The following is a 62652-nucleotide window of genomic DNA, read 5'->3' on the forward strand; positions in this document are numbered from 1 at the left end:
TATATATACATATACATACATATACATATATATATATACATACATACATATACATACATATACATACATATATACGTATATATACGTATATACACACGTGTATATATATATATACACACGTGTATATATATATACACACACGTGTATATATATATATACACACACGTGTATATATATATATACACACACACGTGTATGTATATATATACACACACGTGTATATATATATATACACACACGTGTATGTATATGTATATATATATATATATATATATATATATATATATATATATATATATATATATATACACACACATACATATATATATATACACACATACATACATACATATATGTACACACACATATATTCCACTGAGACTGCTCTCATCTATGTTGAAATTGTGGCTGGTTTTAGCCAGGTCCTGAGGGTGTTAAAGATACTACTGACTTAAGTAAGAACACTGCCTCTGGTGGAGATGATGCATTTTATTACCCCGTTACATGAGCAATTTAAACTTAAGATTAGTCTATTTTTATGGTATAAACAAGCAAAACACCTCTTTCATGAAGTAAGACGTACACATAAATTAACCTTTCTAACTGCTACGCAAACTGCAATAAGATCAAGTATTGACAAAAACTGCATTCACTTTTCAGAAATGTTTGCACTGACTTTGGGACACTGAGCAAGAAGCTGCTTGAGGGCTTTCTGGTGGCAAAGAGGGTGTAGGTGGGAGGGTTAAGACTATAGTTTAAGCACTTTTCCTCAATCTCCCCATCACAAAAATGTGTTTTTTCCCCCACAAGCCTCACAGCCACACTGTGATTCTACTGCTAGAAATTAGACAGGGCTCCTTGTTTACATGCAAGTGATGCACAGGTCTACTTTTCATATTCAGGCTATAACACATTTATTTGCGGTTACCACACTTTTGTAGTAAAGCATCACAATTTTAACACATATCCAAACCTCAACCAAGATTTCTTCAGTGTTTGAGTACACCGTAAGACTAAGTTAGTAATGGTCTACCAATCGTGGTTGGTTACCCTGGTTTAAGCCATTTTGGGTTGAAGCTAAAAGGGATTAAGAGCTATTTAAATGCAGAGGTATTGTAACAGAGGTGGAGGGAACTCTTCAGCAGGTGTATGTGTGAGGTATAAAAGATGAGAGAAAGCTGATTTGTCTCTAAAACAAATGCAGTTTCTTTTTTCTTTCCATCTAAAATGCCTTAACTTTAAAATGGCCTCTGTTTGATAAACATGTACAATAAACCCATGACATCCATCTCTATAAGAGAAGCCATGCACTGGTTGATAGCTTGATACTTTCAAAGGCCCTATTAGCATATCTGGGAGTGGGGATGGGGATGTATGGACTTAAGAAAGGCATCTTTCCCCCAAACCAAAAGAAGGTTTAAGGGGAAACACTGAGATAACGAGGAGGTGGAGGAAGAAGAGGAGGAGGAGGAGAAGGTCTCCTTCTCCTTCGAGGAAATTTACCACAAAGCGGAAGGTGGAATATGTCCAAAGCTTCTCGATCAAGTCTTCATTCAGTGTGGGGCTACCACAGAGGAAAGTTGAGATCCAATGCAAACCTTCGTGTTGTGGCTTCTCAGAACAGCAGAAGAGTTTCACTGATCAGCGCAGGAGATGAGAACTGGAGTCTGGGAAAGTTCGTTATTCTGACTCTCAGCCAAGCCTCTCTGACCTCTGAAACAAGACAGTAAGAGAGACTGAAGAGTATGCTTCATTTTTTAAACTAGTTTAAAGATTTTGCTTTCAAGCACTAGGCCCATTGTCTTTTAATGCAAAGTTCTTGGAAATTCTTTCAAGTTCTCTGCGTTTCCACCATAGTCTAAAAGACTATATGACATATGAATAGCATTTTTTTCTTTCCTTTTTTCATGTCTTCATTCTTGACAGAAGACAAATCAGTCATAAAACCAAAATAACACAATATACAATAAAAAGAAAGAGTATTAAAAATGCTATAACTCTCCAAGCTTTGTTATTGCAGTGCTGAATAACACAAATATAGAGTCATTTGATATAAAGCTGAATCAGAGAGTAGAAATGAAAATAAAAATACTGGGTTGCAATGAGTCATATGGATGCGTCGTATAAATAAAGCTGAACTGAACTGAATGGTTCATATGAGATATCTAAATTCTAGACAGCAGCATGTAAGGGTGCTAGCAGTGCACTCTATTTTTTTAAATGGTCAAATTTATAACATTTGAGTGAGGAATACTCCCCCCCCAAAAAAAAAAAATTTGCCTACCTTAATTAAAATGACCCAATAAATAAAACCTAACTAATCTCTGGTATATTACAATCCTTAAGTGTTAGCAAAAGAATAACAATCACAAGCCAAGTCCATGCATACGGTAACCGGTCTCTACCTGTGAATATTTTCCATGGCTGCAACCTCAGCGAGGGCAGCCAAGCTGAACAAGGCAGGCAGCTCTTGTGATATGGTGCTTCTTTCTGCCTCCTCTCCTCTGTGACTATAGCACCCCATTTCATTGCATAAATTCTGTTGTGGTAATGGCTTCTTATCCTGGTCCTGGTTCAGGTCCCTTGTTTTGTCTTCTGTAGTAACAAAGCACATATGTACAATTCTCAGGAACATAACTGAATATTTTTCAGAACATGTCATTAATAGTTTCTGCTCACATATTAAGTTTCAAAATAATTTTACCAAAAACCGTCATGACATGAGATGCCAGAGTGTATCGTGCCACCAAAAAGTAGAAATGGTTGGATCATATAAGTAAATATTAGCTGATTTATGTGGTACGTAGAAATGAATTTGGTCAAATGTGCTCTCACTCAGTTCTTTCACTATCTACAGCACATGTAGCATCACACATCACAGCAAAGGGTGTACTAAGAAGGAAGGAGCTATATTCAAACACTTATGTTTGGGGATGCTGTGACTCAGGTGGCAGAAAGGGTCATCTACCGACTGGAATTTCGGTAGATTGAATCCCAGCTCCTTATGTTTGTGTGTAAGAGTATCCTTGGGCGAGAACCTCGAGTTCCCCCTGATGCATCCGTCAGAGTACGAGTGCGTGAATATTTTCGCAAATTCTTTTATCTGAAGAATGCTTTAAGCAGAGTAGAACAGAATAAAATAGCCCTTTATTCCTTTTGTACATGTACAATGAAATTGTGGCCGATACCATACGTGAGATACAAACTCCTGGATACATTTTAGACACTCACCTGCCATTCCCCTCTGACCTCTGGCACAAACAAGGCATTTTTGCCTAGACAAACTGGATTTTATTGAAAATCTGGAAACTGTTGTGCAGGAAAATCCCAGTAGATCTGTTTCTGAAATAGTTGAGTATTACTCAGACTAGCTTTCTTCCTCATTCTGATGTTAGGTTTGAACTTCAACCATCTCTGCATGCTTAAACTGCTGCCATTTGATTGGCTGTTGAAATATTTGCATTAACAAGAAGTTAAGCAGGTTTATCTAATAAAGTGGTAAATTTAAGAATAAAATTATTAGTTTTCACAAAGTCTGTGGATTCAGTTTTTATTATGCCAGTTTGCATAAATGCAGTGGTCCCTCTTTACCATAAAACTAAACATATGACTAAATATTCTATTTCCACTGCATTTCAGCTCTGCCACAAAAAGACTGTGTGATTGTTACACAGGAAGCATGTAGAAACAGCTTAGAAAAAGAGTTTGGGTGACTGCACAAGTTGAGTGCTCAGACTGAGTAGAAAAGCGCTATATCTTAATGCATTCTCAATCAGCCAGTTAAGTAAATCTTCAGAATCTGAAAACGCTACATCCAGATGAACAGAATCAACCTTTGGAAAAAAAGAATTGGTCGATTTACCATTTACTAACAAGAACAACACAAAAAGGCTGTTTATAATTCTGATCATTTATCAGTACTGATACATGTGAGACTTTATCAGAGGTGTGAACATCACAGCAGATGCCTTTGTGTCAAAGTAACTGAGAATAAAACACGGAAAAACATGAAGGAGATTTTCCTGGCCTGGCTTTTTATAGCATATAACCTTAAAAATATTCTGCATAATTTTAAAAAGTATAAATTTCTACAGTATTGAACAGCAGAAATTAGGCTTTCTTGTCTGAGGACATTCAAGTCCAAAAAAAAAAAAAGACAGCAGCCATTAGTGCTGTAAACAACGGTAGACTGGTGGGTAATGAGCGAATAAATAACGCCAAAAAACAAAGATTTGAGATGGGAAAACTGTTCTTGAAGTACAGAGAGAGAGAGAGAGCTGTGCACGAAGTGTGATTTTATCGTGGTGGAAGCAAAACAGCAAAAGTAAGAGGAAAGTAATGACAATATTTATCAAATGTGAAGCGTAGTTTAGATCTTATTTTGCTGCTGGTTCAGTGAATTTTGGTTGGAGAGAGACGTGTCCGTGTAGGTGCCGTCGGGTGAGAAAGCCAAGAAAGAGAAAGCTGATTCTGATGCGTCGGGTCGGTGCTCTGTGTTTACGTCTTTGTGCAGAATCCGTGTACCTGCTCTCATTTGCTGTTTGGTGGTTGTTGAAATAGTTTTGAGAGCTTTAATCTGAGATTCTGGCGTTTCTGGCAAAATATATTTATATTTAAAAGTTGATTCAGGATTTAATGAATTGATATCGCTTTATTCAAGCTACTCACCTCCCTCTTCCACCTGCACTTTCAAATGTACACACAAAGGACTACGGGACAACTACAGGACCATGGCCAATTTTAGAGGTCCCGCCCCTGACTATCTCTGATTGGGTCACACGATAGCGGCATGATGTGTGTCAGTTGTTGACCACACGGACACTTTCAGAGTTGCGGAGATTTTGAGAAATACATTGCTGCCATTTTCAATTTACAGTTTAGTGCCAAGATACTGTATACAAGAATTATCAGACAATGTAGGTACAGGCTGCTACAAGCTAATAAGCTTTTAGTTCCAGTTTCCTTAATATATCAGCCTGGGTGGACTGAGTATCTTACTAATTAAATAAATTAAAATATAATATCAGCATAAGACAAATTCTGGACTATCAAGTTGGACCTGCCACTTCCAAAATGACATTTTTTTCATGTATATTGATACATTGAGCTAAACTGCAAAAACAAAATGGATATTGACGTTACTCACCCTCACTTGGAGACACACTGCCATGTGCCGTGCGCACCAAGTGTGTAATCTTAGTCTTCCTTGCCTTTCGTTTCTGGCTACCAACTAGTATCTCCATGGTAGCAGTGCCCTGGACATCTGGGCACATTATGGGAACGGGAGCACATAATTTGACTTCCGAACCTATATCCAGTGTGGAATCAGTCTGTCCCACTGCTGTGGAGCACAATCACCACAATGGTTTCAGTCATTTGACCATTGCACAGACATAAAAAAAACCTGAAAATCACCGGCACAGACATTTGAGTCCTCTTAACAATGACTTAACGATTACAATTTTATCATTCATTGTGACCAAACAAAAGCATACTGTTTACAAATAATTCTCTGCAGAGTATTTCATAGATATCCCCTGTGTCCTATAGTTACAGTTTTGTTTAATAACTTAGAAATCACAAAAACAGGTAACTTTTGAACATTTTCATCCCCTGTGTTTCAGTTTTAATTTGAAAATGGTTCATGGACCTGCTATATAAAGCGCAAAAATCAACAATCTATTTCACCTTTTTCCACTGCACCTGGTTTCTCCTTTTTTTGTTTGTGCAATCTCGTCCTAACAATCTTGTGGAATGTAGTCTTTTTCTGAGATGGCCCTGATATAGCAAAAACAAACAAACAAACAAACAAAAAAAACAAACAAACAACAAAAAAACAGATAGGTAAAGAAAGGAAGATCATGGAAATTTAATGTTATGGAGTCCAAAGGTTTCTTTGGTTTGTTTCTATTTTTTTATACATAATGAGAACTGGTCCTTAGTACCTGAATAGGACTGTATAAACAGGTATAGAGTGGATTATGGATGATAAGTGAGGGTGTAGAAATGGGTGACAAATTAATAAAAAAAACTCAACATCAAGCTTTAGTGCCTTAATGTCCATAGGTGTCTAAAACATTGATCGAAAATATATTTATAGTTAGATGTTTTGATGCCGGCAGTGGAAATTGCTGTCTAACAACTGGGCGAAATCTTCAGTTAGGGTACGGTCCAATGACTGTGAAGGCCATAGAATGTCATTCAAATAATCCTCATCTAATCACCCAATGAAATGTTGTGAACTGTTGTGTCCTATACACTGGGATATCGTGATCCTCAAGAGACCACATCCAGTAACCATTCAATCTTCAGTCAAAGGGAACACAAACCCCCCAAACAAAATCCTCCAAATCTTCAGGGGCCGAGGGTTTGAGTGTTTCTTTAATTTGTCACTCATATGTTATATCACATTATTTATTCTAGTGTAGACTGGACCTCAAACTTTGTTCCTACCTTTTCCGGTCTTAGACTCATCTCTTTGGATGGTGGTGCTGTCGGACTTCTTTTTTTTTGCAACAGCAGTGCCCTTTTTATCAAAGGTCATCGGGCTATACTGTGGCAGGCTGTTAAACTTCTTCTCAAACTCCTCCTCCAGTTTACCTAGGCTGACAAGTAAATTTCAGAGATTCACAAAGGGTAGCTTAACAAGCTTTAAAAAAAAAAAAAAGCCAAATGTCAGTGATCTTGTAAATTCTTCAAACACCAGCACAGAACAATAAACTGGACACAGGGAAAGAATGGGCATTACAACTACTTGCACAACAAAATTTAGGTGCAATGAACCGTTGAGTGTGGTTTCCATTTTAGTGGTTCATTATGGCATACTCGACATACTTGACTATTATATATGTGTAATCTACAGTGTTGGGACTAACGCGTTATTAAGTAACGCGTTACAGTCACTACGTTATTATTGTGGTAACGAGCACGGTAACTAGTTATTATGCTAAAATCAGGAACGCGTTAGTCGTTACTGGGATTTAGATAGGGTCGTTACTCGTTACTTCGTGTGGTGGCTATCGCGGAGCTTCCAACAGATTCAGTAACATTAGCAAGTGGTGGAGGCCAGCAGATGGATGAAGGAAAAGGGACGCAGAAGGAAAAGAGACCCGAGGAAGCCGCCGGTCCAAGTGTGAACTGAACTTCAGGTAAGAAGTTATGACCTGCAGTCTCTCTGGGTCAGATATGAACCAAGTTTAGGTGGAGTTTATTTTCGTTATTCTGACTTTTTCCGTACTGCGTGCTAGCTAGCATGACGGAGTTTCTATACAGCTGGGTGGGTGCTATGAAGTTAATGATGTTGAACTTTATTTTGTTCATAAGTTATTAGAGTTGCCAACCGTCCCGTCTGGTATTCAGAGAAAATATTACGCGTTTCTTATTGAGGTGAAAAGGAACAGTTTGTCCCGTAATTCAGCTACAATGAAAAAGGCACAAAGCTGGAGTTATTCTGTGTCTTTGCTGCACAGCTGCCTCTTCTTCTCTCATCCTCTCCCTCTCCCCCTCCCTCTCCCGTTTCTACTTCAATCATGAAAACTGATCAATGATCAGCTGATCGGCTCTCTTGTTTGTTTATCGCTCACTTTGCGCCAGAAAGAGGAAACCAGCGGATGTCGCGGTAAACAACAGCAGCACGTTTGATCAGCTGTTGTTAGAATTTATTTAATATTAATTTCTAGTATCAGCTGATGGTTGCTGGAGCCACAGCTGCAAAAAAGCTGCTGGTCATGATATGGTTTGGTTATCTGGTGAGAGGGAAACATGAAGATGAAACCAGGAGATGTCCTTACTGAATCATCAGAGCTGAACAGGTGATGGAGAAACAGGTTTACCTTTTAGGTGACATGAATGAGTTGAAAGGAAGTTATGAACTGTTTCTGAGAGACAAATAACCCCAGGATCCTTTTTTATGTAGCTGACAGCTGGTAACTGTGCAGGGGCGGATCTAGCAAAGTGTTGCCAGGGGGGCATGTAGGGCATTAACAGGGAGAGGGGGGCACAAAGAAATACTTTTCTTTCTTATTCTCATTTAAAATGTCTAGCTTTTAAAAAATAATTATCTGAATCTTACAACAAACGATTGATAGATTGATGCATATATACCATCAAAACAGTGTACATCACTGTCACAACAGTGTTTATTTTCATTCAAAGGCTTTATGATTTTTCCTATAATGATGGGCCGGTCTCTAGTCAAAATGCCCGGGCCAATTTTCTGTCCCAGTCCAGCCCTGTATGCAGCTCATCTGCAGTCTGGTGTTGCCTACATCTTCCTATTCAGAAGGCAGAATTTCTGAGTTCTGAGTACAAACGAAAGCACCACGACTGCAGTTTTTGTGTTGGATGTAAAAGGCGCACATGACACTGTGACGTAGGCTAGAATCATGGCAGTAGTCAATGACGGTCCAGGCGTGGGATTTCTCTCGTGGAAATATGCACATTATCTTTTCCTTTCTATTGGTAGGTGGCACAGTGCACTTGTGGCAAGTAAGCAAGCTAGAAGACTGGCAAAGTTATGGAAGCAACACATTAACAAGAGAATTCTGAGTAAAACCAAAGTTACTTTCCCTAGTAACTAGTTACTTTGAAAGTAACGAGTAACTTGAAGTAACTGAGTTACTCTTGAGAGAAGTAACTAGTAATGTAACTAAGTTACTATTTTAAAGTAACTTACCCAACACTGGTAATCTATTAGCTAAAAATATCATTTATGTATTACCACTCTAAAACAGCGGTCCCCAACCCCCGGGCCTCGGACTGGTACCAGTCCGTGAGTCGTTTGGTACCGGGCCGCGAGAGTAGAGGCTCAGGTGTGAAATGTATGGTTTTCAGGGTTTTTATCAGTTTTCAGCGTTATTTTGTTATAGTTTTTATCATTAACTCGGTTTTCCTGGGTCTTTTCACGTGTGTTATGAATAAATCATCTTTTTTTCGGTACCGGTACTAGTTTTATTTTGTTGTATTTATTTAAAGGCCGGTCCGTGAAAATATTGTCGGGCATAAACCGGTCCGTGGCGCAAAAAAGGTTGGGGACCGCTGCTCTAAAAGCATTCCAGACAGGAATTCTATTACAGCTTTGTCAGTATTACATATATATTCTAAAACCTTTTAATTATTCACCAAAGGAAATCTAAACACATACACACAAAAGTGGAATAGTGCTAATATGATGTATAAATACAGGCAAAATTATTACACCCCCCGCCCCCCCAAAAAGTTTATTTCAAACTTTGATTCAATTGATCTCTCTTTTTTTCTGGGACCAATATTACAAATATATCTATATATAATTATATTTTCAAGTTACTACGGGCCACAAGAGTGAGAATGATACTTGGATTAAAAATGAAGGATTAGTTACTTACTCCTATTCCTCAGAATGACTGTAAGAAAAGCCAACTCACCCCTGAGAAGACTCGTCTTTGGACTTGGACTTCTTGAGCTTCTTGGGACAATTAGGTCCTATCTGTGAAACTGTCCAGCTGTCATCACTCCAGTTAGCGTCATGATCAGACGTACGGAAAATACCTCTTTTACCTGCAGATATTTGCAAAACACGAATTAAATTCTGCCCCTTACATGTATCAGTCACATCGTTCTTGAATCAAAATAGATACCTCGGTCAATATTGGCTCTCAGTGAAGTCAGCATTCCCTCAGAGACCAGAGTTTTATATAAGGCGCCTTTACAGGTTCGCTCTGATTTCCTGGACCCACGATTTTCAGTGTTAGACTCACAAGTTGCATCGCTTGACCTTTCCTTTCCTTTGTCGTGCTCTTCAAGATTAACAAGTGAATGATTGCAAGAGGACTTATGGGGTTCTATTGTCTGTCCTTGGAAATCAGTGCTTTCCACGTTTGTTGCTTCTGTCCTGGAGCCAATATCAGACAACTTTTCTTTCATTTCTACCTCAGGGGACCTGTGCTGTCCACTCTGCCCACTGCTGTCATCCATCTCCTCTTCATCTTTGACAAAGCTCTTGATTTTCGGCTTACTCTTCTTTTTGGGCAACCCACCACTAAGACAATTGTCATCCTTCTTCTTGGACTTTTCCTCTGTGTCCAAACAGACCCCTTTAGCCACTGACTCGATTGTACTGAATACACTGTCCAGGCTTTCTGAAGGGTTAGCCTTCTTTATAACTTTCTTTGATGAACACCGGCTCTCATCATTGTCATTTGACTTTGCCACGTCTCTTTTCTTACCTTTTTTTTTGACAAGTGCATTTTGGCTGCTGAATTGTGGGAGAATGGCATTAGTGGAGGTAGACGTGAGAGAGTAGAGCGAAGGTAAGAGTGCTGCTTTGTGAGGAGAGGCAGGGGAGAGGTCAGTGTCTGCTCTCTCCTCCTTGACCTCTGGCTTGATAGCAGTTTGTTGGAGAGGGTCTGTGGAGGAGCTGTCTTCTGGCTGAGATGCAACTGTGTCCATTTTTCCAGCTTCAGATGCTAAACACATCTATTTGGAACAGAAAAGCTTAAATCAAAGACAAAGACTGGCAAAAGTTCACTCAAATACCACCAACAGCAGTTTTTCCCTCTCAAATATTATCAATTCCTCATGCCTATCAATGAAGTCTAACATTTAAAGATACAGCCCCTTAAAATGACAGTACCAAAATTACCCATCAGTGATGTAGTCATTTTATTTACTGCATGCTATCATGCATTTAAATGTATTAAGGTCTTCTATAATTGTCATGGAATCATAATGCCCAACCTGTCTTTAAAACAATTATTTGTGTATATAGGCCAGTGATGCTTTTGCAAGTTCTTCATTTCGTATTTAGTGGTGACTGGATCAAATTCTGTTGCAGATACAAATTTTGGTGACTGTTATGTTATGTACTGGCAAAGTACATTTAAAGTGACACATGTAACAAATGCAAACTGAGGACATAACATTGTGTTTGCAGATGGATGATGAATATGAAAATCAGAAGAAATAGCATTTACAATACAGCTGGTTGGAAGGTTGGTGGTTCAATCCCTGACTGCCCCAGCCTGCATGCCAAAGTATCCTTGAGTAAGAGACCGAACCCCAAATTTCTCTCCAATGTATCCATCTGAGAGTGAATGTGTTTGAATGCTAGACAGAAAGCACTTAGGCAAAGAAAAAAATGTGTTTGTGTGAATGTGACATGTTGTTTAAAGTGCTTTCAGTGCTCAAGTAAAGTAGAAAAGCAGCGTGTAAAAACCAGCCCATTTACCATAAAAAAAAACCATATAGATGTTAATTAATGCTGTATGTATGGCAATGATTGGCACACCCATTAAGGAGGTGAGATGGTATAAAGAGGTATATGTATATATGCCATGATCATTATAGTAACAGGAGAAAAGCTAAAAGAAGATACATGTTTGTCGGTGTAGTTTTGTTTTTATGTTTTTAGCAAATATAAACTGAAAGTATTAATGTTTCTTAACATAAAAGATTAGAAATATTATTGAACTCTAAAGGTTTCCATATAAAAAACTCAAATATAAGTTTAACTGTAAATAACTAATTATTATATGTTACAAAAACAGTCTTCTTTGTATTTCCCAAACTATTTTGCTCTTTTTGTTTTAGTGGTTGTTCAGATATAGTGCATTGTGAAACATCTTGAGGATTTCTGCCATCAAGTCAGGTCAGTTTTGAATGTTACTAAAAGGAAATGGAGCTTCTACATAATAATATCACTTTAACAGTATACAGTGGCTTACAAAAGTATTCGGCCCCCTTGAACTTTTCCACATTTTGTCACATTACAGCCACAAACATGAATCAATTTTATTGGAATTCCACGTGAAAGACCAACACAAAGTGGTGTACACGTGAGAAGTGGAACGAAAATCATACATGATTCCAAACATTTTTTTACAAATAAATAACTGCAAAGTGGGGTGTGCGTAATTATTCAGCCCCCTTTGGTCTGAGGGCAGTCAGTTGCCCATAGACATTGCCTGATGAGTGCTAATGACTAAATAGAGTGCACCTGTGTGTAATCTAATGTCAGTACAAATACAGCTGCTCTGTGACGGCCTCAGAGGTTGTCTAAGAGAATACTGGGAGCAACAACACCATGAAGTCCAAAGAACACACCAGGGGTCAGGGGGTAAAGTTATTGAGGTCAGGGGTAAAGTTATTGAGAAATTTAAAGCAGGGTTAGGTTACAAAAAGATTTCCCAAGCCATCCCATCCCACGGAGCACTGTTCAAGCGATCATTCAGAAATGGAAGGAGTATGGCACAACTGTACCAAGACAAGGCCGTCCACCTAAACTCACAGGCCGCTGATCAGAAATGCAGCCAAAAGGCCCATGGTGACTCTGGATGAGCTGCAGAGATCTACAGCCCAGGTGGGGGAATCTGTCCATAGGACAACTATTAGTTGTGCACTGCACAAAGTTGGCCTTTATGGAAGAGTGGCAAGAAGAAAGCCATTGTTAACAGAAAACCATAAGAAGTCCTGTTTGCAGTTTGCCACAAGCCATGTGGGGGACACAGCAAACATGTGGAAGAAGGTGCTCTGGTCAGATGAGACCAAAATGGAACTTTTTGGCCAAAATGCAAAACGCTGCACATCACTCTGAACTAGAGATGGACCGATCCGATATTACGTATCGGCATCGGTCCGATACTGACCTAAATTACTGGATCGGATATCGGAGAAAAATAAAAAATGTAATCCGATCCATTAAATATCACGAAAGCACCTCACAAAACTTGCAACACGCCGTAACTCACCTCAGAACGTTAGCACGTCGGAGCAGTATGCATCACGTGATAGAGCGGCTGTGGCATGCGGGACCTGTCGGTGGTCTGGATAGCATGTGGAGCTTCGCTAGCAACCCGGCATTTCATCTCTGACAAAGTTATCCCCGAGAGAAGTAAAGCAAGTTTGTAAGTCCATCTCTGAATGTTTGTAAAGCATTCCTGCGTTAAGCTTACCAAACGATATATGGAGCGACTGCCTCTTCTGGCTGCTACTTCAATCATGAAACTGCTTAATGATCAGCTGATCGGCTTTTCTGTCGCGAGTCCGTCTCTCTGGTTTGTTTTTGGCCCACTTTGCACCAGAAAGAGGAAACCATCGGCTGAACAACAGCAGCACGTTTAAGCTTGATCAGCTGTTGTTAGAATTTATTTATTATTACTTTCTACTCGAGGATCTCTTTCTACGTAGCTGACGGCTGGTAACTGTGCAGGGGCGGATCTAGCAAAGTTTAGCCAGGGGGGCCGATAGGGCATTAACAGGGAAAAGGGGGCACAAAGACATACTTTTCTTTCTTATTCTCATTTAAAATGTCTAGCTTTTAATAAATAATTATCCGAATCTTACACCCAAAGTTTTAATTTGATGTAAAATGAATAGAAGTCAATTACTGTATATAGTGACTATTAAGTCTAATATATATACCCTAGTAAGCTATAGTACTTTTTCCTTTGGGAAGGTACCATCTGTGCAGTCTGCAATTTTGTTGAAGAAAGATGTTGAATCTATTTAATATTTCTTGAAAAATAATTGATTTCTGTGCATTTTTTTTTTTTCACACTGCATCAAATTAAGGTTGATTACGTTGATTAAGCATCATGAGGTGGAGCGTGAGGGGTGGTTCCCTATTTTTTATTTATTTATTTTTGTTGTTGCTGGGAGTTGGAACCCTATTAGTTAGGTTGCTTAATATTTACGCTAAGTACTCTTTAAAATACCAGAATAGGGAGGATGGTGTAGGTTTAAGTTTATTAGATTGATCAGTATTGCTGAACTATGAAATTTTTTTTTTTTGCATACAGGTATAACAGAATAGCTTTAGTGTAGTTGTTGTTTTAAACTTGAGTATGAACTTATACAAAATGCAGCAAGATATTTAAAAAAAAACAGTTTTGTTGATTAAAAAACATTATATCGGATTCATATCGGTATCGGCAGATATCCAAATTTATGATATCGGTATCGGTATCGGACATAAAAAAGTGGTATCGTGCCATCTCTACTCTGAACACACCATCCCCACTGTCAAATATGGTGGTGGCAGCATCATGCTCTGGGGGTGCTTCTCTTCAGCAGGGACAGGGAAGCTGGTCAGAGTTGATGGGAAGATGGATGGAGCCAAATACAGGGCAATCTCGGAAGAAAACCTCTTGGAGTTTGCAAAAGACTTGAGACTGGGGCGGAGGTTCACCTTCCAGCAGGACAACGACCCTAAACATAAAGCCAGGGCAACAATGGAATGGTTTAAAACAAAACATATCCATGTGTTAGAATGGCCCAGTCAAAGTCCAGATCTAAATCCGATCGAGAATCTGTGGCAAGATCTGAAAACTGCCGTTCACAAACGCTGTCCATCTAATCTGTCTGAGCTGGAGCTGTTTTACAAAGAAGAATGGGCAAGGATTTCAGTCTCTAGATGTGCAAAGCTGGTAGAGACATACCCTAAAAGACTGGCAGCTGTAATTGCAGCAAAAGGTGGTATTCAGGGGGCTGAATAATTACGCACACCCCACTTTGCAGTTATTTATTTGTAAAAAAATGTTTGGAATCATGTATGATCGTTCCACTTCTCACGTGTACACCACTTTGTATTGGTCTTTCACGTGGAATTCCAATAAAATTGATTCATGTTTGTGGCTGTAATGTGACAAAATGTGGAAGAGTTCAAGGGAACAGAATACTTTTGCAAGCCACTGTACATGCTCATAGTGGTATTCAGTCAGTATCATATCGGTCTGATTTTTAATTTCAAAATAAAAGCCCTCAAATAATTGTTCTTCTTAATTCAACATTCAGTCACAAAAACTACCTCATACTGAACATCTCTAAAGACAAATGAAATGTAAATAATAGTAGATTTACCAAGTTTCAGGCCCCCTCCCCAGCATGTTAATGGGGTGGATGTAGAGGTAGTAACAAAATATTAGGTTTACACCTAGATAACAACTTAGACTGGTGTCTAACTATACAAAATGGGGAAAGTCGCCTCTTTTTGTTAAGAAAACTAAGATGTCATGACATCTGCAGTAAAATGCTGATGGTAGCAGTACGGATGCTGTGTTGTCTTCTGTGTCCATTTCATGGACGAGGTATTCATTGCAAAACGTGCATAAATTCAACAGCCTGTGCAGGTAGAATTCAGCAGCCATGTGCATGTGCTGCTATAGTTTCACGCTCTTGTGGTTTGCTCTTTGAGAGAAATACTGCTTGCTCTAATCAACTGACTTTTGACTGCTTGGAGGCAAAGCCCAAAGAAAGCGAGGCTCCTAATGTGAACTCCTAATGTGTCAATCACTTTGATGGACAGTTCAGGTTACTGCATTAAATCGAGTTGCCCCATGGCAGCAACATAGGCATTCTTTTAAACCATTATGTATTTATAATTCAGGAAATAAGTTTTGACAAATTAATTATCACCATTTATTGTTTGCTGGGAAGCAGCGGAAATACTAACAACTGTCACTGGATTGCTAAAGTGCTAAAGAAATCAATCAAAGACAAGTTCTGAAAGATATAGACCTCAGTCGCATAACTTTTACGATAAAAAAAGAAAATCATCACAAAGAGCACACATCATTTCCAAGAAAAAGGAAAATGTGTTTCTTAGCCAGCTGAATAAACTTCATTTTATAAAATGTCAGTAAATATAAAATGTGCTTATGTTGCTGCCAGATAGCCACTCAGTGAAGCACAGTTGTGAAGTCAACTCACTGTGGGTTCAGACTGCAATAGTTCATCTAGATAATATCACAAGTTCTCTGAGTAAGCTTGAGTCTGTGTAGTGGAAAGGAGAGGAATATGTGACAGGCTGTCTCATTTGTTGTTTTTAATCAAATGGTTCAGGTTTTTGCTATTATTTTGTGTAAATGTAAAGGGTCTTGTCTATCTGTTGTCTGTTGTCACTGATCAAATATTTGTACAATTTTCTTTAAATTCTTTTCATTTTAGTTTGCTAAGTTTACATATTTCTTTATATAAAAATCCTAATAGTGTTCATAAAGAGACTAGCAAAAACAATATTCAAGAGCAGCTTCTGGTAAGTACTTTTGTAGATATTAGTAAAATGTTTACTAACTTAACTGTTTCAATAAACAGTGAACAAATGCACTGATAAATGCTGATTATCAACTTTTTACAGTTGCACCAAGCCTGAGAACACCAAGGCGTTCCCAGGCCAGCCAAGAGATATAATCTCTCCAGTGTGTCCTGGGTCTGCCCCGGGGCCTCCTCCCGGTGAGACATGCCCGGAAAACCTCACCCAGGGGGCGCCCATCTGACAAGGATTCTCCCTTGTCAGATGCTCGAACCACCTCAACTGGCTCCTTTTGATGCGGAGGAGCAGTGGCTCTACTCTGAGCCCCTCCCGAATGGCCGAACGTTTGGACACTGCTAGCGTAATGGACAGGTTTTTGACGGGGCTTCCACACAAATGCAAAGCAGGATATGAAGCATCGCCAAATGTGTTTCCAAACAAACTTCCTTCCAAGCCAAAGACTAGAAAATATGGTGAAGCATATCTTCCCTTTGGCTTCACCTGCACAAGTGCCAATGTAGGTCTCCCTTGCAGAATTGGTTTTCCCTGCGTCGGGAGCAGCGCTGGGCTCTCCAAATCACGGACAAACAGAATCCCACATTCTTGATTTTTAGTTCACAAACACTTCTTGTAATGAATAACTACTCCTGAAATTTTGCTCTTTATACAATAAAGTTACAGTGGGATACAAATATCAGGCTGATCATGCCACGATTAATTCCCCCATCCAAATCACAAACAAACAGTATCCCACAGTTGTTTATGTTTTTGAACCCATTTTGCACAGAGAGGCATTTTTTGAATAATGTATTCATAGCAATGTTGAATATTATTACACAGGAAAAAAACAACTACACGTAAAATAATTACACTGTGACGCCTCTGCCTTTCTAAATGGAGGGACAGTAACTGCGTGTGTATATGTAAGCGTGTAAAAACTGAAGATAGTAAGATTAACAGTAACAGTATTTTATCTCTATTTGCAATTCATCTCATGTAAACAATAACGTGGCGCACAGCGTGACATGAAAAAAGGCACATACCTTTGATGTTACATGACCACTTTCTGTATTCCTCGTCCACACGTAAACGCAAAAAAGGAGTTTTGAAAAAAAATCTCCGTGTTTGGTGAGTCGAAACGCCGTTTACGTGTGGACGAAAGGCCCAAATGCATAGAAACAGCTGTGTTTTCAAAAATACCCTGTAGGTGTAGACGTAGCGTAAAAGAGTTAGTAGGGTATTTTATTACTACCTGTAATTTATTGCAGTTTACTTGTATTTGCTTAATTGTTTACTAAATGTCTGAGGTGTGAAATAAACCGCAATTGGGAACCACTGAATTGGGAGCTTCGCTTTTACGCTCAGCTCACTATTCCCATTCCGGGTACTGAACAAGACCCTGAGATACTTAAACTTGTCCACTTGGGGCAGGGTCTCGTCCCTTACCCGAAATGGGCACTCCACCCTTTTCCGGCTGAGGACCATGGCCTCAGATTTGGAGGTGCTGATTCTTATTCCCACTGCTTCAGACTCTGCTGCCAACTGTTCCTGATGAAGCCAACAGGACCACATCATCTGCGAAAAGCAGAGATGAGATCCTGAGACCACCAAATATATATATGAGTTTTCCATATATATGATCCTAGTTTATATATGATCCTAGTTTTCCATACTAATATATGTATATATATATATATATATATATATATATATATATATATATATATATATATATATGTATATATATATATATCAGGGCTCTAGACTAACTTTTTGACATGGGCGCACCGGTACGCCTAAATTTTTAAAGTTAGGCGTACCGGCACAAAAGTTAGGCGCACTCAAATTTTTCAACCGCATCGCTTAACACCGCAGTTTTACATGTGCACTTTCTTTGGGGGGGGGAAGTCCATACAGACAATATTAATTTCTAAATTATTAACTAACAAACTTGTGCTTAAAGTGCTTTGTCAATATTGTAGAAAATGTTAAAAACTTAATCATCATCTTGGCCTCCTCTGACGACCTGTTTGCTGCTGTCTGCTGCTGAAAGGCCGTGGGGAGAGGGGACACTTGGGCAGTGCATTTACTGCAGCATATAATGTGCTTTTTCAGCATTCAAATATTGATGGCACCGTGTCAGAGCACTGGCTATGAATTTCAGACAGATCAGGCCTTAACTTAACAAAAAAGTTATCAATAGTTCTTTTCATCTTTTCTTATTACCCACAGCTACAGTACATCCACTTCTCTCAGGCCTAGGCTGCTCACTAGGGCTGAGTATCATCACTGATTTCTATAATCCATTCAATTCCGGTTCTCAAAGTCCTGATTTGATTCAATTTAGCCTCAGACAGTCAGAAATATTATAATTCTGATCATTTATCAGTACTGATACACATGAGACTTCATCAGAATTGTGAAAATCACAGCAGATGCCTTTGTGTGAAAGTAACTGAGAATAAAACACAGGAAAACATGAAGGAGATTTTCCTGGTCTGGCTTTTTATAGCAGATAACCTTAAAAATATTCTGCAATTTTGCATAATTTTAAGAAATTTAAATTCCTTCAGTATTGAACAGCAGAAATTAGGCTTTCTTGTCCGAGGTCATTTAAGTGAAAAAAGAAAAAGCGCTGTAAACAACGCTAGACTGGTGGGTAATAAGCGAATGAATAATGCAGAAAACAGATTTGAGACGGGAAACTGTTCCTGAAGTACAGAGAGAGAGAGAGCTGTGCAGGAAGTGTGATTTTTATCGTGGTGGAAGCAAAACAGCAAAAGTCAGAGGGAATTCATGACGACATTGATCAAATGTGAAGCGCAGTTTGCTGCTTCTTTTGCTGCAGGCTCGGTGAATTTTGGTTGGAGAGAGGCAAAACCTGCAGCTCAGAATCAGCGCAAAAAGACGTAAACACAGCGCGGACCCGAAGAATCGCTAAGCTCCGACAGCGTGTCCGTGTTCAGGCCGTCGGGTGAGAAAGCCGAGAAAGACGAAGCTGATTCTGATGTGTTGGGTCCGCTCCGTGTTTAGGTCTTTGTGTGGAATCCGTTAATGAATTGATATCGCTTTATTCAAGCTACTCACCTCTCTCTTCCACCTGCACTTTCAACTGGACCACGGCCAATCAGAGAGGTCCCGCCCCTGACTATCTCTGATTGGTTTAGTCCACGATAGGGGCATAATGTGTGTCTGTTGTTGACCACACGGAGAGTTACAGAGATTTTTTTTTGTTACCGGAACAGTTGGTCGCACCTGTGCGACCAAATATTTATTTTTAGTCGCACCACTGAAAAATTTGGTCGCATTTGCGACCAAATTGGTCGCACTCTAGAGCCCTGTATATATATATATATATATATATATATATATATATATATATACACACACACGATACGAATATATATATATATATATATATATATATATATATATATATAGTATGGAAAACTAGGGGTGTATATATTAGGGGTGCAACGATATTCGTATCGATATTGAACCGTTCGATACAGTGCTTTCGGTTCGGTACGCATATGTATCGAACAATACAACATTTGTAATTTATTTTATCAACTTTCCTTCTGACGATGCTGTCTGTGTTGAGCGCTCAGTGAATCTGCGTTCGACTACTCCGCCTAGGCTGCACTGTCGAGCGCAGATCCACTGAGCGCTCAACACAGACAGCATCGTCAGAAGGAAGAGTTCAGGGCAAGCTAGCAAGACAGAAGTTAAGCTCTCCTTGCAACATGGACCTCCCCCATTCAGATCTGGCGTTTGGAATTATTTTGGTTTTCATGTGACGTATGACCCTGAAGGTAAGCGAGTCATGGACTAAAGTAAAACAGTATGTTGGATGTGCCGTGCAATGCTCAATTACATGGGTGGGAGCTAGTGTGTTAGCGCAGTTAGCTCGTTAACGTGTTGGCCGTCTAGCCCCATGCACGGGGCGATCGGCGGTAGCTCGTTAACGGAGATTTGCAGTGTTGTGGCGTTAAGGTCATTTCAACGAGATCAACCTGAAATCACTAGTGGGAACACAACGAATATGACTGCACATTTACGCAGACATCATCCTAGTGCAAAGACCAAAACAACAAGCATGCTACTAACTTTAGCCGAGTCATTTAGACAGCTGTTAGCACATGATTCTCCTTATGCTGCTGAGAATATAGCCCAGAAGAAGCGGATAGTATAGCTTTTATTTTGGAAAGAGACATTTCTCTGTAATAAACTCTCTTTTCCAAAGATGAGTGATTCCTCAATCAAATACAGGGCTTGCAATATCGCTAGCCCGACGTCCTGGAGCTAGCGATTTTTTTCAGTCGGGCTACCAAAATCTATCTCTTCCCTGCCCGTCGGGCTATTGTAGGAAAAATATATGTCAATGCTTTTGCATTCTTTCAGAAATGTAGCTGGGTAATTATGTCATTGGCATCGGTGAGCCACTGTCAATATGTGACATATTGAAATCGCGTTTGAATTTGCGCTTGTTTTTTTGCTTTCACTTTGCAATCGCGCGAACTGTGTATAGAGAGCGACAGCACTGATCTGTGAGTGATGAAAATTTGTGCACCAATTCCTCTGACATCGTCTTATTAATCGTTAGCTTACTATGCAAACATCCATCCATCCATCCATTCGCTTCCGCTTATCCTTTTCAGGGTCGCGGGGGGTGCCGGAGCCCATCCCAGCTGCCATAGGGCGAAGGGCGGGGTACACCCTGGACAGGTCGCCAGTCTGTCGCAGGGCCAACACACAGGGACAGACAACCATTCACACTCACATTCACTCTCACATTCACACCTAGTGGCAATTTGGATTATCCAATTAACCTATCCCTACAAGCTGCATGTCTTTGGACGGTGGGAGGAAGCCGGAGTACCTGGAGAGAACCCACGCAAACACGGGGAGAACATGCAAACTCCACACAGAAAGACCCCGGCCTGATGGTGGAATTGAACTCAGGACCTTCTTGCTGTGAGGCAACAGTGCTAACCACTGTGCCACCGTGCTGCCCCTATGCAAACATGACAAGTGAAATCTCCCGCAGCAAGCTTAAACATGTGAGAGGTTGATCGCGCAGAGAATCGCTGAGCTTATGTGAGTGCGTGTGTAAAAGCAGGAGGATATATATTTCATTTCTTCTGAGCCAAATAAGACAGGTCAGGGTGAAGAAGTGACAGCCAAAGAAAAGCTTACCACAAAACGGAGAAGTTATGACAAATCAGACTATAAGGCAAAAAGAAAGTGCAGCTTTATGGTTTCATGGACAAAAGAATTTCTGTGGCTGCAATATGACGAGCTAAATAACCAGGGCTGCACATAAGTGGTCCGCAGGTGCGCATTCGCTGTCAAAATAAAAAACACGCACAAGGGTTAGGCTTAAATTTAAAAACTGTACTTTTGAGTTAAAATATATATTTATAATTTTAATAAATGACAAATTAAAAAGGCATGAACATTTTTTTTGTATCGAAAAAATATCGAACCGTGACACCAAAGTATCGAACCGAACCGTGAATTTTGTGTATCGTTGCACCCCTAATACATATATATATATATATATATATATATATATATATACACATATATATATATATATATACATATATATATATATATATATATATATATATATATATATATATATATATATATATATATATATATACACATACATACATACATACATACATACATGGAGGACAGTTACAAGTACCTGGGGATCCCGCATGCGAATGGGAACCATGAAGAGGCCGCTAGGAAAGCTGCAACCACCAAGTACCTGCAGAGGGTCAGGCAAGTCCTGAGGAGTCAGCTGAACGGTAAGAACAAGATCCGGGCTATCAACACCTACGCCCTGCCCGTGATCAGGTACCCTGCTGGGGTAATAGGCTGGCCAAAGGAGGAGATAGAAGCTACTGACATCAAGACAAGAAAGCTCCTTACCATGCATGGAGGGTTTCACCCCAAGTCCAGCACCCTAAGGCTGTACGCTAAGCGGAAGGAAGGGGGCCGGGGACTGGTGAGTGTCAGCACCACAGTCCAGGATGAGACAACGAACATCCACGAATACATTGGGAAGATGGCCCCAATTGACCGAGTGCTCAGTGAATACCTCAGGCAGCAGAAACCCAAGAAAGTGGAGGAAGGCGAGGAACCATCATGGAAAGAAAGGGCCCCTGCACGGTATGTACCACCAGCAAATAGAGAAGGTGGCTGATATCCAGAAATCCTACCAGTGGCTGGACAAAGCTGGACTGAAAGACAGCACGGAAGCACTAATCATGGCAGCACAGGAACAAGCTCTGACTACAAGCTCCATAGAGGCTGGGGTCTATCACACCAGGCAAGACCCCAGGTGCAGGCTGTGTAAAGATGCCCCAGAGACAATCCAGCACATAACAGCAGGGTGTAAGATGCTAGCAGGCAAGGCATACATGGAATGCCATAACCGAGTGGCCGGCATAGTGTACAGGAACATCTGTGCCGAGTATAACCTGGAAGTCCCGAGGTCAAAATGGGAGATGCCCCCAAGGGTGATGGAGAATGACCGAGCTAAGATTCTGTGGGACTTCCAGATACAGACGGACAAAATGGTGGTGGCTAACCAACCGGACATAGTGGTGGTAGACAAACATGAGAAGACGGCCATAGTGATCGATGTAGCGGTTCCGAATGACAGCAACATCAGGAAGAAGGAACACGAGAAGCTAGAGAAATACCAAGGGCTCAGAGAAGAGCTCGAGAGGATGTGGAGGGTGAAGGTGACGGTGGTCCCAGTGGTAATCGGAGCACTAGGTGCGGTGACTCCCAAGCTAGGCGAGTGGCTCCAGCAGATCCCGGGAACAACAGCGGAGATCTCTGTCCAGAAGAGTGCAGTCCTGGGAACAGCTAAGATACTGTGCAGGACTCTCAAGCTCCCAGGCCTCTGGTAGAGGACCCGAGCTTGAAGGATTGACTGCCCACAGGGTCAAGTGGGGAAATATATGTGTGTGTGTGTGTGTGTGTGTGTGTGTGTGTGTGTGGTGTGTGTGTGTGTGTGTGTTGCCCCACACACACTAGGGCTGGGCAATAGGGCCTAAAATTCATATCGCGATATAATTTGAAGAATGTGCGGTAACGATATATATCACGATATATCCTTTTCTTATGTATAACGTATTTTCCACACTATAAAGCACACTTAAAATCCTTTAATTTTCTCAAAAATTGAGATTGTGCCTTATGTATGAATTCTGGTTGTGCTTACTGACCTCGAACCAATTTGGGAGTGCAGAAATCTGTTAAAAAATGTTTTAGTACAACTTTGGTAAGCTGCACTGCTTGATGGATTGTCACAGCATTATGGCTGCCGTAGTGAGGAGCTTCTCGGAGTAATCTGGGTCCAAAATTCTGTCCACTTCAGGTCCCAAAGTCAAGCGAACACTAAGAGTTAAAAACGGTCTAAATTCTTTAATCTTTAATAAAATCATCAGCATTGCTGCTTTATCCGGTGTAACAATTAAGTTTTACATCCATGCATCCATGAAAACAGAATTTATTAAATTTAATGGAGTTAGAAGTTAACAGGAAGTTAGCTCGCTAGTTTACACCTAAACATTTCATACCATGTTCTGACTGACAGACAACTAAACAGCAGTGACATTTGCAGGGTTACTGAAGTTGGACTACCTGGTATATAATGTTGTGCTACGTGATTGCTAACCACACAGCTATGTTAGCATAACATTAGCACAGTGAAGCTGGAGGATGAACGCCAATTTTTTTTTCACTCGATAAAAGTTAACGTGAGGGATTCTGGTGGTTAGGGACAAATGCAATCGCATAGCAGGATGCTATACACGGGGCAAACTTCAGTCAGGAGAACAACTGAGATTATTCATCCACAATACAAGGTTAGTCATTAATATACTGCAACAACATGGGAGTAGAACAGCTGCAAGAGAAATCAACATTAATGAATCAATGTTACGGAAGTGTAGGAAGCGCAGTTTTTGGCTTTCCCCATATTTCAAAAGTGCTTCATCTCTTTGCTATGACTGTCGCCCGGCATAATTTGCAGATGATAATGGTTTTAGCCGCTGTGATGCTTTCGACCAAAACAGGCGCAGCTTGATGACATCATCAACATGCGCTATCGCGATAGAGCGATATAGTCAAAATCTCTATCGTTGGCCAAATTTATATAGTTTCTATCATATATCGTTTATATCGCCCACTATGAGGTGCCGTAAGGGACATTATTACTGAAACGCTCTCACACACACACAACTGAAACGCTCTCACACACACAACTGAAACGCTCTCACACACACTACTGAAATTTTAGCTCTCACACACACTACTGAAATGCTCTCACACACACTACTGAAACGCTCTCACACACACTACTGAAACGCTCTCACACACACTACTGAAATTTTAGCTCTCACACACACAACTGAAACGCTCTCACACACACTACTGAAACGCTCTCACACACACTACTGAAACGCTCTCACACACACTACTGAAACGCTCTCACACACACTACTGAAATTTTAGCTCTCACACACACAACTGAAACACTCTCACACACACAACTGAAACGCTCTCACACACACTACTGAAACGCTCTCACACACACTACTGAAACGCTCTCACACACACTACTGAAACGCTCTCACACACACCACTGAAATTTTAGCTCTCACGCACACTACTGAAACGCTCTCACACACACAACTGAAACGCTCTCACACACACTACTGAAACGCTCTCACACACACCACTGAAACCAGAGGCATTTCTGCTGAACAGGAAGTTGTTTCCTGACAAGGAAACTGATGGAAAAAGTGGTATATTTCAAAACACTACAAGGATTTCTACTCAGCAACCTGCTAGTACAGCAGTCCCCAACCTTTTTTGCGCCACGTAAACAATATAAAAAATAAAAAAACGATAAATACCATGAAAACCATAAATAGAAATGTGTTCGAATTTTTGTGGAGGAATAAAACCCATTACATAGAAAGATCTCAGCTTGTGAAGGGATACAATAAAGGTGGTATCAAAACTCCAGAATTGGAATTTATGGTTGGCACCCTTAGAATTAAATGGTTAAAATCTTGTCTGTCACAGCCAGACTCTACTTAGCTCCACATCCCATGATTCTTGTTTAATAAAATAGTATACAGGATTAGACTTTATTTTGAAATGTGATTTTGCGGCAAATAAAATCCCCATAAAGATATCAAACTTTCCAAAACAGACGTTGCATTTTTGGGAAAATGAGATTTACCCACAACTTCTCCCCATAATTCAACCTTATGGAATAATAGGGTAATAACACTTAATCAAAAATCAATTTTCAAGAGTGACTGGTTTGAACAAAAATATTATATTCATAACAGATTTGTTGGATGATAACGGTGTCATTCTAAGTTACACAGACTTTTCAGAAAAATATTGTCTAAACTGTTCTCAAAGAGAATATAACAAATTTTGTGAACTGGTCCCACTGCCTCTGCTTCATTTGATTAAAATTTTTATGATATACAATAATTTCTCATCAGTGCTCCCAAATTTATTGCTAGGGCAATGTCAGCTGTTTGATAAAAATGCAATAAGAAATTTGTTAGTAGTTTCTTCAAAGACAAAATATTTCATAGTTACAACAGAATGGTTACATGGCATGGTTCTAATTTAGTTATTTCATATACACTGGATAAAGCATACTAAAAATTTATGAAATAGCCTATTCTACCTAAAGTTAAAGAAACACACTTTAAACAAAACTAATACTGTGGCAGAATTTCTAAAAAAAGAGATTTGGCTTTGAGGTGGATCAGTGTTCTTTTTGTACTGATGAAAATGAAACCCTAGAACATCTTTTTTTTTTCCTATGGCCTATCACACAATGTATTTGGTGCAACTTAAAAAATTGGATTTCCCTAAATATTAATGATGTGCCACTGTTTGAATTACATCATAATTTTTTTTATATGGATCATCTAGCATTGGATGTCTCAGACATTATTAACATCATCATACTTGTTGAGTATTGCAGCATCGACAGCGATCAACTCGAAGGAAAATGACGACGGAGGCAAAAATGTCCTTAATATTTTTGGGAACTTTATTCCTCATCAACATGCGGCAAAACTTTTCTCATGGGTGCCATTTTCGTTGTGGTATACTTTTTTTTTTTCTTAGGGGCGTGATCTTAGGGGCATCTTAGGGGCATCCGTGCTCTTACAATGAAACAGTGCCTCCTTGTGGTGGCAACTAAAATACTGTCTCTGTTAAACCACAGTAACCATAATGCAGTTAAACACTGTACAACATGAGTACACACAATGAATATCTTAACAATACTTTTGAGTAAATATCATATCCATTGTGCTAAATGGAGGAACGCTAAGCCTTCTCTCCCTGGTTTTATTGATGATTTTAAGATATTTTTCTTTGCTAAAAAAAGACAAAAAGCACATATGCCAAAAAAATAACCAGGATAATGCACGTCTCCCGCTATTCTAAATTTTGACTTATGCTGAGGCTAATATATTGTTAAGTAATGCAGCTGTCTCACTAAGGTCCAGAATCGATTTGTTCCACGATTTGATTCAATTCAATTCGATTTGATTATGGGGAATTTTGACAGTCAGAAATATTATAATTCAGATCAGTACATTTACATATTTTTGTATTTAAAAAAAGGAAGCTGACACACGCAAGACTTTATCAAAGGTGTGAGCATCACAGCAGATGCCTTTGTGTCAAAGTAGCTGAAGATAAAGCACATAAAAACATGAAGGTGGTTTTCCTGGCCTGGGATTTTATAAAAAATATTCTGCAGTACATCAAAAACGAAAGAAAACCATTAACATATGAACGTTACCTCTGACGTTACAGCGGTTTTATTAGAGACACGGCTAACGTTTTGCATTTTGCATAATTTTAAAAAGTTTAAATTTATTCAGTATTGAACGGCAGAAATTAGGTTTTCTTTTCGGAAGTATGTAAAATGAAAAAAAAAAAAAAAAACAGCGGCCGACTGCGCTGTAAACAACAGTAGACTTGTGCATAACAAGCAAGCGAATAATACAGAAAACAGATTTTTAGACGGGAAACTGTTCTTGAAGTACAGAGAGAGAGAAAGAGAGAGAGAGGGCTGTGCATGACGTGCGATTTTATCGTGGTGGAAGCAAAACAGTGAGGGAATTCATGACGATGTTTATGTGAAGCGCAGTTTGGATCTTCTTTTGCTGCTGGTTCAGTCAATATTCTTTGGAGAGAGATCAAACTAACAGCTTTAGAATTGGCGCAAAAACGGCGTGAAAACAAAGCGCGGACATGCCGACAGATCAGAGTCAGCGAGCTGTCGGCTTTCAGCCCCGACCGTGTCCGTGCTGTCGGGTGAGAAAGGCGACATCTCACTGATTCTGATCCGCGGGTCCGCGCTGTGTGTTTACGTCTTTGTGCAGAAGCCGTGTACCTGCTCTCATTTACTGTCTTAGCTGTTTGGTGGTTGTTGAAATTTTGTGAGGTTTCACCAGAGATTCTGGCATTTCGGGTAAAATAAATTTATATTAAAAAATCGATTCAGGATTTTAATGAATCAATTTCACGTTATCCAAGCCAGAATCGATTTTAATCAATAAATCGATTATAAAAACCCACCCCTAACTAACAGGTTGCTGAGTAGACATCTGTGTAGTGGTTTGTTTGAAATCTAACACTTTTTCCTTCAGTTTCCTTGTCAAGAATTAACTTCCTGTTCAACTGAAACGCCTTCCTGTTCAACTGAAACGCCTTCCTGTTCAACTGAAACACCTTCCTGTTCAACTGAAATGCCTTCCTGTTCAACTGAAACACCTTCCTGTTTAACTGAAATGCCTTCCTGTTCAACTGAAATGCCTTCCTGTTTAACTGAAATGCCTTCCTGTTCAACTGAAATGCCTTGGTTTTTCAGTAGTGTGTGTGAGAGCATTTCAGTAGTGTGTGTGAGAGCTAAAATTTCAGTAGTGTGTGTGAGAGCGTTTCAGTTGTGTGTGTGAGAGCGTTTCAGTTGTGTGTGTGAGAGCTAAAATTTCAGTTGTGTGTGTGAGAGCGTTTCAGTAGTGTGTGTGAGAGCGTTTCAGTAGTGTGTGTGAGAGCGTTTCAGTAGTGTGTGTGAGAGCTAAAATTTCAGTAGTGTGTGTGAGAGCGTTTCAGTAGTGTGTGTGAGAGCGTTTCAGTAGTGTGTGTGAGAGCGTTTCAGTTGTGTGTGTGAGAGCTAAAATTTCAGTAGTGTGTGTGAGAGCGTTTCAGTAGTGTGTGTGAGAGCGTTTCAGTAGTGTGTGTGAGAGCTAAAATTTCAGTAGTGTGTGTGAGAGCGTTTCAGTAGTGTGTGTGAGAGCGTTTCAGTAGTGTGTGTGAGAGCGTTTCAGTTGTGTGTGTGAGAGCTAAAATTTCAGTAGTGTGTGTGAGAGCGTTTCAGTAGTGTGTGTGAGAGCGTTTCAGTAGTGTGTGTGAGAGCTAAAATTTCAGTAGTGTGTGTGAGAGCGTTTCAGTTGTGTGTGTGAGAGCGTTTCAGTAATAATGTCCCTTACGGCACCTCATAGCCCACCCCTAACACACACACACACACACACACACACACACACACACACACACACACACACACACACAGGGAAATAATATGAAAATGGATGTAGATGGATATGTAGATCACACTTCCTGTTGTACCTGTTCAAAAAGAAATCTGAACAGATACAACATAGGAAACAATAAATGAAAAATTAAATTCTACCAGTCAAAAACACAAACTACATTTGCTTTTGAATCTATAGCACAAGGATATTTGTGTGCAAAAATATTTTTTCTTTATTTAACTTTCTATTAAATGTTATCTAATTATTGATTAGATTGAAATGGATGGAAGGATATTTACTGCGAATGGTTTTGTTGTTTTGCAGTGCATCGTTTACTCTTAATAAATCTTAATGTCTTAAAAAATTCAAGTCATCTATTTTATATTAGTAAAATGTAATTTTTAATAAGTGTAGGTCGAAATATTTTAGCATGAAAGCTATCAAGACAGTTTAAAGCTTTACAAGTCAAGGTTTTTGTGAAGAAACTGCCACCTCTTGGTAACACAGCAAATGAATAATAGAGGTGTTCCTATTCAGAAGCAGAAACATCACAGGAGAAGGAGAGATTCCTAGCAATTGATAACTGGATAGGAACTGACTGAGAGTTTTCTGTCAGTCAGCTGGGAACGGCAATTAAAATTGGCTGCATCTGTATTTCAGTTTTCAAACGAAGTCCAGTTTGGTTGCTCAATTATACTATGAAAATTCTTACCTCAGCAAGCTGGAAGAGAGCAGACTGTCTGCATAACTTTCCTTCAGGTGCTGCAGACAGCGATGACTGTGAACACACAGTAACAAGTGTGATCACACAGTTCAGCTTTCTGCTGATACCATTAATATTCAGCAACAACAACTACGAATAACAAATACAACTGTGTTGACAGTAAACCTAGAGCATTCGAAATAACAAGCATTGCTGGTGAGAATGCTCAGTTATCACCAGTTTGGTTTACTCTTCTTTGCAGAATTGTTTTAATGTCGTAGGGCCTGGCACCCACATATGGGCACATCACATTTTGGGTTGTCTAGACCACAATACTACATTTTGCTCTTTCAAATTGCTTTCAAATGAGCCATATTGCTCAAAGGGGCACAATTGTTGTTTCTCATTTTGTTTTTATACTCAGGAAAAATTCAGCTGTGTTCAGACACCAAATAAAGAGTTTTGCACATCATTATTCAATTGTGACTTTATAGTGTTCTATCAACAGTATAAAGCCCAAATAGCAAAGAGAAATTAAAAAGGCATGCCATGAAAGAGTTCGGGTCTTTGGAGGTTAATTCAGCTACATTGAAGGGTTTTCAAGCATAAGCATGAGACCAAAGCATGTAATCTGTGTCCAGACTTTGAGTCTAGGGCAATAAAAAAAACATACATTTGTTTTTTGGAATTAATCACAAGTAATTAATTATGTAAATACTGGGGGCAATTTCTCAAAAAGCCAAATGCGTTTGATGAATTGACATGTGGCAACACTGTCAGGACTCCTGCCATGACACAAGAAGCACTGCAAAATAAAAGTGCTACATGTTTTCATTTTTTTCACATTATCGTAATCTCTGGAAAAATGATGACCTAAAATTTTTCAGTTGTGTGATTAATCAGTGGTATTGCTGGCTGGTTTTGAGTTCTAGGCCATGCAGAGCACTTTCTTGTGTTTTGGAGTAACTCCTCCCACATCTAATGACTTAGTTATGATGATAGGTACCTCTTTCATGAACTAAAATTTCAGCCTACCTCAGCCACTGGTGAAAGGGCTGACTGGACCCTGTTTTCAGAAATGTCAGGCACTCTGTTTGGTATTGTCCCAGAAAACATCTGTGCATCAAATAAAGAGGGTAAAAAACACATAAAACTAAATAACACATCAGCATTAAATGACTTTTCGAAAACTCAAACCCGAGACAGTTGTCGTTTTAATCAGATAAATTTAAAACTAATCAATGATGCAATTATATGTGAGCAACACTAATATGCCAGTACCCGAGTTGGTAAAGTAAGTTTTATTTTTTGACTAATGTATAAACTGCTATGCAACTTAGTTCAAGTTCAAGTACAAAGTTTATTCGCCACATGCAACTTAATCTATATTAGTATGTACATTACTATTTGTTGACTTCCTTTTCTATTAATAATATAAATCAGCAAAGCAAATAATATTAACTAGATATTTAAATTAAATTCAGTAAATGGTTTCCTTCACTGACTGGGTCAGGTGCTTTCAAATATACACACACACACGCAGCATGGACACCTAGGTTGTCAATACAACAAGGAATGGTATGATTTTCAATCGGATATACATGGTACATGGTAACAATTTGAAAATCATACCATTCCTCGTACTCGACTTGTATCAACATCCCAGGTGTCAATGCTGGGTGACAACAACACCTCATCAGCCTTTTATGGCTTTGGGGTAATGAAAAAAATATTAGTATTGAAGGCCCTCTACTGGAGAACTTGTGCATTATCACAGTGCACCTAAAATTATACTGCTTCACATTTCAAGTGGGAAGTCAGAAATCTCAGCTTCCATTTCGGAGTGCAAAGCCCCCTCAATTCAAATTTGACTTAAAGAAAAGGAAGAAAGGAAGAAAAACCCCCATCATCACTCACTTCACATTATCAGTCGTAAAACTGAAACGTTTTTAAATCTGTATGACTACTGTTGTGTATTTGTGACAACCCTATCCATGAAAATGCTGAAGCAGTGTTTTTGGGCTGGCTTTGGGCTTTATTGCTAATGATAAATGAATGTCTCTGCCTTGCTTAAAGCAAAGATATCCTCTTTTATTGCTTTTCCTAATGGAACGCATTTAACTTGGAAGTGACATCACTGCCAGCTATGACATTTGACTTTTGGTAAATGGAGCACAGCATTAAGGCAATAATTTGTTGGAGAAAGACATTATTTGTTGTTTTGCTGTACACCACACAGTGAAATTTAAACCAAACAATGAAAATGTGATGAAGTGCAGATTTCCAGTTCTAATTCAGTTTTAAACTTTTAAAAAAGTTTGCATTAACCGTTTACAAATTCTAGTCATTTTTTAATAGGCCCACATTCTCAGAAGCTTGGAAATAATTGGACAACTGTCTGGCAAGCAGTTTCATAGCCAAGTGAGGGCTGTTCCCTTGTTATTTTATGACAAATGAAGCAGATATAATATTTGAAGCTCATTTAGGCTGCTAAATTTATATTCTAGAGCTTTTTACCCTACTTTTAAATATGAACCGCAAATATATGTCAGTGCAAGTGAAGGAGGCCATCACTAGCTTGAAGAAGCAAAATAGACAGTGAAAAAGAGAGTGAAAAAGCTTAAGGAGTATCCAAAATCAACAATCTGGTACATACTTAAAAAGAATGAATGCACTGTCAGCAACACAACAAGGTCTGAAAGACTACGGAAAACAAAGTGGATGATTGCAGAATTCTTTCCTTGGTTAAAAAAAAAAAACAGAAACAAAAGCAAAACAAAAAAACCCCCAAAAAGCTTCATAACATCTAGCCAAATCAAGAACATTTAATGAGTGATCATTGTCAAAATCTACAACCAAGAGACGCCGTGATGATTATAAATACAGTGGGGCAAACCACTGGTTATTGCCAAGAACAGGAAGGCTACAGAGAAAGAGAACCAGCTCATGATCCAAACCACAACATACCAAATCATTTGTCAAATATGGTGGTGGCAATAGTTATGGTACGTGCATGTATGGCTGTAAAACATGGGTGGGGGGACTCCAGGCCGTAAGGGCCGGTGTCCTGCAGGTTTTAGACGTGTCCTTGATCCAACACAGTTGATTTAAATGGCTAAATTACCTCCTCAACATGTCTTGAAGTTCTCCAGAGGCCTGGTAATGAACTAATCGTTTGATTCAGGCATGTTGATCCAGGGTGACATCTAAAACCTACAGGACACCGGTCCTTGAGGCCTGGAGCTCCCCACCCCTGCTGTAAAATCACGTCACTAGTACTTCTTGATTATGTGATTGCTGAAAGATGAAGCAGGATGAATTCCTTAGGGCAACTCTCTGCTGTCTTCCAAAAACGGATTGGACAGTGCTTTACAAGGCAAATGAATAATGACCCAAAGCATACTACAAAAGTAACCCAAGGGTTTCTTAAGGAAAAAAATTGAATATTTTTCAATCTCCAAGTCAGTCAAGTAATTAGATTAGAGCATGTTTTTCCACGTGCTGAAGGCAGAAAGAACCACAAGCAAGCAGGAAATGTAGACGACTGTAGTAAAGGCCTGGAAGGGCATCTCAAGGGTTGAAATACAGCATTTGGTGATATCCATGGATTCTGGGCTTCGTTGACTACAAAGGATTAAAAACAATCCTTATATTTAAAATTATGCTAGTTTGCCCAAGTAATTTCAAGTCTCTGAAAATGGGGGACTAATTATAAACTGTCTGTTTTCTGAAGAGTTAAGGCCAAACACTCGAACAATTTCTTGAATTGAAAAGCACTTACATTGATTGTTTGATTTCAAATCCACTGTGGTGGTGGACAGAGGCAAAACTGCAAAAAGTATGTCGCTGTCCAACAAGTTATGGACCTAACAGTATCTGTGGCTTATCAAGTGACCTACCTCTCGGTTTGTGAGGGCATGTTCCCCAGCTAGCAGCAACATGCTCAGGCCCCCCATCTTTGTAGGATCTAGTGAGGAATAGCGTTAATTTACAAAACAGGCCAATATTTTATTATGCTACACTATAATAAATAATATTTAATAATACACACCTGCCATGGCAAAGTTCAACTGTGGCATACTTTCCGTTTTGGGCACTTTTTTGGCAGTGGAGTCCTTGGATGAGTTGCAAGAAAAGGACCAAACTTTTTTGCGGGGATTGCTGACTGGCTGACAGGAAGTGCTCTTAACTGGTTTGCTGGTGGTGGGACACCACTTGTAGCCTGGGTTTGCCTTCATAAAGGCATCCTTGTACTGGAAGAACATACAGAATGAATTTGGTTATAAGCAAACCCTATAAGCAATTTAATTTTTATTTAATTGATCATTTCATTTTTATACTTTAACAAAGTATTTCTATTTCACATTATAAACTGACAAGCAAAAAGGATGGGTAAAAAAAAAAAAAACACCTTTATTTTTTACAAGCACTTCTTTAAGTACTACTGGCCTAGGATAGAGTACCACAGGAATGAGTCTTAAAATTCAGAAATTAGTTTTCATTATTGTACTTTTAAATCAGAGGAAATTGCATTGAAGTTTTAGAATTCATTCAGAAGTGCACCACTTTGACCCTGCTGAACAAAACATGGAAATATCATGAACTTCAGAGTCATAAAGTAGCCTCACCTCCTTGGCCATGTCAGTGTATTTCTGTTTCTCTTTGGGTTCCAGGACAGCCCACCAGTCAGCCAGGATTTTGGTGGCCCCGCGATTGTCCAAGCGAGGGTGTTCTTGCCGCACCAGGGAGCGGTGGCGTTTGCAAAAGAGCAGAAAGGCATTCATTGGCCGGCGTGCCCGCTGTTCGTTTGTGTCCTCCTCCACTTCCTCTGTTGTGACTTCACACTGTGAATGCTGTGTCTGGTTGAACAGCCCTGCCTGCTAATAAAAATTTAATAAATTCCTTTGATTCAATGTTGCACCATAGTTTCTGTCTGATTTATTTGTAATAATCTGAAATATTAGTTATTCAGTTGGGCAGAAGTTATTACAGGAACAACCTGTAGTGGAAACCCACTAACCTTCACCAGCTCCTCTTCATCTTCTTCCTCCTCCTCCTCAGAGAAATCAAGAGCCTTTTTGGAGAGAAGTGGGTGCCACTGTAGGCATTTGCGCTTGGGGCGTTTGCCAGTGACCTCCCCTGCAACAGGTGGCTCCTTGCTCCTTCCTCCACCCTTCATCGTACTACTGCACCTAAAGCAAAAGAAAAGAAAAAACACATCAGAATGGGCACTATAAGTTTGTACAAAACACACAGTGAAAGCATCAAGCATGGAATCTGTGATACTTGCTGACAAAATAGATTTTACTGGAGTGTTATAGTAATAAGATACTGTGAACAAGTAGGACAAAGGTTTACTTAAAGCTGGTGTCCCTGGGCATGCAGTGCCAAGAAATAGTATTTGCCCCCTTTCTTATTTCTTTGTTTTTTGGCTATGCTATACACTGCTGCATCCAATGCTTTGCACTGTGCTTGGGGATGTTAAGCTGCTAAGCCATAGAAAACCATTTCATGAAGATCTCTATTCACTGTTCTTGAGCTGAAGGTCATATGAAGTTTGGAGGTCTGTAGTGAATGACTATGCAGAATGTTGTCAACCTATGTGTATGTGCCTCAGCCAGTGTTTGGTACTGTAATTAAATTACTTTTCCACTGAAAAAGCAGAGTAACTGATTATTGTTCGTTTTTTAATTACAGTTACTTACAATGTACTTGTGTTAAATTGTAAAATAATTGAACTCGCTGAATATCATTATTTAATTTCATTATTTTATCATCTAAAGGTAAAAGTAAACTCTGCCGCTATAACATTGATGTAGTGCAGGTGCACGTCATTTCACGCCAGTTCACTGCATAGTTGTATCCTGAAGTGGAAGATGTCGGACTTGGCTGAAGCGAGTGGCTGCTTTATGAAATGGAAATATTCCCGTCACTTCACTTTTCTGAAACAAGCAGACAAGAACATTAAAGTAATATGTAAGCTATGTCCTGGGGAGAAAAAACTATCGGCCGCTGTCAATAGCACGAGTAATCTACTGAAGCACCTGACACGACGTGAACGTTTTCTACTTACTTAGATAAGTGTTATGCTGACGTGGAAATGGAGCTTAAAGGGACATTCGAGAGTTTGGAATATATTTCCACGACTGCTGACATTTGGACCAGTCATAACAAAAGTTTTCTCGGAATGACGGCATATTGGATTGATCCTTTTACTTTTGTACGAGGACATGCAGCGCTAGCATGTAAAAGAGTTAGAGGTAGACATATATATGATGTAATCGGCAATGAAATCGAGCAAGTACATTCGGCTTATGGACTGAACTCTAAAGTGACAGCCACCGTGACCGACAACGGGTCCAATTTTATCAAAGCTTTTAGAATGCTCCAAAAATCAGACTCTGATGAAGAATCCGAAGAAGATGAAGAGGTGACATTTACTGATGTTGAGCAGTCCCTCTCCACAGAATCTGAAGGACAGTTTTCTCTCCCTCCACACTTAAGGTGTGCATCACACACACTGAAGTTAATTTTTCATGATGTTGAGAAATGGCTTCAAGCAAATGAGGCAAAATTCATCTACAGAAGTGCAACTTCAAAGTGTTCTGCAATGTGGACAAAAGCAAACCATTCTTTTGTTGCTTCAGAGTTAGTAGATAATTTTTTCAAGAAAAAACTCATAGTTCCCGTTTCAACACAATGGAATTCATTTCATGACGCCCTGTCCAGGATCACTGACATTCCCCTTGCTGACTTAAATACTGTCTGTACTCAGTTTGGAATCAAATGCTTCACTGATCGGGAGTATCTGTTCCTAAAGGAGTATTGTATTGTGTTGAAGCCACTCACTGTTGCGCTAGACACATTGCAAGGAGAAGAGAACTGCTATTTTGGAATCCTTCTTCCAACTCTGGAAGTCAGTGGTTCGATCCCAGGCTGCTCCAGTCTGCATGCCAAATATCCTTGGGCAAGATACTAACCCCATGTTGCTCTCCGATGCATCCATCGGAGTGTGAATGTGTATCAATGTAAGATACTTAGCACTTAAGCTTAGAAGTGCTTGTGTGAATGGGCGTGATTGGGTGAATGAATTAGCTGTATAAAGCGCTTTGAGTGCTCGGACAGAGTAGAAAAGCGCTACATAAGAACCAGTCCATTTACCATAAACTGGAGCTACTCGCCCAGTTTAAGGTGTCCCTGTCCCAAGCGCTCAAATTACCACTAGTCCCCGCTGTTGCCTTCATCCTACACATCTCTTAACTCCTCTTTTAGCCATTGGCTTTTTGAAGCTTCTTGTGTTCCTTAGCTAACTGGCACAGATGTTTCTGTATACTATGCCACCTAATTGGTTATGGCATTCCATGTATGCCCTCTCTGCTAGCATCTTGAACCCTACTATCTGAGGTCTGGTGTAGCAACATCTACAGTGGGGCAAAAAAGTATTTAGTCAGCCACCGATTGTGCAAGTTCTCCCACTTAAAATGATCACAGAGGTCAGTAATTTGCACCAGAGGTACACTTCAACTGTGAGAGACAGAATGTGAAAAAAAAATCCATGAATCCACATGGTAGGATTTGTAAAGAATTTATTCGTAAATCAGGGTGGAAAATAAGTATTTGGCCAATAACAAAAATACAACTCAATACTTTGTAACATAACCTTTGTTGGCAATAACAGAGGTCAAACGTTTACTATAGGTCTTTACCAGGTTTGCACACACAGTAGCTGGTATTTTGGCCCATTCCTCCATGCAGATCTTCTCGAGAGCAGTGATGTTTTGGGGCTGTCGCTGAGCAACACGGACTTTCAACTCCCGCCACAGATTTTCTATGGGGTTGAGGTCTGGAGACTGGCTAGGCCACTCCAGGACTTTCAAATGCTTCTTACGGAGCCACTCCTTTGTTGCCCGGGCGGTGTGTTTTGGATCATTGTCATGTTGGAAGACCCAGCCTCGTTTCATCTTCAAAGTTCTCACTGATGGAAGGAGGTTTTGGCTCAAAATCTCACGATACATGGCCCCATTCATTCTGTCCTTAACACGGATCAGTCGTCCTGTCCCCTTGGCAGAAAAACAGCCCCATAGCATGATGTTTCCACCCCCATGCTTCAGAGTAGGTATGGTGTTCTTGGGATGCAACTCAGTATTCTTCTTCCTCCAAACACGACGAGTTGAGTTTATACCAAAAAGTTCTACTTTGGTTTCATCTGACCACATGACATTCTCCCAATCCTCTGCTGTATCATCCATGTGCTCTCTGGCAAACTTCAGACGGGCCTGGACATGCACTGGCTTCAGCAGCGGAACACGTCTGGCACTGCGGGATTTGATTCCCTGCCGTTGTAGTGTGTTACTGATGGTGACCTTTGTTACTTTGGTCCCAGCTCTCTGCAGGTCATTCACCAGGTCCCCCCGTGTGGTTCTGGGATCTTTGCTCACCGTTCTCATGATCATTTTGACCCCACAGGATGAGATCTTGCGTGGAGCCCCAGATCGAGTGAGATTATCAGTGGTCTTGTATGTCTTCCATTTTCTGATGATTGCTCCCACAGTTGATTTTTTTCACACCAAGCTGCTTGCCTATTGTAGATTCACTCTTCCCAGTCTGGTGCAGGTCTACAATACTTTTCCTGGTGTCCTTCGAAAGCTCTTTGGTCTTGGCCATGGCGGAGTTTGGAGTCTGACTGTTTGAGGCTGTGGACAGGTGTCTTTTATACAGATGATGAGTTCAAACAGGTGCCATTCATACAGGTAACGAGTGGGGGACAGAAAAGCTTCTTACAGAAGATGTTACAGGTCTGTGAGAGCCAGAGATTTTCCTTGTTTGAGGTGACCAAATACTTATTTTCCACCCTAATTTACGAATAAATTCTTTACAAATCCTACCATGTGAATTCATGGATTTTTTTTTTCACATTCTGTCTCTCACAGTTGAAGTGTACCTCTGGTGCAAATTACTGACCTCTGTCATCATTTTAAGTGGGGGAACTTGCACAATCGGTGGCTGACTAAATACTTTTTTGCCCCACTGTATGTATCTTGTTCTTAGAAGCTGTTCCTGTGCTGCCACTATTACTGCCTCTGTGTTGTCTTTCAGTCTATTTAGTGGTTGTGGCTAGCAGCCTCTCCATAACGTCCATTTGCCTGTGGGACTACAAGGTACTTGTAGCTGACTTGAATTTCTATAATCTTCCCTTTCTGCAACCCCCTCAGTTCTGACTACTTTTCCTCTCTTTGTTACCATCCAACTAAACTTCTCCATTTCGAATGGTATTCCAATGTCAGTGTCGTTGCTGTAGATCCTGGTGGTTTGGATCAGTGTATCGATGTTTCATTCACTCTCGGCATACAGCTTGATGTCATCCATGTAAAGAAGGTGCCTGATAATTGCTCCATTCCATAGTTGGTACCCGTAACCAGTCTTGTCAATGACCTAACTAAGGGGGGTTCAGGCCTAACCTTTGCTGCTCCTGTTTTTCCATCAGTCTCTCCAGTACTTGAGGCTGATCCACTATCCCATAATGTTGTCTTCTTCTGTAAATTTATTTTTATGAATGATAATGGTAAGCGCTAAGCTTCCTGACAAACACATTACCTTTCTTGCAAGTAATAAAAGTAATAATAAAACTATATATTTGTATCAGTGAGATGAGTCACACATGTCTGAGCTCATCTAGTCTTGTTTCTTTCATCTAAGAAATACTGTAAAAATCAAACCTTTACTGTTATCCAAGTATTTAGATGCCAAGAGCAGGAATGACGGCTGAACACTGAGAGTCCAATGATAAAGGGGACTGATAGTGAGTTTAGCACTGTGATATGTCCAGCATGTTACATATATTATTAAAGATTTCCGTATTATGAATCTGGGTCTTCATAAGGTCATAATAGAGACTCCACAGCACATTTCTTTTTCTTGTTGTTCAATTAAAATTAAGGGTTCGCTGTATGGCTGATGTTCTGGACAGCTGTAATATTTATTTAATGTTCACATATTTAGGTTCCTGGAGTGGACTGTTTATACTGGGGTCTACTGCCTAAAGAAGAATCAAACAGTCGTAGCATGGGTAGTGGCAGGATAGACGTTTTTTCATTTAGTGTAAATGGTCTGTTGAACCAGATAAAAAGTAGTAAAATTTAAGAAAAATGAGGAAAGAAAAAGCACATATACACTCAACAAAAATATAAACGCAACACCTTTGTTACTGCTCCCATTCCCCATGGGATGGACGTAGAGACCTAAAATTCATTCCAGATACACAATATAACCATCCCTCCCAAACAGCGGTCACAAATCAGTCCAAATGTGTGGTAGTGGGCACATCTGCCATATTGAGATAATCCATCCCACCTCACAGGTGTGCCACATCAGGATGCTGATCTGACATCATGAGTAGTGCACAGGTGTACCTCAGACTGCCCACAACAAAAGGCCACCCTGGAATGTGCAGTTTTGTCTCACAGCAAAATGCCACAGATGCCACAAGCAATGAGGGAGCGTGCAATTGGCATGCTGACAGCAGGAATGTCAACCAGATCTGTCGCCCGTGCATTGAATGTTCATTTCTCAACCATAAGCCGTCTCCACAGGCGTTTCAGAGAATATGGCAGCACATCCAACCGGCCTCACAACCGCAGACCTCGTGTAACCACACCAGCCCAGGACCTCCACATCCAGCAGGTTCACCTCCAATATCGTCTGAGACCAGCCACCCAGACAGCTGCTGGAACAATTGGTTTGCACAACCAAACAATTTCTGCACAAACTGTCAGAAACCGTCTCAGGGACGCTCAACTGCATGCCCGTCGTCCTCATCGGGGTCTTGACCTGACTCCAGCTCGTCGCCGTAACAGACTTGTGTGGGCAAATGCTCATATTCGATGGCGTCTGGCACGTTGGAGAGGTGTGCGCTTCACGGATGAATCATGGTTCACATTGTTCAGGGCAGATGGCAGCTGAGAATGTCCCAGTTCTTGCATGGCCAGCATACTCACCGGACATGTCACCCATTGAGCATGTTCGGGATGTGCTTGACCGGCGTATACGACAGCGTGTACCAGTTCCCACGAATATCCAACAACCTCGCACAGCCATTGAAGTGGAGTGGACCAACATTCCACAGGCCACAATTGACAATCTGATAGACTCCATGCGACGATGTGTTGCACTGCATGAGGCAAATGGTGGTCACACCAGATACTGACTGGTTCTGGGTCCCCAGACCCCCAATAGCGCAAAAAACTACACATTCCAGGGTGGCCTTTTGTTGTGGGCAGTCTGAGGTACACCTGTGCACTACTCATGATGTCAGATCAGCATCCTGATGTGGCACACCTGTGAGGTGGGATGGATTATCTCAATATAGCAGATGTGCCCACTACCACACATTTGGACTGATTTGTGACCACTGTTTGGGAGGGATGGTTATATTGTGTATCTGGAATGAATTTTAGGTCTCTACGTCCATCCCATGGGGAATGGGAGCAGTAACAAAGGTGTTGCGTTTATATTTTTGTTGAGTGTAGTTTATCTACAAGACACCCACCTAAACTATAAGGAACAAGAGAAATGAAAAAGAATGGATTTTACAAATGTATTTTCATTTGTAAACCTTCTAGTTTTGGTGCAGTACCACGTGATATAATAATAGAGACCCTAATAAATAATTTTAAAACTTTTCCCATATTTAATATGACCTATAACCTGTACATTTCAACTGGAAAAAACAAACACATCTTTTAGGGAAAAAATATAAAATGAAAAACATACAATGAGCTGGTTGCAAAAGTGTGCGTATCCTTAAAACAACACTTTGTTGAAGCACCTTTTGATTTAACCACAGCAATCAGTCTTCTTGCGTAAACACATGCCATCAAGTAAAGACAGCCTGATTCACCACAAATAAAGTTCAGCTGTTCTAGTAAGATTTTTTTCTGACATTTACTCAGTTGTTTGATACAGGAAAAGGCCATGGTTCACGGGGAATTCACAAAGCATCAAAGAGACCTTGAAGGTATCAGTAATGTGAACGATACAGAAAAATAGGGCTGTTCGATATAACGATATATATTGGATGACAATATAAAAACGTCTATCGTTTCATTTTACACTATCGTTTGTTTCATGGTGTCGCAAAATAAACTGTTTACGGCAATATTTTGTCATCGTTTTGATGGTCACTGTAGTGGCTATATTAATTTCTTAAAGTTCTCTCTTTCTCTTATATTTAATATAACCACACTAGGGACGACAAGCGCCTGTTTTTATGCGTTTTGGTTAGCAACAATGACGGTAACACCATCGCGTGTCCGCTTGTTTATATTCCACATAAACTTTTCACAATAAAGCTCAAGATCCTGTTGAGACTTTTCAAAATAAACTGAATCACGTGAAAGAGCAGATTATTCACGGATGAGAAGCAAAAAAAAGAGCCGCCAGGTGCTAAAAAATAAACCTTAGACTCAAACGGTAGAACAGGCTTTTCCCCGCAGCACGCCGTGTAATAAATACTCACAAAGAAAATGGCGGCCGTTACAACTTATGTCTAAAAATGTATAGTTTCATGCATCTGTTAAAACACTTGACTCCAGCTACATGACGCGCAGCTGGAAGCACTTCCCGCAAGTCGAGCTGCCCGAGATTCACAGAATTTACAGAAAATGTTACATTTTTGTGATTTATATCGTTATCAGGACGATAGAATTCTTACATCGGGATATGAGATTTTGGTCATATTGCACAGCCCTACAGAAAAATGTTCATGGTGCCAGTTTAGCTCAGTGGGTGAGCAGACATCCAGGTGGCACCTGGCCAGAAAGTAGTGGCCTGAGACCAACCTGCACCCCTTTGTTGCATGTCTTCCCTGCTTTCCTGTCTTTCTACACCGTCTCTATCCAAAAAAGGCTAAAATGCCAAAAGAAAATCCACAACATTGCATATACAGTGGGGCAAAAAAGTATTTACTCAGCCACCAATTGTGCAAGTTCCCCCACTTAAAATGATGACAGAAGTCAGTAATTTGCACCAGAGGTACACTTCAACTGTGAGAGACAGAATGTGGAAAAAAAAATCCATGAATTCACATGGTAGGATTTGTAAAGAATTTATTCGTAAATTAGGGTGGAAAATAAGTATTTGGTCACCTCAAACAAGGAAAATCTCTGACTCTCACAGACCTGTAACGTCTTCTGTAAGAAGCTTTTCTGTCCCCCACTCGTTACCTGTATGAATGGCACCTGTTTGAACTCATCATCTGTATAAAAGACACCTGTCCACAGCCTCAAACAGTCAGACTCCAAACTCCGCCATGGCCAAGACCAAAGAGCTTTCGAAGGACACCAGGAAAAGTATTGTAGACCTGCACCAGACTGGGAAGAGTGAATCTACAATAGGCAAGCAGCTTGGTGTGAAAAAAATCAACTGTGGGAGCAATCATCAGAAAATGGAAGACATACAAGACCACTGATAATCTCACTCGATCTGGGGCTCCACGCAAGATCTCATCCTGTGGGGTCAAAATGATCATGAGAACGGTGAGCAAAGATCCCAGAACCACACGGGGGGACCTGGTGAATGACCTGCAGAGAGCTGGGACCAAAGTAACAAAGGTCACCATCAGTAACACACTACAACGGCAGGGAATCAAATCCCGCAGTGCCAGACGTGTTCCGCTGCTGAAGCCAGTGCATGTCCAGGCCCGTCTGAAGTTTGCCAGAGAGCACATGGATGATACAGCAGAGGATTGGGAGAATGTCATGTGGTCAGATGAAACCAAAGTAGAACTTTTTGGTATAAACTCAACTCGTCGTGTTTGGAGGAAGAAGAATACTGAGTTGCATCCCAAGAACACCATACCTACTCTGAAGCATGGGGGTGGAAACATCATGCTATGGGGCTGTTTTTCTGCCAAGGGGACAGGACGACTGATCCGTGTTAAGGACAGAATGAATGGGGCCATGTATTGTGAGCCAAAACCTCCTTCCATCAGTGAGAACTTTGAAGATGAAATGAGGCTGGGTCTTCCAACATGACAATGATCCAAAACACACCGCCCGGGCAACAAAGGAGTGGCTCCGTAAGAAGCATTTGAAAGTCCTGGAGTGGCCTAGCCAGTCTCCAGACCTCAACCCCATAGAAAATCTGTGGCGGGAGTTGAAAGTCCGTGTTGCTCGGCGACAGCCCCAAAACATCACTGCTCTCGAGAAGATCTGCATGGAGGAATGGGCCAAAATACCAGCTACTGTGTGTGCAAACCTGGTAAAGACTTATAGTAAACGTTTGACCTCTGTTATTGCCAACAAAGGTTATGTTACAAAGTATTGAGTTGTATTTTTGTTATTGGCCAAATACTTATTTTCCACCCTGATTTACGAATAAATTCTTTACAAATCCTACCATGTGGATTCATGGATTTGTTTTTTTCCACATTCTGTCTCTCACAGTTGAAGTGTACCTCTGGTGCAAATTACTGACCTCTGTCATCATTTTAGGTGGGGGAACTTGCACAATCGGTGGCTGACTAAATACTTTTTTGCCCCACTGTATCATGGAACACAGTGAAGACAGTCAAAGTTAAAAGTGGAAAAAATATGGAAAAACAGTAATATTGCAAAGAACTGGGCGTCCCCAAAACTGATGAAACAACAAGACGAAAACTCATCATAGAGGCTGCTAAAAGAACTACAACAACACTGAAGGAGTTGCAGCTACAGTACTGGGAAGTGCTAGTTGTGTACTACATGTGACAGAAATTTCCTGTATTCTCCATATGTCTGGACTATGGGGTAGGTTTGCAAGATGGTAGCCTTTTCTAAAAAAACAAAAACAAAAACAAACAAACAACCAAAACAAAACATCTAAGCCAGGCTACAATTTGCAAAAAAATACTCAAAGTTTCCCAAAAGCATATAGTAAAATGTGTAATAGTATGATAAGACCATGGTTGAACTGGTTGTACGCTTAGCTCTGACAATACTATCCATAACCAAAAGACCACCATACACATGGTGGCAGGGTCATGGTTTGGGGTTGCTTTTCTTCAGTTGGAAATGCAGCTTTAGTCAATTATGTACAGTTACAAACACCAGTCGCTTTTGGATCCAAAGTTTTTGATGTCTGCTAGGAAGATGACAATGAAGAAGACTTTCAACTTTAAAGACAACAAAACTCAAGGATCCCACGAATGCAAAAACAACAAAACAATGATTTCACCAGAAAAAAGTAAAGTTTTGAAATGGTCCACCAGTACCCAGAGTATGTGGGGCAACCTAAAGACATAAGAGATGACCTCACAATCCCAAAGATTTGGAGCATATTTGCAAGGAAGAGTGGGCAAATATTGCCAACTCGAGATTTGCCATGCTGATAGACTCTTACCAATAAGACTGATTGATGTGAATACAACGTATCAGTTTAAGGGTGTGCAAAGTTATGTAACCATTTTTAAACATTTAAAAAAACATTTAAACAGATTTGTTTTTCAATTCAACTGAGCAGGTTATAGGTTACATTTAAACAGGAATGTGTACACTTTTTATATGTACTGTACCTCCTTGGGACCAATTTCTCTTAAAAAATTAAAAATGACAGTCTAATTATTTTTTTCATGTAACAATTTCAATGTCACCTTCTTATTCTAGTGCACTGCTGGTATTTGTAAATAAATATAATGACATCATAATCTCTGGTACAAATTCCAATTCGGAAGTTCTATTTCATTCAAGGGGAAGTGCACTCTTAGTTGTAGACTATTATGAAGAGCTACCAAGCGAAATCATCGTTTTAATAAAATGGCACCCCTGTGTTCAGCTGTAGTTCTCTTACTACATTTTAATGTTTTACACACAAACCAGGCAAATTACTGAACATTGTAAATGTATCCTTTCTGTTTATTTTCACTTGCTGATGTTTAATTTTTCCACATGTTTGCACTTCTGGATGTGTATCAAACATAGGACAAATTTAATTACCATTCAATGAATGAATGATATAATGACTGTGAACCACAGTTAGACTAGATGACAGCAGTTGCTTTTATGAATGTTGTGTGGAAAACAGGAATACTTACTGAAGAAAATTATAGAAATGCTGTATGAGTGATGAAGATGAATCTGTCACAGCCTTTGTCATGCAATGACGATGACCTATAAAACACAAGACACCGCTCAGTGATCTTTTACACTTCCATCTCTGCAATGATTCCGCAACACCATGAGCTTGATTGAGTGCAAAAAATGTATGCAAAACAACTTTAACAGCGCATTAGTGAGTAAACATTGCATAGCACGAGACCCCACCGGCGTGAAAATATCGAGAGGCATTGTCTCATTTCAATGAATTCGCCCTTGTAGCCAGAACAAGACATGTAGGCCAAAACCCTTTGACCACCGGGTTCATTTCATCTAACTGCCCCGAATTAAGGAGGCACAGTTGCAGTGACTATTTTGCTACGCAGTGGTCTCAGGTAAATCGGCAGATGCCCGATCGGACTATCTGTGTTGAGGGTACCGATGTACTGTGTCGAGCCTCGTGAACAGTAACGCCACAAAATATGCGAGCTGCGTGAATAAACGACCCGTTCGTCCATTTAACACGCTTCTACCACTAAGCACACATTTGTTTTAAAATCTGCGTGCAAAATGTCGACGTAAGCCTTGACAAGACAGACAAGCAAAATGCGAGTCCATCTTGCTTTGGTTTAGAGAAGGAAAAAACCCAAGTACGGTACAGTAGTGGGGATATTTCACTCCTGTCAAACTCCCCGACAATGTCGCCGAAAATGCCTCCCACACCAAGAAGGAAAACAATCTCTCTGGTTAATTAAAGTGGGAATTTTTTGACCGGGCACATGCATCTGTGGTCAGTGTTTTGCACAGCAGTAGTTCTATTTCCTCACACTGTTACTAGGAATAAAAGTAGCTAGTTAGCTTGCTAGCTGTGCTAACTGGACGAGGTACGCTTTTAATGTGCAATAGTTTCCAATACTGTAAAAAGGTATCGAGCAGCTGTTACCAAAGACACCGACACAAACTGGATTTCACGTATTTGTGCTGTTTCAACTGTTCCTTTACATACAACGCAGGTCTGTGGCCATGTATTTGATGCGGATAGGAGGAGGCGGCGGGGGCATACCACCTCACCGTGAAACAGTTGCCATTTATTTTATACGGCGATTTGAAACAGAACTGAGGAAATATCTGGCAGCACCCTAACCGTGACAACACTGTATGCTTTCTAACAATGGTAAGCAATGAGATGTGGACGAGGGAAAAACATGAAAAGGACAAGCCAGCAGGCGGACATCATGTCCAAACAGCGATTAGAACAATTTTCGGTGTGAGTGACTGAGAGGCTGACAAAACAGCGACTGCTTTTTCACGTAAAAAACATAGAACCACACGTTCTCTGTCATGACCACTCCCTAAACGTCTGAACATACCTCCGGTATCCTGCTCAAGTACCGAAGGGGGCTCTCATCACTGGCGCCGTCCACCTTTTTAACTTATTGACACATCATAACAGTTCTGCACTGGCTGTACGAAAGCAAGCGAGGTCAAGTCGATTCAAAGAACACCAACAGAAACAGGAAGTGGTGTTATTTACCATTAAAATAAAACTTCACATATTTCAGCAAAAATATATCAATCTTCACTCCAGGTACAGGTATTTATTTCTATTATCTTCGACGTGTGATCCATGCTCTTCTGCTTATCCGATTCAGGGTGGGGGGGGCTTGGAGAGCGTCCCACCTGCCATAGGGTAAGCCCTGGACAGGATGCGCACAGATCAAGGACCAGGGTTGTAAAAAATTTTCTGGAAGAATCTGCCAGAAGTCTGGGATAATATTGTAATAGTTCATATAAAATAATTACTTTGAATTAATTATGGAAAGGCTGTATGAGTGATGAAGATGAATCTGCCACAGACATGACGTATGAATATAAAATACACTGTTCTCAGTCATTTTTTTTTACACTGCAACAATTCTGCAACAACATTAGCTTGATTGGGGAAAATGTATGTAAATGACATTTAACAGCGCATTAGGGAGTAACAAGCCCCACGAGTGAGCACAAGGCCCCACTAATTAGCTTTTAATTTATACACACACACACTAACACACAGAGAGAGAGAGAGAGAGAGAGTATATATTGCCAAATACTTTCTTGTCATAGGAATTATTAACTTCTTCAGTTTTACTTGTGACCCATTAATAAACAAAAACTTTCCATTTTGCCCTAGGACTTAACAACATCCATCTTTCTCTAAAATATTAATTTAAATACTATCCTCCCCTTGTCTTGCGAACAGCAATTTTATGTTATAAAAATATAAAACACTACCGTCAATTGAAAGCTTTTATTTCATAACACAAACCGGATGTCGACCTTGTTATTCTCTAGAACTTTATTGTGGTACAGAAACGCAGGACTTAACCAGATGATGAATGCTACTGTCGGCGAAGGCGACACATTAAACTGCTTCAACCCACCATAATAACACCGTTATGGGTTCAATCTGGGGAAAACACACACTTTTTCAGTCACTCAATATAACAGAAATCACTTTCGTTTTCCTCGAGGTGGGAGAAAATTCATATCTCATCTATTCCCTCCCCTCCCCCGGTTTCCGAAGTGCTCATTCACAGACTGGCCTGTACTCGCCAACACCATCTTTCACTTAACTTTATATCTTTGAGCTCAGCCTGGGTGTCAAAGGTCACCGAAAAGCTGCGGTTGCACGTAAAAACACCGATAACTACGTACTTACCGCTGTTCCAATCAATATCGTCCGAGTGCCTACTTGTTATAAGCTTCCTGGGCGTTTGCGCGTGATAACTGATTCAAAAATGTTCTATTGATATATACCAGCGGGGTTAAAGATACGTACCTGTCAAAAGCACCACTTGACACGGCTAGTCAACTGCATGATTCTTCTTTAACAGCTTTAGCCGAGAAACTATCAACAGTTTTACAGAATTCTGTACGGACCGAAAAGAGCCACCCCGTCATGCAATTCCGTACGTGAATGGACACCGTTTTTGATTGACGGGGTGTCTTCGCCAATTAGAATCGTTGTTATATTGTAGCGTTTAGAGACTGTGCAAAGTCCTCAAGATTAATATGGATAAAATTACTCATAAACAACGCAAAATATCGTTAATATCGTCACACTGAGCTTCTGTAGTATTCATAAGAGGAAACTGCTCTGTGGTGTTTTATTCTTCGTTTTGTGGAAATGTAGAGAAAACATGTAGATACGTTGTGTGTGTGTGGCAAAGATAATACTGACTGATGTTACAGTAAGGGGACAAATTAGAGAGAGAAAACCCCTCAACCTTTAACCTTTCCAACACACACACACACACACACACACACACACACAGAGCAGAGTCAGGGGTTATTATTTTAAAGTTCCGTATTTAGGTGTAAAGGAACGTCATTTGTCCCGAACTTCAGCAAAAAATTAAAAAAAAGACACAAAACTGGAGTTATTCTGTGTCTTTACGCTGCATAGCTGCCTCTTCTTCTCTCATTCTCTCCCCCTCCATCTCCTGTTGCTACTTCAATCATGAAACTCATCAATGATAAGCTGATCGGCTTTGCTGTCCTAAGTCCCGTCTCGTTTGTTTATCCCCCACTTTGCGCCAGAAAGACGAAACCAGCGGATGTCGCGCTAAACAACAGCAACACGTTTAAGCTTGATAAGCTGTTGTTATAATTTATTTGATATTACTTTCTAGTATCAGCTGATGTTTGCTGGAGCCACAGCCGTATACTTTTCTTTCTTATTCTCATTTAAAATGTCTAGGTTTTAATAAATACAACCGAATCTTACAACCAAAGTGGTCATCTGATGTATATAAAAATTCATTATTGTATATAGTAAATATTAAGTCTAATATATGCCCTAATAAGCTATAGTACCATGTGTGCAGTCTGCAATTCTGTTGCAGAAAGATATTGAATCTATTTAATTACTGTAGAAAAATAACTGGTTTCTGTGCATTTGTTTTACCCTGGCAATACATTAAAGTCGATTACGTCGATTAAGCATCATGAGGCGGAGGGTGTGGGGGTGGTCCCCTATTTTTTTACTGGGAGTTGGCAACCCTGCTAGTTAGTTACAGTGGGGCAAAAAAGTATTTAGTCAGCCACCGATTGTGCAAGTTCCCCCACTTAAAATGATGACAGAGGTCAGTAATTTGCACCAGAGGTACACTTCAACTGTGAGAGACAGAATGTGAAAAAAAAAATCCATGAATCCACATGGTAGGATTTGTAAAGAATTTATTCGTAAATTAGGGTGGAAAATAAGTATTTGGTCACCTCAAACAAGGAAAATCTCTGGCTCTCACAGACCTGTAACGTCTTCTGTAAGAAGCTTTTCTGTCCCCCACTCGTTACCTGTATGAATGGCACCTGTTTGAACTCATCATCTGTATAAAAGACACCTGTCCACAGCCTCAAACAGTCAGGCTCCAAACTCTGCCAAGGCCAAGACCAAAGAGCTTTCGAAGGACACCAGGAAAAGTATTGTAGACCTGCACCAGACTGGGAAGAGTGAATCTACAATAGGCAAGCAGCTTGGTGTGAAAAAAACAACTGTGGGAGCAATCATCAGAAAATGGAAGACATACAAGACCACTGATAATCTCCTTCGATCTGGGGGCTCCACGCAAGATCTCATCCCGTGGGGTCAAAATGATCATGAGAACGGTGAGCAAAGATCCCAGAAACCACACGGGGGGACCTGGTGAATGACCTGCAGAGAGCTGGGACCAAAGTAACAAAGGTCACCATCAGTAACACACTACAACGGCAGGGAATCAAATCCCGCAGTGTCAGACGTGTTCCGCTGCTGAAGCCAGTGCATGTCCAGGCCCGTCTGAAGTGTGCCAGAGAGCACATGGATGATACAGCAGAGGATTGGGAGAATGTCATGTGGTCAGATGAAACCAAAGTAGAACTTTTTGGTATAAACTCAACTCGTCGTGTTTGGAGGAAGAAGAATACTGAGTTGCATCCCAAGAACACCATACCTACTCTGAAGCATGGGGGTGGAAACATCATGCTATGGGGCTGTTTTTCTGCCAAGGGGACAGGACGACTGATCCGTGTTAAGGACAGAATGAATGGGGCCATGTATTGTGAGCCAAAACCTCCTTCCATCAGTGAGAACTTTGAAGATGAAATGAGGCTGGGTCTTCCAACATGACAATGATCCAAAACACACCGCCCGGGCAACAAAGGAGTGGCTCCGTAAGAAGCATTTGAAAGTCCTGGAGTGGCCTAGCCAGTCTCCAGACCTCAACCCCATAGAAAATCTGTGGCGGGAGTTGAAAGTCCGTGTTGCTCAGCGACAGCCCCAAAACATCACTGCTCTCGAGAAGATCTGCATGGAGGAATGGGCCAGAATACCAGCTACTGTGTGTGCAAACCTGGTAAAGACTTATAGTAAACGTTTGACCTCTGTTATTGCCAACAAAGGTTATGTTACAAAGTATTGAGTTGTATTTTTGTTATTGGCCAAATACTTATTTTCCACCCTGATTTACGAATAAATTCTTTACAAATCCTACCATGTGGATTCATGGATTTTTTTTTTTTTCACATTCTGTCTCTCACAGTTGAAGTGTACCTCTGGTGCAAATTACTGACCTCTGTCATCATTTTAGGTGGGGGAACTTGCACAATCGGTGGCTGACTAAATACTTTTTTGCCCCACTGTATATGTAATTATTGATTAGGTTGTTTGATATTTCTGGTAAGTACTGTTTAAAATACCAGAATAGGGAGGATGGTGTAGGTTTAAGTTTATTAGATTGATACATATATACCAACAAGACAGTGTACATCACAGTCACAATAGCATTTGTTTTCATTCAAAGGCTTTATGGCTTTTCCTATAATACCTGGTGGGCTGTTCTCTAGTCAAAATGCCCCGGCTGATTTTTTTTTTTTTTTTTTTTTTGTCCCAGTCCAGTCCTGTTTACAACCCAGACTTTAAAATGAGGACTTCTCAAATCAAATCACTTTTATTGTCACATCACATTACTGCAGCACATGTGAGTGAAATTCTTGTGTGCAAGCTTCACAAGCAACAGTGGTGTGCAAAATCCAAGAAACTTATTGTGCAAAAGGAATGGCATATATGTACAATATGGAGTGCATAAATGTCTGGTAAGTGAAAGTGAGGTGTTTATGAAGTGTTCAGCCGTCTGTTGACCTGATGGAAAAAGATGTTCCTGAGTCTGCTGGTTTGGGACCGGATACTGCAGTACCTTCTGCCTGATGGAAGTAGTTTAAACAGTTTATGGCTGGGGTGACTGGAGTAATGATCCTTCCCGCTTTCCTCAAGCACCACTTCTTGTAGACTTCATGAAGGGAGGGAAGCTCACCTTCAATTATCCATTCAGAACACCGCACCACTCTCTTGAGAGCTTTGTGGTTATAGGCTGCTGCCATACCAGGTAGTGCTGCATCCAGTGAGGATGCTCTCAATGGCACAGTGGTAGAAGGTCCTGCCGATGTGGGGGCTCATGCTGAATCTCTTCCATCTCCTGAGACAGAAGAGGCCTGCTGCGCCTTCTTTACTGTTTTGTTTGTGTGAACAGACCATGTGAGATCCTCTGCCAGATGTACACCAAGGAAACAGAAGCTGCTCCCTCTCTCAACAGCAGCGTCGTTGATGGTGATGGGGGTGTGTGCTTTTCTACATCTCCAGAGGTCTACTATCAACTCCTTTGTCTTTGTGATGTTGAGGGTAGGATGGTTCTCTTGGCACCAGTCTGTTAGGGCGCTGACCTCCTCCCTGTAAGCCGTCTTGTCACTTTTGGTGATAGGACGGTGTTGTGTCGTCCGCAAACTTCACAATGATGTTGGAGTTGCTTGTGGCGGTGCAGTTGTAGGTGTATAGTGAGCACAGGAGAGGGCTCAGTACACACCCCTGTGGAGCACTAGTGCTCATTATGACGGGGGATGAGGTGATGCTGCCCAGTCTGACCACTTGGCGTCTGTCAGACAGGAAGTTAGGGATCCAGCTGCAGAGAGAGCTGCTCAGTCCTAGATCCTGCAGTTTTCTGTCCAGCTTCGAGGGAATGATGGTATTGAATGCTGAGCTGTAATCTACAAACAGCAGTCTCACATACGTGTGTCTTTTCTCCAGGTGCGAGAGGGCAGTATATGTAGTGTCAGTGCATCATCAGTGAACCTGTTGCAAATTGTAGAGAGTCCAGTGAGTTGGGTAGTGCAGAGCAGATGAAGTCCCTGACCAGCCTCTCAAAAGATTTGCTCACGATGGGGGTCAGGGCTACCGGTCGCCAGTCATTCAGTGATGAGATGGTGGAGGATTTGGGTACATGGTGGCCGTTTTGAAGCAGGTTGGCACTGCAGACAGACAGAGAGAGGGAAAGGTTGAAGATGTGTGTAAACACTCCAGCCAGCTGAGCCATGCATGACTTGAGGGCTGTCTGCACCACATCTAACAGAGACTCAGAGGGGGCTATAGTACCCAGGAAATGAAAAATGTGTCCATGCCAGTTATACAGTTTAAAATACACACCACTCTAAAAAGGGATCTATACACTACAAACCAACTACATGGAATTTAATGACACTGCACTCGGGCTGGGAATTGATGGGAATCAATAGCACTTATCAATTCAATTCCTTGTAGATTCTCATTGGGTTCTCACTGGCTCCACTTTGAGAGTCACCACTACTAATGACGACACACATATGATCTTTGTCTTACTATTTAGGTATGACCACAAAACCAGCAGCACAAATGAAAGATTAAAACCAGCACAAAGATACTTTAAAGCGATCGCCACAGTGATTCTACTGTAGAAACACAAACTGGTAGAAACAGAGACTCTGGCCTGACTGATCATCCGTTTGTTAACTGTTGAAATGTAGCATAATGCTGTTGTTTCTGTCCTGGATGCAGTTTCCACTTAACTGCGCTCCCATCCTAAAAGCAATGTCCATAGTCACGCTGCAGACTGCACCACCATCTTCCTCCTGAACACACAAAATTAAATCAATTGACTGTAGTGGGGCAGTACGGTGGCACGGTGGTTAGCACTGTTGCCGCACAGCAAGAAGGTCCTGAGTTCAATTCCAACATCAGGCCGGGGCCATTCCTTGTGGAGTTTGCATGTTCTCCCTGTGTTTGCATGGGTTCTCTTCGGGTACTCTGGCTTCCTCCCACCGTCCAAAAACATGCAGCTTGTGGGGATAGGTTAATTGAATAATCCAAATTGTCACAATGTGTGAATGAAAGTGAGTGTGAATGGTTGTCTGTCCCTGTGTGTTGGCCCTGTGACAGACTGGCGACCTGTCCAGGGTGTACCCCGCCTCTCGCCCTATGACAGCTGGGATAGGCTCCAGTGCCCCCCGCGACCCTGAAAAGGATAAGCAGAAGTGAATGGATGGATGGATGGACTGTAGTGCAAGTGGAACCAATAAGCTGAGGCTACGTACACGGGTATTTTTGAAAATGGAGATTTTCCGTTTTAAAAAATAATCCCGTCCACACATAAAGGCAAAAATGAAGGAAAACGCTGCTAGGAACATGCCAAAGCAACAGGTGGCGATATATTCCTAACCGTGTAGAAATGTTGGCCAATCAGAAGTCTAGAAGCCTCGGTGGGAAATAGTAAACAAAGCTGGGGCATAAGAAGCAGAACCGAGTCGTATGTGTGGAGGGACAGTAACTGTGTGTGTATATGTAAGCATTTAAACACTGCAGAGAGTACAATTAACAGTAACAGTATTGTAGAAATTCATTTCACCGAAACAATAACGTGGCGCACAGTGTGACGTCAAAAAAGGCACACACCTTTGACGCTGCGTTTTCTCCTTTTTTCTCGTCCACACGTAAATGCAAAAACGCAGTTTTCAAAATTATCCACCCTGGCCGGAGTTTTTAAAAATCTCCGTTTTCAGTGACCGAAAACGCCGTTTACGTGTGGACGAAAGGTGCAAACGCATAGAAAAATCTGCGTCCTTTGGGGCTCTACTCAGCTCTTTGGTGGTCCTCCTCGGGTCCTTGTACTCTGGGGCCTCTGGATATCTGGGGCCTGGATCTCCTCCATACCTGTTTCATACCCTGGAGGACGGGGCTGTGGCCCCCCCACACTCCCTAGCAGATCGTTACATGGAGAAACCTTTGGAATGCAAGCATGCTGATCCACACAGGTATGCACACAGGTGTGCACACAGGTGTACACACGGGTGTTCACAGACGTGGACTACACCTTTCTTGGCTGCTGCCTCAAAGCACATTGTGCGCTGTCTATCTTGCGTGCTGCACAATATTGTTTATTATTTAGTATCTACTGTTATCTACTGCTAGCTAGTTTATTGTGATGGTGCTGTTTTTTTTTTATTATGTTGCTCTTTGTTGTTTGCTTTCTCTTCTGTTTTTTTTCTCCATACAGGTGATCCAGGTGTTTTTTTTTTTTTTTTTTTTTTTTTTCTCTCTTCCCCCCTTCTCACCGTCTCTTCTCCCCTTTGGTTTTCTTTCTCTCCCTCTCTTTCTTTCATTCTTTCTCCCTGTCCTATCCCCCAGTCATGTCTGTCCCGTTTGTAGCAACTGAAAATAAAATAAATTCATACTTATAATAAAGGTCAATCAAATGGACCAATATGGCAAGACCATGATGATCCACTTGGTAAAATAAATCCGCTTGGCATCTTTCTTGGCCTTAAGACAAGAATTCTGATGGCTAAAGATCCAAACGGGACACAAAAAAAAATCCCAAAAAAAAATCTGCGTTTTCAAAAATACCCGGGTACGTGTGGACGTAGCCTGAATTGATAGACAAGCAGATTAACTATTCCAAGAAACTGGACTACTGGGAACTGGTTCTCTACCTGCAGTTCAAAAAAGCACCCCTCAAACAGCCAAACCCATCTGTTCTCTGACTGGATAGTTAAATTTGTGATTGACATGACATTGGCCAATCAGATGAAAGGAAGAAAAATAGGGTCAAAATTCGTACTTGTAACTTGAAACTTGAGTGCAGACTTTCTCACGTAGTTTTTTGGCTAAGTCCACACACAAATCTTTTTTACGCACACACAAATTCATTTTACACATACAAATCTTTTTTACACACACACAAATTTACACACACAAATTCTTTTTACACATACAAATCCTGATTTATAAGTACAAAATATTTATGACCACAATTTGAGCCCATAGGATACAGCCGTTGTCAGAGACATTTTATGTTTTTAGTGCTATTGTAACTTGTCAGCACAAGAGGGAGTAGTAACGCTACTTGCACCTGACTCCACACCCATTTAATCCAGGTTCAATGGTGCTCAAATGTGATGAGATGGAACTGAGGCAAACAGTTTGACCGTCTATTATCATGTAAGGTTGTGTTGGATCCTCTTGGCATATGAAAAATTGAAATAGAGGCAACTGTTTTATGGACATTGTCAAAATTAGAAGAATAAATGATGAATCATTTTATTTCAAAGAAATGGTTAATGGATACTTATTTTGCATGTGTCACAACAACTGTCATTTCATCATCTGTGGTGGTTGATCTTTCATTGGTGAAGTCTGGTCCTACATAAGCCAAAAACATCCTCTTTGGAGAGTTTTGGAACAAAAGAGACTGCGCTGAATTGTGATGCTGTTACCGTTGTCCTCCACCTGCTGCGCACCAGGGCTGTTGGAGCTACGTGTCATGGAGGTCAACTGGACATCAGGGCATCTATGACGGCCAGTGCAAAGGTATGTATATTGCTACAAAACCAGGGAATGGCCATTCATGTTTAAAGTGTGCACACATACCTTAGCATGCAAAAGAGCAATGCATTGGCTACCGACTGAGTGACTCTTAATCTTGAAGGCAAACAGATTAACAAAGGTCTGATTGTTTAAAAACCATAGAAAAAGACTGATTCTGATCCAGAACCTTTGCCTGTGTCTGATACTGAACCCAAGGCTGGATCTTCTGATCTAGTGCCTACTGTTTTAATGACTGAGAAAAGACTCATGGAAAAAACTGCTGATTTGCAAAATGAAAGAAAGATTAAATTCCAGAGGGCTTGATGAATGAAATTTCTTTTGTTAAAGAGGTAAAAGTTACACTTGAAAAATATATTTTTGTTGATGATCCTAAAACCCAACATGAAGTGTTGATGACTTATTTGCCAAAGGATGAGTCTGAAAGACAAGAAATGTGGTTCAAGATAAAAATGCTTAGTGATTGACTGAAAAGGAAAGGTGTTCAAACAAATAAAAGTGGTCTTGAAAATGAACAAGTGTGTTTGTAATGTGGGGTGTAAAGGATCAGGCAAAAGCAATAGGCCCTCCACAAGGTCTGCAGTGCTCCAAGGCAGTAATGGTTGCAGTTATTGCTCATGCAGCTGCATTAAAGGAAAAGCTTGCATTGTAAAAAAGAAAAAAAAAAAAAAAAGTTGATCAACTGAGATGGCAAATGGAGAACCTTTAAACTGAAGTTGAAATTGTAGCATCCACAGCTACATTTGGAGTATTTAATGCTTCAGATTACAGCAGCATTTTTTTTTTAAACTTGTCATTCCAATGCAGGGGTCTCAAACCCACTGATGGGACTGTCATCTCATGTGAGGGCTACTTTAGGGCTCAAGTTGTACAAAAAACAAACAAGAAAACACCCACAAATATTTCGAAAAGTGTAGTTTTTTCAAATTTTATTTTTCATTTCAAATATTGTGTAACAAAAAAACCCTGCAAACGTGAACGCGTTTTTCCCCCCCCTCACTGTTAACTAACTGAAGCCTTTCATTTAACTGCCAAATAAACATTGGTATACATGTGATAGCACTTGTGCTATAATTTTGTTCATATTGAACAAAATAAAGATTTAGACAAGAGTGTACTGATACATTTTTGACTCTCTCACTGAACTAACACAGCCACTCTCTGCTCATACTGCCTTCATATTATATACGTTTTTGCTTTTTAAAGAACTTATTTTAAAATTGCACTCAACAACAGACAAATCCTCCCTAACAAAAAAAAAAAAGTAACTTCTAGGGCCAAATTTCATTATATTTCTTCACGTCAATATACATTTACACTATAGGCTAGTGTAAGGAAGAGGACTCCCTTACTGCATTTATTTATACTGTATTATATTATCTGTATAGCACTTTAGAGCACACCTTTCACTTTATTAAAAGCACCTTATCAAGCACTTTATTTAGCATTACACTTTAAGCATGGATTTGCACACAAGAAGTTTAAATATTTATTGACTATTTATTGGGAATTTTAAAATCAGTTGGTAGCCTTATTTCAGATCCTGCACAGCTGCTCCTCGTCAATGAATGTGGTGGTTGTCTGTCAGGAGAGAAGAATGGTGATTGAGATTGTGATCAAGGTTTACCAGTAAGGAAAACTAATGCAAATATGTGTGTGAAATCTAGGAATAAAAGTGGTGCAAATAAGTGTTTGTAAGATAATGATTACTCACCTTTCTTGCCTGTGTCCTCTTCAAGGTGTTTGGGCAAAGGTTTCCCTGGGGGTCCAGACACCATTTAAAGGTTCCGGGAGAGTCCATGGGTAAAGAGTGTGTGGTGAATCTCTTTGTGCTTGGGTTTCTGGGTTTTTATAATATTGGGTTTGGTGTAACATTAAGTGTGAAATATTTATTAATATGTAAATGTGAAAATGTATTTATTTATTCTTATTGATATATTGTATACTGTGGTGGAAGGTTGGGATTTAAGAATTTACCTGAGAGTGGAATAATGGTTAAGTCTGTGACAGCTGAACATATTTAAGGCTGCCAGTTGTCATTAGAGGGTGGATTTTTGTGCTGTGAAGAAGTTTGACAAGTTAATTGTAGTAAGGAGAGCTGTATAGGAAATAAATGCTTTGTTCCACTACACTTGCCTTGGTCCATCTCACTGTATTTCCAGCCGCTAAGGGCTGCCCTGTTACAAGTGGTGTCAGGAGTGTGTCACTCGTGCCACAGTGAGAAGATGATGACAAGAGGTGGAAGAAAGCCAGGCCAAGAGGAGCAGCCTGATGAAGGAGTTGGAGCTTCATCTGAGCTAGAGGCCATGGCAGCAACAAGCCCTGAGGACAAATTGGAGGAGTTGACAGGGTTGGTGAAATCTCTTATGCGGTCTCAAGCTTGAGAGACTTCCAACTGCCCTCCAAGGTGCTCAGGAACTTTTACTCCTGCACCATAGAGAGCATCCTGACGGGAAACATCTTAACCTGGTTCGGGAACAGCACCATGCAGGACAGACGAGCTCTACAGAGGGTTGTGCGGTCAGCTGAGCGCACCATCCGCTCCGAGCTCCCTGACCTGCACTCAATCTACAGCAGGCGGTGCTGGACCAAGGCCAGGAAGATCGTGAAGGACCTCAGCCATCCCAACAACAGACTGTTCTCTCTGTTGAGGTCAGGAAAGCGATTCCGCTCCCTGAAGACCAACACAGAGAGACTGAGGAGGAGCTTCTTCCCGCAGGAGATACGGTCTCTCAATCACACCACCACACAGTACTGACCCACACATACAGTTCTTACACACACACACTGGACATTCTGGACATTGTTTCACTTCATTACTTAAATCACGCTGCTGTTATTGTGTATATGCTGCTGTTATTGTGTATATATTTATTTATATTTCTTCATACATTCTTATATAAATGGTAAATGGTAAATGGCCTGTATTTATATAGCGCTTTACTAGTCCCTAAGGACCCCAAAGCGCTTTACATATCCAGTCATCCACCCATCCACACACACATTCACACACTGGTGATGGCAAGCTACATTGCATATAGTTCTATATTGTGTATTTTGTTGTACAGTTATTTTATTTTCAACTTTAATTTATATATTTTATCTTATTCTCCCAGTTAAATTTACCCTTCATTCTAATTTGTGTTGTACAGTTATTTCATTTTTAACCTTAATTTATATTTTATTCCTTCCTAGTTAAATTTACCCTTTTTAATTTTTCACATTTATTTCTTATCTTATTCATAGCCTTTTCCTTTTTTGTTTTCTTTAGGTCACGAGCAGTTGTCCAAGCATTTCACTACATATCGTACTGTGTATGACTGTGTACGTGACAAATAAAATTTGAATTTGAAGCAGCCAGAGACCAAAAGTGGGAGAAGGATTTGTCACGTCAGGAGCAAAGGTGGAAAGGTATGCAGCATCAAGTTCAGCAAATCCAGCAACAAGTTAACGCTGTAATATAAGCCTGATCCACCAGAGGCGCCAGCGCTCCCTACAACATCTGAAGATCAAGAACTTGGATTCAATGGTGAAGACATTCCAGTGGCCAGTGGGTCCAGGTCTTTAATTGAACCAAAACTTTTTCCTCTGTCACCAGAAGATGACATTGAACATTTTCTGACTACGTTTGAAAGAATGGCAAACGTGTGTCGATGGTCCAGAGATGAGTGGGCTATTCGTCGAACCAGGTAAACTGACAGGTAAATCCCGCACAGCCTACATTCTTATGGATTTAACAGACTCTGAGAATTATGATAAGGTGAAAGAGGCAATTCTGGCAAAATATGAGATCACTGCTGACACCTACAGACGCCGCTTCAGATCTCTGAAAGTTGAACCAGGTGAGACGCCACGTGAACTTTATGTAAGATTGAAAGACCTGTTTTCAAGATGGATTAAACCTGAAAAATCAACTGTAGAAGAAATATCTGAGCAGATAATTCTGGAGCAGTTTTTGAGAATGGTAAACTCAGAGCTGGAGATCTGGATACATGAGCATGACCCGAAGACGGCAAAAGAAGCAGCTAGCCTCTCAGAGGTTTTCACTTCAGCCAGAAAAGGAAGCAAGAGCACCTACTTCAGCCGGGAGACCCACTACGCCCAACCAAGTAAGTCCATTGGGGGTGAACAGTAGTGATGGGCAGATGAAGCTTCATGAAGCACTGAAGCTTTTCATCCAATTGGTTCATCCCAGCGCAAAGCTTCTTGAAGCTTCATTTGCTCTAGTAGGACACCTACTGGACGTAAAAATATTAGTTGGCAAGAATTTGAAGAGTGTGGCCTTTTGCACACAGCCTGTAAATGTCAACAACAAAAGGAGTGTGTAAAACATGTATATTGTAGTGATGCAGTATACTGTGTATATTTATACTGGCAGTATGGAAAATGATTATTTGGAAATGCTTAAAATGGAAATGATCATTTACTGTGAGGTGTGGTTAGGGTGTGGACAGTAGTTGTGCTTTTGTAACGTTGAGGTATGGACAGCTACATACTGCCTGTTCACATTTTATTCTGTAAAAACTAAATTTTCACTGCTTTTATGACCTTTTTAGTGGGGAGAACATAGCTAGGATTTAATGATTTAACAAATCTTTTGAATCCTTTGTCCTCCACAATGCTAAATGGCTGGGAGTCCTCAATCACCATGCTAACCAGGTCTTCATCTATTTGAGATTGTTCTCCTGAGGAAAGACAAAGCACAAATATAAATATCACACGCGTAACTTATAACAGTTGTATAATATTGTTATATCATTTAGTAACATTACAGCATGCTATATTATCATGGCATTTGATGGCTCACCTGGTCTTGCTCCACAATCGGTGTTCCCCTTATTCTCATGCAAAGCTCTGTAGTGCCTAAGCATGGATGGGGTGTTGTTGTTATATCCCAGCTCCCTGGCACATAGCAAACACTTCACCTTGTACAAAAGTAAAGACAGCTTAGCATAAATTGTATTGCACCATCAGTATTATGAAAATGCATCTTCTGTAGAAATTTACATACCTTGTTGGGAGGAATAAGATCAATGTTCCTGTCACGGCTGGCGGAGTGAGCCGTGTGGTGTGGAGGAAAGGGAGGACCCAAAATGCAGCAGTGACTGATGATATGAGTGATGTTTATTTACAAAGTGAAAATGGCAGAAACAGGCAGTGAGGCATGACAAAACGACTGAAGAAACCTAAACTGGGAGAACTAAATGACAAACCAGAGACCATACAAAAGGGGTGCGGGGCAGAGAGACGCAGAGACAGGAACACCATAGAACGCAGACGAGCCGACAATGAACACAGACCGACACCCACTAAATATACACACACAAGGTAATCAGGTAATCACACACAGGAGGGAAGAACAGCTGAACCTAATACACATGAGGACCGGAGGACACAAGCTGAACACAATGACAACAGACACAGACCTTCAAAATAGAATAGGAAATCCAGAACATGAGCCTTCAAAGTAAAGCAGGAACACACAGACTGATTTACAACACAACACGGGGACATGAACAGAGCACCAAGGACAGACACAGGTAGGGCTGAATACACACACCAAACTACAGGTTCAACCCTAAACCAATACAAAATCAGAATAAACACAAAGCACAAAAATGAACTTCAAGGAAACACAAAACGCTGGGCCAAAATGACCCAGGACCATGACAGTTCCCACACAGGGGAGGACATCCTCTTCTTCTTAGCTGGCTCCATTCTCTCCTGACTTTCTCTCCTCACTCTCATAAACCTCCAAACTGTCTCCAAACTCTCACTAACCGCAACTCTCAATCAAACACCCACATTTTTGAATGAAGTCTGAGGGGTTTATATCGCTGTCATAGCTCGTGGCAAAGTTCGAACCACTTCATGAACCAGCCGGGAAGCGAGGCTTCGGACGTCATCATTTTCAGCTCCTCCCATAAATGAAGCAAGCCTCGATACGCGCATCGTGGAAATGCTCCCTCAATTACTCGACACAAGCTTCGAAGCCTCTATACAGAATGTCACATCACTAGTGAACATAGTTCTGGTCAAGTTCAGGCTAGAAATCTTTGTAGTTCTAGGCAGCTCCCTTCTCATAGACCTCACAATGTGAAGAAATCCTTTAAGTCTTCAGTTCAGGATATTAAATGTTATCACTGTCATAACTTTGGCCATACACAACAATTTTGCCCTGCCCCTTAAGTCAAAACCATCTCATTTGTGTGCAGTTCCAAGACCAGCCACAGAGCCGGTAGGAAAGAAAGCTTGTACTGTCCCTGTTTTAATTGGTGGGCGTAAAGAGGAAGCTTTGCTTGACTCTGGGTGCTTCCAAACTCTTGTACATTCTAGCGTAATTTCAGGAGAAAAGCTAAGTGGGGTTGGAGCTACAATAAGTTGTGTGCATGGAGACGAACACAGGTACCCCACTGCTGAGGTTTACCTGACAGTGGGAGGTCAAACCTACTTGTTAGTGGTAGCTGTGGTTCCCAGTTTGCCATATTCAGTGATACTTGGTAATGACATCCCCACTCTTTTTGATCTAATACATCAGTCAGATTATGACCCTC

General features: G+C 40.6%; 1 protein-coding gene across 6 annotated transcripts; it reads right to left on the reverse strand.

The window, feature by feature from the left end:
* Positions 1–317: 317 nt before the first annotated feature.
* On the reverse strand, positions 318–48301 carry bbx (BBX high mobility group box domain containing). Of its 6 annotated transcripts, none has more exons than XM_085288318.1 (15): positions 48215–48301; positions 45393–45468; positions 34347–34518; positions 33955–34206; positions 33378–33579; positions 33226–33293; positions 30362–30442; positions 29336–29401; positions 9618–10455; positions 9405–9537; positions 6454–6605; positions 5689–5778; positions 5147–5341; positions 2406–2595; positions 318–1713 (listed from the first exon to the last, which is right to left on the reverse strand). In XM_085288318.1, the coding sequence occupies exons 2-15, from the start codon at positions 45452–45454 to the stop codon at positions 1635–1637; spliced, it is 2580 nt and encodes an 859-aa protein (XP_085144444.1). In that variant the 5' UTR covers positions 45455–45468; positions 48215–48301; the 3' UTR covers positions 318–1634. The 6 variants fall into 6 exon arrangements, with proteins under 6 accessions (XP_085144444.1, XP_085144445.1, XP_085144443.1 ...); XM_085288319.1 differs by lacking the exon at positions 48215–48301 and adding an exon at positions 46764–46979 and having other exon boundaries at positions 33955–34203; XM_085288317.1 differs by lacking the exon at positions 48215–48301 and adding an exon at positions 46764–46977.
* Positions 48302–62652: the final 14351 nt, after the last annotated feature.

This window comes from Mchenga conophoros, linkage group LG10 (assembly GCF_057382185.1).
Source record: "Mchenga conophoros isolate Kocher_MC1m ecotype Shallow Benthic linkage group LG10, M_conophoros_male_GT1.1, whole genome shotgun sequence".
NCBI lineage: Eukaryota > Metazoa > Chordata > Actinopteri > Cichliformes > Cichlidae > Mchenga > Mchenga conophoros.

Bases quoted from the DNA above. Each gene is read 5' to 3' on its own strand.
- bbx (XM_085288318.1), bottom strand. From the start codon at position 45,454: ATGACAAAGGCTGTGACAGATTCATCTTCATCACTCATACAGCATTTC. The intron at 33,294-33,377 runs GTGTGTATTATT...ATTCCTCACTAG, and splicing joins GTTGAACTTTGCCATGGCAG to ATCCTACAAAGATGGGGGGC. The intron at 30,443-33,225 runs GTAGGTCACTTG...TTTGATGCACAG, and splicing joins ATGCCCTCACAAACCGAGAG to ATGTTTTCTGGGACAATACC.